This window comes from Piliocolobus tephrosceles, chromosome 11 (assembly GCF_002776525.5).
Source record: "Piliocolobus tephrosceles isolate RC106 chromosome 11, ASM277652v3, whole genome shotgun sequence".
Lineage (NCBI taxonomy): Eukaryota > Metazoa > Chordata > Mammalia > Primates > Cercopithecidae > Piliocolobus > Piliocolobus tephrosceles.
The window spans coordinates 61,166,576-61,222,599 of NC_045444.1; the positions used below are offsets into that span (position 1 = coordinate 61,166,576).

The 56,024-nt window shown below is 37.5% G+C and overlaps 1 protein-coding gene and 1 non-coding gene across 2 annotated transcripts; one reads left to right on the forward strand and one right to left on the reverse strand.

Annotated features, from left to right (window-relative positions):
- Positions 1-3,342: 3,342 nt before the first annotated feature.
- Positions 3,343-6,802, reverse strand: ATP5MC3 (ATP synthase membrane subunit c locus 3). Its single transcript, XM_023212307.3, has 5 exons — positions 6,686-6,802; positions 6,385-6,496; positions 5,115-5,192; positions 4,260-4,453; positions 3,343-3,601 (listed from the first exon to the last, which is right to left on the reverse strand). Exons 2-5 carry the CDS (start codon positions 6,421-6,423, stop codon positions 3,487-3,489), a joined length of 426 nt encoding a protein of 141 aa, XP_023068075.1. The 5' UTR covers positions 6,424-6,496; positions 6,686-6,802; the 3' UTR covers positions 3,343-3,486.
- A 6,712-nt stretch (positions 6,803-13,514) lies between these two features.
- On the forward strand, positions 13,515-13,621 carry LOC111542866. Its single transcript, XR_002731677.1, has one exon. It is a non-coding gene; the product is annotated as a U6 spliceosomal RNA (small nuclear RNA).
- Positions 13,622-56,024: the final 42,403 nt, after the last annotated feature.

The following is a 56,024-nucleotide window of genomic DNA, read 5'->3' on the forward strand; positions in this document are numbered from 1 at the left end:
CACAATTTATTGGAGATGAACTGCCCCACGGAGATGATGAGCATCACAGCATTTTAAGTGGATACTCATAACACTTAAGCTCACTACAATAGCAACAGGAGGTGGCCGCTAAATTATTACAGTAGTACAGTATGTTCTTCAGTTAATTTTATGCAGTTATGGTTTACTCCATCTCTACATTTACATTTCTCTCAACTGTAAATGGTACAGTGTACAGGCTATGTGCATGTTTTGATAAATTTAAATTTTTGTAATAGATTTATGTATATTTTATGGCACTAAATGAAGTAGACCAGTATCTACATATTTTATGCATTCATATCATTTTGTTAATTTTCTCGATTATTTCTAGGCTACATGGTTTGCCTGAGTTTTTTCAATTTGTTTCAAACCTCAAACAATTTTCCAACATACTGAAAAAAGTCTGTGTATCAGTGGACCTGCACAGTTCAAACCCATGTTGTTCAGGGGTCAACTGTCTTCACTGCCACCATCCTAGACTAGGCCTCCATTACATCTCAGCAAAGCTACTGTAGTATGACTGCTGTTCATTGCTGGCTCCGGTCCATCCCACACACTAGTCTCTTATCAACCTTTCTAAAATACACCTCTAAACTTTGAATGACTTGACAGTAGCACATGAATACAACTCACACTCTTATACCTGCCTGTTTACATAAAATGGCCCCAGTCTTCCTTTACAGCCTTATCTCACACCATTTCTATTTCATACTCAGGGAACTCCTTGTTTCTCATGTACCAATGGTGTGCTCATTTACTTTTCCTCATGCTTTTCACTAGCCAAGATGCCCTCTTCTTCTGGTCTGTCCTTGTGACATGGTTAAGGTTTGTCTTAAATTACAAATAGTACTTCTTCATGTGACTCTTTAACTATAAAATTATTTCTACTCCCTCTGAACATCTGAACACTTAACTGCCACTCATTTAATTCACCATTTTACCAACATCATCTTACCAATATAGAAAATCCATTTAAAGTTTGACAGAAAAATAGTATCTTTATCAGCTTCTGTTCAGAAACGAAGAAGTCAGTAAAAAGCATTTAGCGTTAATATTTGTTTGCAAAGCTCATAAGCTGAGGCAGTACTTTCTATAAAAATGGTGCACAATAAACATTTCTGCTAGGAGTAGATGCATTCCAGTGATGTACTTTCAATGTCGTAACTTTGTTACTAGAAATAAAAATTAAGTAAAAGGATGTATACTCAACGATGTTAAACTTCTGATGCACTATGCCCTTTCCCCTCTATAAAGTTTGAGTCATTGTGTGTGGTTTTTTGTTGTTATTGTTTTCTCAGTAGCCTTAAGACTATGCAGCCACAGCTCAGTTAGTCCATTTTCATTCTGGGAGATTCCCTCAGCTGGGACATCTCTTAAAAGAAACCTGTTTCTGAATCAGTGTTTCAAGCCTTTTCAACCACCAAAACCAGCACCAAGAACAGGTCTTTACCAAGACTGTTTTTATTTAAAATATACTTGGAATAGATGACTATTAATCTCAGCAATTTCCTATCACTTTTAAAATTTTATACTATGTACTTTGTATTACATAGTACAGTACTTAGTTTCAGTAAGACATGTAAAATTTGCCATTTTAACCACCTTAAAGTGTACAATTCAGTGATATTTATTATAGTATATTTACAATGTTGTGCAACCATCACCAGTAATTCATCAAAATTAAAAAAATTTTTAGGCCAGATTTAGCAGTGAGGGGCTATATACCAACTTTAATGACACTCATGTTAATAAGTTCTGATAACCCACTACCATCAGATCAGCCGTAATTCGTCCAATTTTCATAATCCTAAAAGGAATCCCCACGCGCATTAAGCGGTCACTCCCTCTTCACCCATCTCCCTAGTTCCTGATAACTACTAATTGGCTTTGTCACTATGGATTTGCCTATTTTGGGTAGTTCATATAAACGGAATCATGTGGCTGGCTTCTTCCACTTAGCATGTTTTTAGGGTTCACTCACATTTATTCAGTATGTATCAGTACCTCATTTATTTTCATGGCGGAATATTCCATTATATGGATGTATTTTACTTATCCATTCATCAGCTGATTTGGTTGTTTCTACCTTTTGACTTTTGTAAGTAGTGCTTCTATGAATACTTGTATACAGGTTTTTGTTTGAATACCTATATCTAATTCTTTTGGGTGATATAGACTAGATGATGAATCAACTAAAAACGTGGCAGCAGCTCTACCTTTTTAGCTTTTTTGGGCCTCATTTCACTTTATAGAAGGTAGCGTATGTATAACTTAGTGATTCTCAAACAGTATGCACAAAAATCACCTGGGAAGCCTTTTTAAAGATGCAGATTGCTGAGTCTCATGTCCAAGGAGTCCAATTCAGTAGGTCTGGAACCTAGGGATTTTTATTTTTTCAACGAGCACTGATTCTGATGGAGGCGGTCTTCCCACACTTGAGGAACTTTGGTAACTCACTGCTCTTTCTCAATGGAAATCAAACAGGCAAAGGGCACTAAAAAAAGTAAAATGTCACTTTCCTAATTATCAACTTTCAAAAAACCCTGAAACTTGGATGATAGATATTATGGTACAATACATTTGCTAGGGGAAAAACTGTCTATAGTAGCACCACCTTCCTTTGAATGGGAAAAGTTTGACCAAGAAGCAACATAAAGTATTAGCAGCAAAATACTCTTGAACCAGCTATCATCCCCAAGACTCCCACTATAAACAGGTTAGCAACAGTGATAAACGCTGCCTTACAGCAACTTTTGGCTGTAAAAATCTAGCCAATTCAGTCTACTTTTTGATATTTGGTTTTTAATAGTCTTGTTCAAGTAAGAAACTAGCTGCTAGTTGGACTGAACCTGTTCTGAAAAGACATGGAAGATTCATTATAAGCACACAATTGCTTAATGTGAGACTTACTGAAAAACAAAAATCACATTACCTCCCAGCTTAAGGCTTCATTTCCTAAAAAGCTGACGTGATTTATTTTTAGAACCAACTGCCTGGAAGGTGATTCTGATTTGAAGTATTCTAACTGATGTTAGACCTTAAAAACACAAGACCGTCTTGAGTATTAACTATCTTTAATTAACCGTATTTTATAGAAGCTCAAAACACCCAAATATTTATCCTTTATATGAATAAACAAAAGCCCTATGAATTACAATATGCAGAACACTATATAAAAGAATTCCCATAAAAATTACATTGGGATATTTTCATCAGTGGAGCAACTGCTGTAGCTTCCTCTGAATTGGACAGCATCTGTCTGAATGCACATTCTTCTTTGTCATAATCTAAACTTAGTGTAAGTACAAATCACAGAAGAAATTAAAGTTTTCATCTTTAATGAAATGACTTTGGAAATAACGTACATTTCCATGACACCAATACTACAGTTTTTGGAGTCACAGTAAGATACACAGAATTACATCCGTAATTAATAAGAATGCCAACATGTCAAGCAGTAATTTGTTACATGGCAAACAAAATCAAGAAAGCAACCATCAAACAAAAGAGACCCATAGCTTCAGACAAGGCAAATCCCAGGATAGCATATGAGAACAGCTGCTGCTTCAGCGAAGGGTTTCTAAAAGAGACCACATATGACTGTTACTTTGAAATATTAGTTTCAACATGTTTGGTAAACGTTAAAGAATCAGATTACTAGTGTGGGAATTTTTGTAAACTGAAAAGTCTGCTGGAAGAGTATTTGCCTAGATCTCTCTTATACTAGTCTCCTCAATTCTGACAATATGGTGTAAAGGTAGGGGGCTGTCTCTCAATATAAATGGTTACTTTTCATTCATTTTGATGGGTTCTGACATTCTTATCCCTCTGAAAATATGGTCTGTACCTTTTAAGATCTGACAGTTTAGGTCTTAAATAAAATAAATCGATTATTTTAAGGAATGTGCTCTAATAATTTTATTCCCAAAATAGTTTAACAATTAGGAATGCACACTCTTAAGTCAGATGTAGTTAAAATTCATTTTCTGATATTTACTAGCTATGACCTGGGCAAGTAATGTGACCGCTGTGTCTCTAGACCTTCATAGGTGTTATTCTCATAATACCCCAAATGCTGTTATGAGAATTAAGTGAGATAATGCATACAAAGCCCTTTAAATGTAATGCAAGACACAGAGTAAGCACTTAATGCAAAGTAGCTATTATTTCAGTAGCTAAGTTTCCAACTATTGCAAGCATGCTCTTAAACTTACTTATTGAGGGATAGAAATGATTACCTGGCATAACCAATGATAAGGCTGCCAAAGACTGTTCCAATACCAGCACCAGAACCAGCTACTCCTACCGTTGCAGCACCTGCACCAATAAATTTGGCAGCAGTATCAATGTCTCTGCTGATTGCACTGGTCTGAAACTCCCTTTGGATTAGCTGAGACACACCATTCGGGGCCCCATTAAATACCGTAGAGCCCTAGAAAACAGAAAATAAAGGTAAAGGTCTATCAGTAATCATTTTAATTAAGTATCATACTGTCAAAATAACTACTTTTTTACTTTGTAGCTGAGTGTAAAGAGGCAAATCAAGAGCTTAGAATAATCTCACTCTTGCAGAATAGGGATAACAGTATCTACATCTTAAAAGCGTGGTGAAAATTAAGAAACAACATATATAAATACGCTTTTAAAGTAGGGTTTTTTTGTTTTGTTTTTTTTAAAGAGAGGGTCTCACCTGGTTTGTCACCCAGGCTGGAGTGCAGTATAGTGTGGTGTGATCATAGCTCACTATAGGCTCGAACTCCTGGGGTCAAGCAATCCTCCCGCCTTGGCCTCCCACAGTGCTAGGAACACAGGTGTGAGCCATCGCATCCAGCCCAATAGAGTTTTCAATAACTGTAGCTATTATAATTTTAAATATAGGCAACTTAAATCGATAAGACTTGAATATAAGTACTACAGTATTTCTTGGTCAAGTTTTGGATAGAGAAATTTCTCTACTTGGCTCATCTAGTTTTTTGGATAAAAGGGTGGAAAAGAATTGCCCTCAAACTCTTATAAAGTTTTTTCCTTCACTCTAATCAAAACTCTACTCTTACTTGGTAGTGTTATCTAATTTCAATTATTGCTACTATTACCTCTCCAGTCCTAGCCTCTCGTCGAGATAACACTGATGCAGAAATTGGTCTGTATGCAACTCTGGATCCAGCTCGGATCTATTAATGATTAAAAAAAAAAAAAAAGAATTCCAATATTAAGAAAGAATACAGGTAAGATTTCAATGACTTTTCTGGTACCATGAATTCTAAAAAAGCAAGCAGTAAAAATTAATCAGAGACGTCTGAATTGACTCTTCGCTGTTTGGTCATTTTTAATACATTAAGTAATTTTAATACAGTTTCATGCTAATCAAATTGTAAAGCTTGCCACCTTAAATAAAATTTCTAATAACAATTAATTACAAAGAGAGTAAGAACTGCTTTTGACATTTCCATTATTGTAGCGCCACAAGTCAAGTCAGAAAAAAGCAATAAATACCACACATTCTTTGGCAATTTTAAGTGGACCAACAAGTATATTAGTAGTGTCACTATGAACATTCATCATTCAAAATAGCCCAGCAGTTAACATAAGCCCTGACCATTTCAAAGATATTTCTATATGACCATTAATCATAAAAAAAAGTGTTTAAAAAAGGAACTTAAGCAATTCTACTTCAGTTTAAGAATAATCTGTGAAATATCTGACCATAAGGACATATTCCGGTCCAACTTCTCTACCCTTGAGTGTCTATAAACTAAGGTCACAGAAAAACCCTTCAGAACCAAGATCTGATTGTCTAAGACAAATCTTCCAGATTTAGACTCACTTAAAGCCTGCAAAATTGTTATGAAAATAATACTCCAGAGGCAGTAAGAAAGACTCTGGGCTCGTTCCCCCACCACCTTCTTCCGCCCCCACACGGAAAGGCAAAGTCCCTCCCTCTGCAGCAACGAGTTTGACCTACAGGCAGGGACTGGAAAGCACTGCTGAGGTGAACTAGGCCTCAGCGGCCCCCTACATCCTCTGCAGTACTCCAACCTTCGCGTCGACCCCAATCCAACAGAGAAGCTGAGAGGAGGTGGGGGAAAGGGCCGCTCCGGGTCTAAGGACAGGAGAATTTGACCTACACCGAGTGAGGCCTGACAGCTAGGCCTCGGCTGCTCTGCCTCGCCCTAGTGGCGAGAAGGCTGAGATGCCCTAAGATTAGGAAGAAAGGAAGAAAACGACAATGGGTTAATGGGTGAGGACACAGCCGTTCCCGGAGGGCGGTGTGCCCCGCCTGAGGGCTGCCCCATTCAACAACGTGGACGCTCCAGGACAAGCGGCCCAGCCCTCAATCCCCCCGGCCCTGCCTGGGCTACGCACCAGAGCGGGCGTGCAGGCGAGCTTGGCGCAGGCGAACATCTTACACTCTTCGGGACCGCGCGGCTGGAGATACTGGCTGACAGGTGACGTGGGCTCCTCTCCCTCTTCCTCTCTGCGGAGGCAAAGAGGCTTAAGGTCAAGTGCCCTCCAGGGGCCTGTCCTTCCCACCCAGGCCCCACAGGCTCCCGTGCACGCCGTCAGTTTGGGCCCAGTGCCCAGTGAGGCGCCGGCACAATGAATGGGTCCCTATTGGGCGCCGCTCCGCCCTGACCAGGCCGGGCTCCCTGTGCCCTCCACTTACCTTCCCGAGAGGTAGCGGCGGCACGGGCGGCGGCAGAGGTCGAAGTAATGGGACTGAGCGCGCAAGCGCGGTCCAGCTCTTATTCGCGCCGCAGCACCCGGATGAAGAAGGCGGGGTTTCGGGTGCACCAAGGAAGCAGTCAAGGTCACTTTGTAACAACTTTATTGGCAACTAGCCGGGAAGGACAACGACAACCACCTGGTGATTGGGCAGGCAGTGAGTGATAAGAGGGAGACAAAAAGAAAAACTGTAGACTAGCCCCAGCAGAGAGGACTAAACAGATTAACTTTTGATATGAGTTGGCTGCAGGATAGTGGGTCTTTTTCTTCACGTTGTAAGATTTGGCCTTTTATCAGTTGCTACTTCTCTGTAGTAGAAGTTGATTTTGCTGGTCATTCTCTTCCTCTGTGAAATAGGACTGTGGCTAGCGGGAGGAAAGAAGGGTCATTTACTACTTAACAGGAAACTAGGGTCCCCAGCAGAGTGAAGGTATTTATTTCAAGGAACCTGGAAAATGGTTCCAGAAGTATGGCTAATCCTTCAGGTGAAAGAGGGCCTGACCTAGAAGTACTGGTGGAGCCATAAGCAAATGAGTAGATCTAAGAGCTTTGTCATCTGGGACACAAAATTGCCTCTGGGTAAAGTGGGGGTGCTCAACTTTTATTCTAGCCCTAAGATTGGAAGATTTAAGGGATTGTAATGTATTTCATGTAGGGCTTCACACTAAAAAAAGTCTGAGTATTCTCAAAACCTACTCAATTTTAACACCTGTTTTTGTTAAGTTTGAACAAATTATCTTCTTCAGAGGAATGCAGAAATATATCAGAAAAATGACTCTGACTGAAATTCTGGTCTTTTTAGATCCTTGAATTATGTAAATTTAATTTAGTAATTCTAACAAATGGCTAATGGAAGTGATATCAACACGTCAACATAAGAGATTAAACATCTAGAATGCCCTGCTAAGAAGATGGCTGGGGACTGAACACCAGCCCACTCTGCCTAGAGCCCTGGCATGAGACAACATCAACCCAGAGGATCAACTTTTTACTGATTAGCACAAAGGTGCAGTATTATCTAGCAGCAACGCTGGGGAGAAGCCCTCAGAACTCACACTTGAAAAATGAGTAAGACTTTGTCACTAATCCAACTTCAAATGCACATGGTTCAAAATTACAAAAAAACTAATAATTTTAGGCTCAGTCGTTAGCTGGAAAATAGAGATAATTCACGTGTACAGTTCAACAAGCAATTATTCATATAGTTTCTCAAGTACTCAATTCTAACCTGAAGAACATGGTGTCCTGTGGTGTCTGCAGTAGAATAAACAATAAAGCCCTGTACTTCAATAATATGTCCTCTTGGGGAAAAAATTATTCTAAGTGGATTTATGCGTAGAGATGGTTTTTTTTTTTTTTTTTTTTTTTTGAGACGGAGTCTCGCTCTGTCGCCCAGGCTGGAGTGCAGTGGCTGGATCTCAGCTCACTGCAAGCTCCGCCTCCCGGGTTTACGCCATTCTCCTGCCTCAACCTCCCGAGTAGCTGGGACTACAGGCGCCCGCCACCTCGCCCAGCTAGTTTTTTGTATTTTTTAGTAGAGACGGGGTTTCACCGTGTTAGCCAGGATGGTCTCGATCTCCTGACCTCGTGATCCGCCCGTCTCGGCTTCCCAAAGTGCTGGGATTACAGGCTTGAGCCACCGCGCCCGGCCCAGTAGCAGCATCTTAAAATGGGAATTTCAGTTTAAAATTCCAAGTGTAGCTCATAGCAAACCAGATAGAAAGAAGCCCAGGTCTTGGTTACTAACTGCCTTTCCTTGAAGTATTGAGGTATAGTAGGATTGTTATCATTAACTTTAGGGAGGTAATTCCAACTGACTACATGGAAAGATATTTAAATTATCTACTTTTGAACATTTTAGGCCAGGTATGCTGGCTCAGGCCTGTAATACGAGCACTTTGGGAGGTCAAGGTGGGTGAATCACTTGAGTTTAGGAGTTTGAGACCAGCCTGGCAACACAGCGAAACCCCATCTCTACAAAAAATACAAAAATTAGCTGGGCATGATGGTGTACGCCTGTAGTCCCAGCTACTTGGGAGGCTGAGGCAGGAGGATCCCTTGAGCCTGGGAGGTGGAGATTGCAGTGAGACAAAATTACACCACTGTACTCCAGACCGGGTGATGGAAATGACACCCTGTCTTAATTTTTTTTTAAAAAAACACATTAATAGCCTGCAAAAGTTTCACCAGCCTTCTCGTGCTGGTGTTATAAAAAAAAAATTGTTGAAATGAAAATCAGAAATATAAGTTTAAAATATTCCGGGCTGTTATTATATTTAGTTTTTCTTATAAAAGCTTTTGTGTCTTATTGTTGGCTTTAATTTGTTATCAATTTCTCTTTGAAAAAAAAAAAAAGCCTCTGAACCTGCACTAGTTTTATAGGACATTCAATTCAGGTTAGCTCAAATCAATACTATGCCCTTTCTTTGAACATTGTGAGGACACAGGGAAAAGGTAAGAGTTTGCAATATAATTGGGGCATATGAGAAACTGGACTGATGTATATAAAAAATTAGAGAAAAATACAAATTACTACACATTCCAGGACAAAGTTGTGTGATGCACTAAGGGAAATTGCATTAGAAAAGCGACTGTCCTGGTCAGAAAGTAACTTACTGAAGAGAAACTTGAGTTAGGACTTGAAAGATGGCATGATTCGGATAGAAAAGATTTCTAGGTATCTCTTAAATAGATCCTAACACTCCCAGATCTACCAACTAACTACCTACTCTGCTAATCAATTTCTAGTGTAGAAAATTTTGTCCTTAAACTTCAGTTTTGACTGTTCTACAAATTATTTAACCACTTTAATGACATCTAGTATACTGGACTAGAATATTTACTAAACAGGCCACAAATAATTTAGTAAGAAACTAAGAGTAAATGTATGTGTCCATGTCCTCTTTAGGTCTAGGCTAAACTTTATAAACGAGCTACATGAAAACAATGTCCTAATAAAATAAATGTTATTCTGTCCTTCTTTTCTGGTAAGATATGCTAGTTATTGAGGAAAAAACAATTGTATCTCATAGTGTATAATTAATATAAAAAGACTACTTATATGAAAAGAAAATGAACAAGTATATGGAAATGAAATCAAATCCCTCTGCTAATTCTTGCCCATCTCAAATGTAAGTAATTTCCTAATTTTTCAATTTGTGGCAGACACAGCTAGTTGCCTATCCAACATCCATTCTCTCCTTTTTTTCTTACTTACAGAGATCTGTCCCCAGTTTAAAAAATGCTGAGCTTCTCAGATTCCCTTATGATTAGGAATGGTCAATGACATGTGAGTTGAAGTTACTTGGTGATGCCCCTAAGAATGTGCAGAAAAGGGATAGATTCAAAGGGATCATTCTTTCTTTTCCATTACCTTTTTTTTTTTCTTTCTGGAATACAGATCTAATGTCTGGATGGGAGGCAGCAATATTGCAACTACAAGAACAAAAGTCACACGTTAAGGATGGAGAATCTGGAAGGTAGGAACCTGAATTTTTCACTTTTTTTTGGAGTAAGCAGCCCTTAATTGCCCATTTATGGAGTTCATGTCACATGAAAAAAATAAATCTCTATTTGGCTAAGTCAATGAAGCCAGTTTCTGTTATATGCAGCTAAACACAACCCAAACTAATAGATAATTTTGTAGACTTACATCTCTGAAGATCTTTGGCCTTTGGGCTGTGATTACAGCTGAAGTGCCCCTTCTCCCCCCAAATTTACATTAATTTACATCTGTCTTTTCTTCCTTATTTGATGGTATGGTATGTCTGCTAGGGACCAATCAGTAGACAAAAAACATACCTGTGATTTGAACAGGGAAAATTTAACATTAAAAAAAACCATTAACCAGTGAAAGATGCCTAAAAGGAGCAGAGTGGACTCTAAGGGGTCCAGTGGTACTCCTGTAGGCATGGCTACTAACCTTGGCTGAAGAAGAACTTACAAGAAGAAGGAAACTGAGAAATTTAGAGGAGAATGTGTGACTGCCACAGGAATGTGTAGTCCACCCGTGCTGAAGAAACTTGCTGGAGGCATGGGCCGAAACTGAATTGTGAGGACTGTAGAGGTGAATACTACCAGGCCCCGCCTGCAAACCAATCCACTGGCTCCACACAAAAACGTCTACCAGAAGAAGAATGTCAAGTCCTTTTCTCTGCTTTGGCCTCCCAGTGTCTCTCCATCATCTTCTATTGGCAGAACCTATCATTTTACCATTGCCAAAGCAGAAATTTGGCAGGGTCCAGCTTACAGGGTCCAGCTCCAGAATAACAAAGCAAGGGAAAAAAAAGATGGATTTGTAGCTGAGAAGTCATAAGTTATAAGTCAATAACTTAAGAAGTCATAAGTTAATAACTAGCACAGATAGTAAGATTCTCAACAGCAGGCATTATGTCTAATGCATGCTATGTCTCTCATAGCACCTAACAGAGTGTTAAACATAGTAGTCACTCAATAAATGTTTTCTGGATAATAAATAGTATGTATGAAATGATTGGCAATAATTTTATTATCCTTTTTTGTAATTTATGTGGGTACACAGCAGGTGTATATATTTATGGGGTACATGAGTTATTTTGGGACAGGCGTGCAGTGTGTAATACTCACATCATAGGGTATTGGCTACCCATCCCCTCAAGCATTTATCCTTTGTGTTACAAACAATCCTATTACACCTGTTTACCTATTTTCTTTTATTTTTATTTTTATTTTTTTATTTTTTTGAGACGGAGTCTCGCTCTGTCACCAGGCTGGAGTGCAGTGGCACAATCTCGGCTCACTGCACCCTCCACCTCCAGGGTGCAAGCGATTCTCCTGCCTCAGCCTCCTGAGTAGGTGGGACTATAGGCGTGTGCCACCATGCCTGGCTAATTTTTTGTATTTTTAGTAGAGATGGGCTTTCATCATGTTAGCCAGATGGTCTTGATCTCCTGACCTCAGGTGATCAGCCCGCTTCAGCCTCCCAAAGTGCTGGGATTACAGGCGTGAGCCACTGCACCCAGCCCGTTTACCTATTTTTAAATGTACGATTAAATTATTATTAACTATAGTCACCGTGTTGTGCTATTAAATACTAGGTCTTATTCATTCTTTTTATTTTTTACTTTTTGTACCCATTAACCATCCCCCCTTTTCTCCTACCCCCACCCTACACTACCCTTCCTGTCCTCTGGTAACCATCCTTTCATTTTCTATCTCCATGAGTGCAATTGTCTTGATTTTTTTATTCCACAGGTAAGTGAGAACAAGCGATGTTTATCGTTTTGTTCCTGGCTTATTTCATTTGACATAATGTCCTCCAGTTCCATCCGTGTTGTTGCAAATGTCAGAATCTGATTTTTTGTTATGGCTGAATAGTACTTCATTGTGTATAATTACCACATTTTCTTCATCCATTCATCTGCTGGTGGACACTTAGAGGCCGCTTCCAAATGTTGGCTGTTGTGTGAACAGTGCTGCAGTAAACATGGGAGTGTATATATATCTTTGACATACTGATTTCCATTCTCGTGGGTATATATCCAGTAGTTTGCTGGATCATATGGGGGCTCTATTTTTAGTTTTTTGAGGAACCTCTAAACTGTTCTCCATAGTGGTTGTACTAATTTACATTCCTACCAACAGTGTATGAAGGTTCCCTTTCCTTCACATCCTTGCCAGCATTTTTTATTGCCTGTTTTTTGGATAAAAGCCATTTTAACTGGGGTGAGATGATATCTCATTATAGTTTTGATTTGCATTTCTCTGATGACCAGTGATGTTTAGCACCTTTCCATATACCTGTTTGTCATTTGTATATCTTCTTTTGAGAAACGTCTGTTCAAATCTTTGGTCCATTTTAAAATCAGATTATTATATATTTTTTTCCTGTAAAGTTGTTTGACTTCCTTATATATTCTGGTCATTAATCTCTTGTCAGATGGGTAGTTTGCAAATATTTTCTCCCATTCTGTGGGTTGTCTCTTCACTTTGATTGTGTCCTTTGCTGTGCAGAAGCTTTTTAACTTGATGTGATTCCATTTGTCGATTTTTGCTTTGGTTGCCTGTGCTTATGGGGTATTACTCAAGAAATTTTTGCCCAGACCAATGCCCTGGAGAGTTTTCCCAATATTTTCTTGTAGTAGTTTCATAGTTTGACATCTTAGATTTAAGTCTTTAGTCCATTTTGATTTGACTTTTATGTAAGGCAAGAGATAGGAATCAATTTCAGTCTTCTTCATATGGATATCCAGTTTTCCCAGCACCATAATTATTCTTCTCTTTTAGCTAAGATGTGTGTCTCTTGAGAAAAATTCGGATTGCCTCCAGTATTTCTTTTGAATATTGCAAAATTCAAACAGAGAACCCAAGGAATATTTTAAAATTGGTGGTATGAGTTTAAAATACTTGGACATTTTTGTGTGTCTATGAAGGATTCTGTGTTTATACTCTCATGTGCCTAAAGAATTCATCAAAAAACCCAAAACATTAAAGCCCTTTATGTATCCATTGCATGATATAATAAATATTGGCAGGAATGGAACATAGGTTGAGGAAGAACTAGGCCCTACATTGAGTTGTCAGGTAGGAATGTTTGTTTGTGGTCTTTTCACTTCTTCTTTTGATATTTTTGGTCCATTCCCAGGCCACTTACTCTCTCTTCAGACACCTGGCATCTTTCTGGTGTCTCCTGACTATATAAGACTCTTTATGGTAGCACCTACTAAAGCCATCTCTCTCTAGACCATGTCTAGCTCCAGAATTTTTACCCATGTAAAATCTTGATCTCCTAAGTGCTTGTTTCAGCAGCACATATAGCAACATTTTAATGACATAGAGAAGATTAGCATGGCTCCTATGCAAGGACAACACATAAATCCATCAAGTATTCCATATTTTTATAGTATGCTATCATTTATCTCAGAAGTGAAGAGAGATATGTGATTTTATCTAAGACATGAAGAGAATTACAAATTTATTTCTTATATTTAAAAAATAGAAGGTTCATAGTCACCTGTGGGGGAAGGAACAGGTCAGAGGGAATAAAAATAGAAGCTGGGCTGGATGTGGTGGCTCACGCCTGTAATCCCAGCACTTTGGGAGGATCTGGTGGGTGGATAACAAGGTCAAGAGATCGACACCATCCTGGCCAACACGGTGAAACCCCCCTCTACAAAAAATACAAAAATTAGCTGGGCATGGTGGTGCGCACCTGTAGTCCCAGCTACTCGGGAGGCTGAGGCAGGAGAATTGCTTGAACCTGGGAGGTGGAGGTAGCAGTGAGCCAAGATATGCCACTGCACTCCAGCCTGGTGACAGAGCGAGACTCCATCTCAAAAAAAAAAAAAAAAAAAGTTCCAAAATGGCCAAATAGAAACAGCTCCAGTCTACAGCTCCTAGCGTGAGCAATGCAAAAGACTGGTGATTTCTGCATTTCCAACTGAGGTATCAGGTTCATCTCACTGGGGCTTATTGTACAGTGGGTGCAGCCCACAGAGTGTGAGCCAAAGCAAGCCGGGGCATCGCCTCACCCGAGAAGCACAAGCGGTTGGGGAATTCCATTTCCTAGCCAAGGGAAGCTGTGACAGACGGTACCTGGAAAATTGGGACACTCCCACCCTAATACTGCGCTTTTCCAATGGTCTTAGCAAACAGCACACCAGGAGATTATATCCCACACCTAGCTCAGAAGGTCCCACACCCATGGAGCCTTGCTCACTGCTACCACAGCAGTCTGAGATCCAACTGCAAGGCAGCAGTGAGGCTGGGGGAGGGGCACCCACCACTGCTGAGGCTTGAGGTAAACAAAGTGGCCAGGAAGCTCAAACTGGGTGGAGCCCACTGCAGCTCAAGGAGGCCTGCGTGCCTCTGTAGACTCTACCTCTGGGGGCAGGGATAGCTGAACAAAAGGCAGCAGAAACTTCTGCAGACTTAAACATCCCTGTCTGACAGCTTTAAAGAGAGTAGTGGTTCTCCCAGCATGGAGTTTGAGATATAAGAACGGACAGACTGCCTCCTCAAGTGGGTCCCTAAGCCCTGATTAGCCTAACTAGGAGGTACCTCCCAGTAGGGGGCCAACTGACACCTCATACGGCCAGGTGCCCCTCTTAGATGAAGCTTCCGGAGGAAGGATCAGGCAGCAACATTTGCTGTTCTGCAATATTTGCTGTTCTGCAGCCTCCGCTGGTGATACCCAGGCAAACGGTCAGGAGTGGGCCTCCAACAAACTCCAGCAGACTTGCAGCTGGGGGTCCTGACTGTTAGAAAGAAAACTAACAAACAGAGAGGACATCCACACCAAAACCCCATCTGTTTGTCACCATGTTCAAAGACCATAAAACCACAAAGATGGGGATAAACAAGAGCAGAAAAGCTAAAAATTCTAAAAATCAGAGCGCCTCTTCTCCTTCAAAGGAACGCAGCTCCTCGCCAGCAATGGAACAAAGCTGGACAGAGAATGACTTTGACGAGTTGAGAGAAGGCTTCAGACGATGGGTAATAACAAACTTCTCCGAGCTAAAGGAGGATGTTTGAACCCACAGCAAAGAAGCTAAAAACCTTGAAAAAAGATGAGATGAATGGTTAACTAGAATAAACAGTGTAGAGAAGACCTTAAATGACCCAATGGAGCTGAAAACCATGGCAAGAGAACAACGTGACGCATGCACAAGCTTCAGTAGCCGATTCAATCAAGTGGAAAAAGGGTATCAGTGATTGAAGATCAAATGAATGAAATGAAGCAAGAAGAGAAGTTTAAAGAAAAAAGAGTAAAAAGAAATGAACAAAGCCTCCAAGAAATATGGGACTATGTGAAAAGACCAAATCTACGTCTGATTGGTGTACCTGAAAGTGATGGGGAGAATGGAACCAAGTTGGAAAACACTCTTCAAGATATTATCCAGGAGAACTTCCCCAACCTAGCAAGGCAGGCCACCATTCAAATTCAGGAAATACAGAGAATGCCACAAAGATACTCCTCGAGAAGAGCAGCTCCAAGACACATGATTGTCAGATTCACCAAAGTTGAAATGAAGGAAAAAATATTAAGGGCAGCCAGAGAGAAAGGTCGGGTTACCCACAAAGGGAAGCTCATCAGATTAACAGCAGATCTCTTAGCAGAAACTCTACAAGTCAGAAGAGAGTGGGGGCCAACATTCAACATTCTTAAGGAAAATAATTTTCAACACAGAATTTCATATCCAGCCAAACTAAGCTTCATAAGTGAAGGAGAAATAAAATCCTTCACAGACAAGCAAATGCTGAGAGATTTTGTCACCACCAGGCCTGCCTTACAAGAGCTCCTGAAGGAAGCCCTAAACATGGAAAGGAACAACCAGTACCAACCACTGCAAAAACATGCCAAATTGTAAAGACCACCAATGCTGGGAAGAAACTGCCTCAACTAACGAGCAAAATAACCAGCTAACATCATAATGACAGGATCAAATTCACACATAACAATATTAACCTTAAATGTAAATGGGCTAAATGCTCCAATTAAAAGACACAGACTGGCAAATTGGATAAAGAATCAAGACCCATCAATATGCTGTATTCAAGAGACCCATCTCACACGCAGAGACACACATAGGCTCAAAATAATGGGATGGAGGAAGTTCTACCAAGCAAATGGAAAACCAAACAAAAAAGGCCGGGGTTGCAATCCTAGTCTCTGATAAAACAAGCTTTAAACCAACAAAGATCAAAAGAGACAAAGAAGGCCATTACATAATGGTAAAGGGATCAATTCAACAAGAAGAGCTAACTATCCTAAATATATATGCACCCAATACAGGAGCACCCAGATTCATAAAGCAAGTCCTTAGAGACCTACAAAGAGACTTAGACTCCCACACAATAATAATGGGAGACTTTAACACCCCACTGTCAACATTAGACAGATCAATGAGACAGAAAGTTAACAAGGATATCCAGGAATTGAACTCAGCTCTGCACCAAGCAGACCTAATAGACATCTACAGAACTCTGTACCCCGAATCAACAGAATATACATTCTTCTCAGCAACGCATCACACTTATTCCAAAGTTGACCACATAGTTGGAAGTAAAGCACTCCTCAGCAAATGTAAAAGAACAGAAATTATAACAAATTGTCTCTCAGACCACAGTACAATCAAACTAGAACTCAGGACTAAGAAACTCAAGCAAAACCACTCACTTACATGGAAACTGAACTACCTGCTCCCGAATGACTACTGGGTACATAACGAAATGAAGGCAGAAATAAAGATGTTCTTTGAAACCAATGAGAACAAAGACACAGCATATCAGAATCTCTGGGACACATTTAAAGCAGTGTGTGGAGGGAAATTTACAGCACTAAATGCCCACAAGAGAAAGCAGGAAAGATCTAAAATTGACACCCTAACATCGCTATTAAAAGAACCAGAGAAGCAAGAGCAAACACATTCAAAAGCTAGCAGAAGGCAAGAAATAACTAAGATCAGAGCAGAACTGAAGGAGATAGAGACACAAAAAACCCTTCAAAAAAAATCAATGAATCCAGGACCTGATTTTTTGAAAAGATCAACAAAACTGATAGACCACTAGCAAGACTAATAAAGAAGAAAAGAGAGATGAATCAAATAGATGCAATAAAAAATGATAAAGGGGATATCACCACTGATCCCACAGAAATACAAATTATCATCAGAGAATACTATAAACACCTCTATGCAAATAAACTAGAAAATCTAGAAGAAATGGATAAATTCCTGGACACATACACCTACTGTAGGCTACAGTAACCAAAACAGCATGGTACTGTTACCACAACAGAGATATAGACCAATGGAAGAGAACAGAGCCCTCAGAAGTAATACCACACATCTGCAACCATCTGATCTTTGACAAACCTGACAAAAACAAAAATGGGAAAAGGATTCCTTATGTAATAAATGGTGCTGGGAAAACTGGCTAGCCATATGTAGAAAGCTGAAACTGGATCCCTTCCTTACACCTTATACAAAAATTAATTCAAGATGGATTAAAGACTTAAATGTTAGACCAAAAACCATAAAAACCCTAGAAGAAAACCTAGGCAATACCATTCAGGACATAGGCACGGGCAAGGGCTTCATGACTAAAACACCAAAAGCAATGGCAACAAAAGCCAAAATTGACAAATGGGATCTAATTAAACTAAAGAGCTGCACAGCAAAAGAAACTACCATCAGAGTGAACAGGCAACCTACAGAATGGGAGAAAATTTTTACAATCTACCCATCTGACAAAGGGCTAATATTCAGAATCTACAAATAACTTGAACAAATTTACAAGAAAAAAATCAAACGATCCCATCAAAAAGTGGGCAAAAAATATGAACAGACACTTCTCAAAAGAAGACATTTATGCAGCCAACAGACACATGAAAAAATGCTCATCATCACTGGCCATCAGAGAAATGCAAATCAAACCACAATGAGATACCATCTCACACCAGTTAGAATGGTGATCATTAAAAAGTCAGGAAACAAAAGGTGCTGGAGAGGATGTGGAGAAATAGGAACACTTTTACACTGTTGGTGGGACTGTAAACTAGTTCAACCATTGTGGAAGACAGTGCAGCAATTCCTCAAAGGTCTAGAACTAGAAATACCATTTGACCTAGCCATCCCATTACTGGGTATATACCCAAAGGATTATAAATCATGCTGCCATAAAGACACATGCACATGTATGTTTATTGCGGCACTATTCACAATAGCAAAGACTTGGAACCAACCCAAATGTCCATCAATGATAGACTGGATTAAGAAAATGCTGCACATATACACCATGGAATACTATGCAGGCATAAAAAAGGATGAGTTCTTGTCCTTTGTAGGGACATGGATGAAACTGGAAACCATCATTCTGAGCAAACTGTCACAAGGACAGAAAACCAAACACCACGTGTTCTCACTCATCGGTGGGAATTGAACAATGAGAACACTTGGACACGGGGTGGGGAACATCACACACCGGGGCTTGTTGTGGGGTGAGGGGATGGGGGAGGGATAGCATTAGGAGATATACCTAATGTAAATGACGAGTTAATGGGTGCGGTACACCAACATGGCACATGTATACATATGTAACAAACCTGCACGTTGAGCTCATGTACCCTAGAACTTAAAGTATAATAAAAAAAAATTTTTCCTTCAATTATCCTAAATATAAGATAAATTATGTAAAAAAAAAAAAGGAATAGAAGCTGGACTTCTTTGAGTGTACTCTGCTTTGTAGATTTGAATTTGGAACCATGCAAACCGTATGAGAAGTAAAATTTTTAAAAATTTCTAAAAATTAAAAATTAATGGATCAAATGAATTTAACTTCGCATAGCCGGTAGCATAATTACACGGAGTAAATACAAAGAGTTTCTATTAAGGGACAAAAAGGCAAGTCCTTGCTCATTCTGCTTCACACATACTGGCCTCCTTGCTGTTCCTGAAACGTATGAACTACACTCCACCTCACAGAGCTGTATGTTTTGTTCCTTCAGCTTGTAATACTTTTCCCCTGGATAGTCACTTGGCTCTCACTTTCACTTCCTTCAAGTCTTTGCTCAAATGTCACCTCTTAAGAGAGGTCTTCCCAAATCCTTTACCTATCTTTATATTTCTTCAGAGCTCTTCTTGCTATGTGGTGTCATGTATTCATCATTAGTTTGTTTGGCTCTTGTATTAGACTATAAATCTATGAGGACAGGGACTTTGTTTTTTTCTTTTTTTTTGGGATGGAGTCTTGCTCTGTCACCCAGGCTGGAGTGCAGTGGCATGATCTCAGCTCACTGCAACCTCTGCCTCCTGGATTCAAGTGATTCTTGTGTCTCAGCCTCCCGAGTAGCTGGGATTACAGATGTGTGCCACCACATCCGACTACTTTTCGTAGTTTTTCTTTTTCTTTTTTTCTTTTCTTTTTTTTAGTACAGATGCGGTTTCACCATGTCGTCTAGGCTGTCTCAGCTGATCCGCTCACCTCGGCCCCCCAAGCGCTGGGATTACAGGCATGAGCCACTGCGCCCGGCCAACTTTGTTTTTTCCATTGCTGTATTCACAGAGTCTAGAACATGCTTAGCCCATTAAGAGGCACTCAATGAATTTTTGAGAAATGGGGTTGGGAAGAAAAGGATAAACTTAACTTTTTCTTTATACATCTCTGTATTATTTGATATGTTACAATAAGCATGAATTACTTTAAAAATTTAAAAAATGTGTTAGGAATGTTGTAAAAATTCACAATAATTGAGAAAATATATTATTCCCTCTGTGTGTTTGCATTAATTAAACCAAAGGGAATCCTGGCTAAATGTTGAATTTCAGTTCTTGGTGATAGGCTTGGGTATACTTTTAGTCTATAGTTCTACCCAATACTCTTCAAATTATATTCTCACTCTAATCTATCTATGGCTAGGCTATTGTTATTTTAAAGCATTGTATGTGTGTGTGTATGTGTGTGTATGGTGTGTGTGTACCTTTCTATCTATATATTGGCTATAGTTTCTTATATGTGATAAGAAGATGTTATGTGAATTTTGGCTATTTTTTAATAAAATCAATTGTAAGTGTAAGTCCTCATTCTTCTTCAAGAAGTTAAATTCATCTATATTTAATGGACCCAGATATTCAAATTTTGGTTAAGAGATAGGAAATTTCACAACAGTAACAAAATGTTTCAAAGCACTTTTATTTATCAACATTTTCTGCTACTGTAGTCCCAGTGAGGTCTGTAAGGGTCATATTCCCAGTCAATTCCTTATATCAATTACAGAATTCTAGGGTTTACATGTGGTACAAGTGCACCATGCTGAGTATGCTTTGTTTTCTCTCCATTTTTGGATGATCATGGTCCTATGGAGGAATAACATGGTTACACAGAGCTAGTCATACTTTTCTTGGTCACCTTTTCCCATTACTGATTTCAATAAATTATTCCATTAGATGATTAGTCTCAGACTTTTCCTTACCCATCTTGCCCTTCTAAAAATTCCTGCTTTCTGGACTTTGAAAATTAGGTTAGTTTCCTATGTCAGGTCCTCAAGCCAGGGAACTTGGCTTAAAGTAGTGATCACTATACAATAATTTTAAGTGGAGTATGATGTTCAGAGGCAAAACATCAAGGAGACACATCCTACAAAACGGGGTCTGCAAATGGAAGCATCAGGATTTGTTTATGGATTGAATTAGAGTGCTTGTTAAAATTGCTTTCATTGATTTGAACTAGAGGATAGCTAAGCAAAAGATGCATGTTTTAAATTAAAAACTTGTAACTGAACTTGAAGTAGAAAACATGGTCCAACAAACACACATGATCAATAACTACAGAAAAACAAAGCAGAGAACACAGTAGTTAAAAGCTTTAATTTTTAATTTAGAGGGTCCTATCCCCCATATTGTCCAGTCTAGTCTGGAACTCCTAAACTCAAGCTATCTGCCCGCCTCGGCCTCCCAAAGTGCAGGGATTACAGGCACAAGCCACTGTGTCTGGCCTCCATCTGCCCTTCTTGACCGTTTAAGGGAATCCTCTGAACTTGTTCTACCATCAGTGGAGATAAACAGATCCCCTATGAGAGTATAGCCTTAAAGAACCAGTAAACTTTTTTTAAGGCTTCTGTTCTATTTTAACTTAGAAAAACTTCAATCTTAAAAAGATATGCAATGCTTATATTACATTCTATTGTGTATCTGACTGAGATAATTTAAAATACTTTACCAATTAAATGACTGAATTCTCCTCCCTATTATTCTCGAGTAAAACTGATGTACTAGGAGATAGGTCATGCTTTCGTATGGTTTTGCTCACATCCTATCCCACCATTGCCTACCTCAAGAGTGCAAGAATCTCAAATTTAGGTGGAGGGATTTGTTGTCAGACTTTCCTCTTTGTATCTGCTCATCCTATGGTCTCTGGCTAATAGAGGGTACATAATCTACAACAATACAGACAGCAGGTAAATAGCCCATCTTTCTGGAAACTTTACTAGACTATAGCAAACTGTGTACAAATTCTTTTCTTAAGATCCTAGCAATTTTAACTTCTCAAGAGTTAACCTTAGTCAAATTTTTCTCCACCCTATTTCCTCACTATTTTTTTAACCTCTTGGCTCAGAACATCCAATTCATGCTTTTTGTACCACATTCTTATTTTTGGTCAGTATCAGCTAACACCCGATCACACAGCATGCTGAGAGCCCTGGAGAATGAACTGGGAAAAGAAACCAGGTATAAGGAGTTCAGGGTAAATTCAGGGGCTAAAGTGATAAGTGCTTCCCCCATAGAAAGACTGTGACTTCTTTAGATATAGATAAATACTTTGGAGCGCACTTTTGGTAGGCAGAATAGTTCCCCATTACCACAAAAAATGTCCATGTCCTAATCCCCAGAACCTGTGCATGTGTTACCTCACATGGCCAAAGACACTTTGCAGTTGTGACTCAATTAAGGATTTTGAGGCGAGGCGATTTGCCTGGATTATCTGGATGGGCACGATGAAATCACCAGGGCCCTTATAAAGTTAAAGAGGGAGGCTGGAGGTCCAGAATCAGAGAAGGAGCTGTGATGATGGCAGAATTAGAGTGGTGCCGCATGAGGAAGACTCCACTAGCTGTCACTGGCTTTGAAGATATTGGAAGGAGGCCACCCGCCAAGGAATGTGGGCAACCTCCAGAATCTGGAAAGGCAGGGCAGTGGGTTCTGTGGAGCCTCTAGAAGGAATGCAGTGCTGGCAACACCTTGATTTTAGCCTGCTGGGACCCATTTTAGACTTCTGACCTCCAGAACTGTAAGGTAATAAATTTGTGTTGTTTTAAGCCAACAAGTCTGTAGTTATTTGTTACAATAGTAGAAGGAAAGTAATACGGTAGTCAAACTTTTGTCTGATTCTAGGCATGGGTCATTAATCTGGGAGGACAAACCAAGAAGAGTGGATGGAGCCTTGATTTTGGAATTCAGGCAGCTGAGGTGGACTTTATTATATGGGATAGGTCATTTTAGTGCATGGTCAGGGATATGAGCAGCAGGGCTATGCCCTGACAAAATGGTGATATGATCTACAAAAGCATAGTAGGTATACTAGCCAGTGGGTTGGGTCATAGGACCAAGCTTATTCTGGGCACCCAAAATTTGGGAAAATAGGAAAAAAAACTACATACTCAAGAAATGGACAGACGTGTACAAGAAGAGAAGGTTGATACTTCTAGGCAGGTAGAAACAGGAAGCTGATACGTATAGTGCTGCTGAAAGGCTCTTGAGCATAAAGCTACACAACACTTTATGAACTACGTTGGTTAAAAGAAGAGCTGGTGGGTGTGGTGGTGTGTGCCTGTAGTCCCAGCTACTCAGGAGGCTGAGACAGGAGAATCGCTTGAACCCGGGAGGCGGAGGTTGCAGTGAACCGAGATCATGCCACTACACTCCAGCCTGGTGGTAGAGGGAGAAAAGGTCAAAAAAAAAAAAAAAAAAAAAAAAAAGAAGAGCTGAAAATATATTTCCAGGTTGGGCTCCAGTAGTTTCAAGTGGCTGTTCGGTTAGAAAACCCTGCAGGAACAGGGCAGCTAGAGAGGAGTCATCAGTGACAGTGTTGGCCAGAAAGGTAATAGAAAGAAGGCCAGGAAATGTGAGACAGTGTCAGTTCAATGATGGGTCAGTTTCACTGGTAGCTTACTGGAAGGTAAAAGTAGTGGGTTTCTGCATTCACACTTTGTTGTTGTTGTTGTTGTTGTTGTTGTTGTTTGTGTTTTTTCAGATGGAGTCTCGCTCTGTCACCCAGGCTGGAGTGCAATGGTGCAATCTTGGCTCACTGCAACCTCCACCTCCTGGGTTCAAGCGATTCTTCCATCTTAGCCTCCCGAGTAGCTGGGATTACAGGCACCTGCTGTCATGCCTGGCTAATTTTTATATTTTGAGTAGAGATGGGGTTTCACCATGTTGGCCAGGCTGGTCTTAAACTCCTGACCTCATGTGATCTGCCCACCTCGGCTTCCCAAAATGCTGGGATTACAGGTGAGAACCACCGTGCCTAGCCAGGATTCACACTTTTGATCATATAAGGGTCCTGTCCAGTGTTACTGGGGAACAAGTCTAGACACATTCCTTTATTTTCTTCCCCCACTGAAACCATTCTATTTACACTAATATCTTACTGGTGTTAGTCTACTCTTATTTAATCCACTTGTCTTCATCTCCTCTCTTTAGATTCTTGTGTCTTATTCATTCATTCAACAAGCATTTTATTTATTTATTACATACAATTGCTAGACTGATTTCTTAAGATATTTATTTGATGAAAAACCTAGAATAAAATGTATACTAATTAATGTAAACTTAAAAGCCTTCTTTTTTTTCCTGTTCTTCTCCCACCTTGCCCATTATTGAAACCCTCTGATTTGGCCAAAATGGCCCAGTTCCCTTCCTCCAGACATTCATTCATAAAAACTTCTTTGTTCTACTCATCTGACAAAGGGCTAATTTCCAGAATCTACAAAGAACTCAAACAAATATACAAGAAAAAAACAAACAACCCATCAAAAAGTGGGGAAAGGATATGAACAGATATTTCTCAAAAGAAGACATTCATACAGCCAACAGACACATGAAAAAATGCTCATCATCACTGGCCATCAGAGAAATGCAAATCAAAACCACAATGAGATACCATCTCACACCAGTTAGAATGGCAATCATTAAAAAATCAGGAAACAACAGGTGTTGGAGAGGATGTGGAGAAATAGGAACACTTTTACACTGTTGGTGGGATTGTAAACTAGTTCAACCATTATGGAAAACAGTATGGCGATTCCTCAAGGATCTAGAACTAGATGTACCATGTGACCCAGCCATCCCACTACTGGGTATATACCCAAAGGATTATAAATTATGCTACTACAAAGACACATGCACACGTATGTTTATTGCGGCACTATTCACCTTGGAATATACTATGCAGCCATAAAAAAGGATGAGTTTGCGTCCTTTGTAGGGACATGGATGCAGCTGGAAACCATCATTCTTAGCAAACTATCACAAGAAGAGAAAACCAAACACCGCATGTTCTCACTCATAGGTGGGAACTGAACAGTGAGCTCACTTGGACTCGGGAAGGGGAACATCACACACTGGGGCCTATCATGGGGAAGGGGGAGGGGGGAGGGATTGCATTGGGGAGTTATACCTGATATAAATGATGAATTGATGGGTGCTGACGAGTTGATGGGTGCAGCACACCAACATGGCACATGTATACATATGTAACAAACCTGCACGTTATGCACATGTACCCTAGAACTTAAAGTATAATAAAAAAAAAAAACAAAAACAAAAACAAAAAACTTCTTTGTAACTCTGGCTGCTTTTACTGTAGTAAAGTTCAGAGACCTCTGAGTCTTCAGTTATCTCTTTCATATATTAGTAAAATATAACCTACCCAAATACAGCTGAAGATGAAAAATATAATAAATTGTGGGAAATGGTAGGGGAAGGTTGAGAACGAAGACCAAATCTTCTTTACTGTCCCTATTTGCTATTGCTGCTGCCAAATTATCTGGACAAAGAGCATTACCCTTGAGATCTGCTAATTCCATCTCATGCTCAACTCTTGTGCCTCAGAGATTTTATTTAATTTGGATCTCTGTCCTGCCGAAATATTGACTTTTGGCCTATTTGTCCTGTGCTTTCACTTCTGACCAACTTTCTCTTAAAACCAAGAGTAAAACAATCCTTTAATGATTATATAAAAATGCATGAATATGAGCTCGTAAGTAATCTAAACAATATGAATTATGTAGAGCAAAAACCATAGCTCTTGCACAGCTTACTCCCCAGTGTTGTTTTCCTTCCCAGAAGTAATCATTATTAACAGTTTAATGTGTATCTTTCCAGATATTTTACTATGTTTTTACACAGAAATATATGAATATGGTTTTAATTTTCTTAAATAAAAATATACCTTCTTTTCAATAAATGGTTCTAGGAAAACTGAATATCTATATGCAAAATTATGAAGTCGGACCCTTATCTCATACCACATGCAAAAATAACTCAAAATGCATCAAAGATCTAAATGTAAGATCTAAAACTACAAAACTCTCAGAAGACATTAGATTTGGTGATAATTTCTTGGATATACCACCAAAATCACAGATGACAACAACAAATAGATAGATTGGACTTTAACAGTATTAAAATTTCTATACATCAAAGGATACTTTTAAGAGAGTGAAAAGACATCACACAGAATGGTGAAAAATATTTATATATCTGATAAAGTTAGAACACCCAGAATATGTAAAGAATTCTGACAACTCAACAAGAACCAAAACAATCCAATTTAAAAATTGAGAGGCCGGGTGTGGTGGCTCATTCCTGTCATCCCAGCACTTTGGGAGGCCAAGGTGGGTGGATCGCTTGAGGTCAGGAGTTCGAGACCAGCCTGATCAATGTGGTGAAACCCTATCTCTACTAAAAATACAAAAATTAGCTGGGCGTGGTAACATGTGTTATGCACATTCGTGTGAAGAGACCACCAGACAGGCTTTGTGTGAGCAATAAAGCTTTTTAGTCACCTGGGTGCAGGTGAACTGAGTCCGAAAAAGGAGTCCGCAAAGGGAGCTAGGGGTAGGGCAGTTTTATAGGATTTGGGTAGGTAGTAGAAAATTACAGTTAAAGGGGGTTTTCTCTTGTGAGCAGGGGTGGGGGTCACAAGGTGCTCAGTGGGGAGCTCCTGAGACTCATTGTCTAGGAGAAGGAATGTCACAAGGTCAATTGATCAGTTAGGGTGGGGCAGGAACAAATCACAATGGTGGAATGTCATCAGTTAAGGCAGGAACTGACTATTTCACTTCTTTTTTGGTTCTTCAGTTGCTTCAGGCCATCTGGATGTATATGTGCAGGTCACAGGGCTTATGATGGCTTAGCTTGGGCTCAGAGGCCTGATGGCTTAGCTTGGGCTCAGAGGCCTGACAGTGTGTGCCTGTAGTCCCAGCTACTCTAGAGGCTGAGGTAGGAGAATTGCTTGAATCCAGGAGGCAGAGGTTGCAGTGAGCTGAGATAGTGCCACTGCACTCCAGCCTGGGTGACAGAGTGACACTCCATCGGAAATAAATAAATAAATAAAATGGACAAAGGTCTTAAATAGATGCCTCTCCAAAAAAGATATACAAATGGGCATTAAGCACATGAAAAGATCCACATCACTAGTCATTAGGAAAATGCAAATCAAAGTCACAATGAAATACCACTTCACACCCTTTAGGATGACTGGTATAAAAAACAAAGAAAAATAACAAATGTTGGTGAGGACATGGAGAAACTGGTACCTTTGTTTGTTGCTGTTGGGAATATAAAATGGCAGTAATTGTTGAAAACAGCATAGTAGTCCCCCAGAAAGTTAAACACAGAATTACCATATGATTCAGCAATTCCACTTCTAGGCATATACTCAAAAGAATTGAAAGCAGTGACCCAAACAGATACTCGTACATCAATGTTCATGTAACATTATTTACAGTAACCAAAAGGTGGAAAGAACCCACATGTCCATCAACAAATAAATGAATAAACAAAATATACATGCAATAGAATATTATGCAGCCTTAAAAAGGAGTAAAATTCTGATGTATGTTACAACATGGATGAACTTTGGAAACATGCTAAGTGAAATGAGATTCAAAAGGATAAATAGTATATGATTCTACTTATGTGGAATGCTTAGGTCTGGCAAATTCATAAGGATGCAAAGTAAAATAGAGGTTCCCAGGGCCTGGGGCCAGGGGAAATTGGGAGTTATTGCTTAATGGGCACAGACCTTCTGTTTGGGAAGATGAAAAGTTCATCTTTCATGAAATGGATAGTGGTGATGTTTGCACAACATGTGAATGCATTTAATGCAACTGCAGTGTACACTTAAAAATGATTAAAATGCTAACTTTTATGTTATGTATATTTTACCATAATAAAAAGTATTTTAAAACTAACAACGTATAAGTATTTTAATTTCAGTAAACATAGCACAGAGTTACCTCAATTGACCTTGATTTTTCAACTCATATGTATTAGTATTTCAATTTCAGTACACAAAGTTACCTCAATCTTTTAAAAATAATGTTTACAATTTTATAGTGGAAATTTAAAACATATTATAAAAGGAAATAGTATAATAAATTCCCACCTGTCCTCCAGGGTTAGCACTTATCAACACATAGTCAGTCTTGTGTCTTCTATTCTCCTCATCCATGTCGTTTCCTCATTACCTCATGTTTTTTTGAAACCCATTCCAGAAATCATAATATTTAAATTATAAATGTTTAAGTATGATTTCCATAAGGACTCTTTTCTGAAAAACATAGCCACAAACCACTATCACATCTAAAATATTTAACAATTTGTTAATATTATCAGATATCCAGCTAGTGTTAAGGTATCTCTGATTGCCTGATAATATTTTTTAATAGTTGGTTTGTTGAAATTAAAGATCTGAACAAGTCTTTAAATTATAATTAGTCATATGTCATTTAAGTCTCTTTTAATTTAAGTCTCTTTACAGATTCTCCCTTCCTCCTCTTTCAAATTGATTAGTTGAACAAACTAGACTTTTTGTCATGCAGTTTCCCACATTCTGGATTTTGCTAATTTTATCCTCATGGTATTACTAAATATGTTCATCTGAACCCTATATATTCTGTAAATTAGGAGTTAGAGCTACAGGCTTGGTCTGATTTGGATTTTTGCTTTCTTCAAATAGCATTCACAGGTGATGTTGTGTACTTCCTATGTACACCATTTAGGAGACACATAACATCTGATTGTCTTTTTTGTGACACTGCAATTGATCAGTGAGGTCAGTCTGATTTATTATAATTCCCTGTCAACTTGTCACTTAGTGATTTTAGTGGCCATTAATGATTAGTGCCTAGATCCATTATTTCATCAGAATTGAAAAATGACAATATTCTTTTCCTATCATTTCTTCTTCATCTATTAGCTGCAATTATTTTACAAAGAAGAATTTCCTTTATCAAGTTTTTGTTTCTCTATAATACAATTAGAACCAGAAAGCCAGAATTAAATTGTTGAGGTTTTCCTTTTATTTACTAGTTTTCAGAATAATGAGTCATATAATTTTAAACCATCAAGTAATTAGTGTAGAGTAATTATCTCATAGAGTAAGAGTGGATGATGTGTCCTTAAGGGAATTTGGATGATTTTCTGTCTTTGAAAGAAACCTGGACTAGGTAATCTCTATGGTTCCTTTGAGCTCTTAGAGCTCATAATTTTTCTTACTCATGAAAACCATCTATGTTTTAATTCTCAATTTTCACAAATAATTAGTTGATATATTTCAATGTTATTTAGAGAGTAGACATTCCTTTAACATTTCATAGGTATTATTTGCTAAAGAATTTGCAAAAATTTTGTGTGTTTTCTCAAAGTTCTGGATAGTTAGCTAATTTTTTTCAGGGGCTACTTCACTATCTTTTACATTTCTTTATGTGAATTTTAAACTTAGATTTTAAACTTCAAATTTTAAACAATGAAAAGTTGCAAGTATGCTGAGAATTCCTATTTATTTTTTATGCAGATTCAATAAATTTTGCCATTTTCCATAATTTTTAATACTCTCTCTGTGTGCATGTGCTCACACACACACATATAGCATTAACTGTATACATAAACATCTATGTGTCTATCATCTATATACATTTGCACAAAGACATTTTATAGGTATTTTAATTACTTTTCTAAGCCATTTGAAAGTAGGTTGCCTGCATTATGCACCTTAATATTTCTGTGCATATTTTCTCAAAACAAGAAGATTCTCTTACATAGCCACAGTATAGTTATCAAATTCAGGACATTTAACATTGATATAAAACTTTTACCTAGTGTGCAGTTCATAGTCCAATTTCATCCATCGTTCCAATAAGGTTCTTTATAGCATTTTTTCCCTCTAATGTTGGCCCAGCCACATTGACATTTTTGAAGAATACAGGTCAACTGCATACTTTTTCCCTGCTATGATCATATATATTTCCCAGTTATTAGTTGTAAATAACAGAAATTGCCTGTGGCTGATTTAAGTAGGAAAGGGATTTATTGAAAAGGTATTGAGGAGCTCCTAGAATTTTAATATATCAGTATATCTCAATAAATATTTTTATTTTGAATATATAAAATATATATCAAAAACATTATTTACAAACAATAATAAGTTATATTTATTGAACACTTACAATGTGCTGCACACTGATTTTATTATGTTATTGCCTTGTCCAATAAATAACCCTATGAGGTAAATTTCCTTTCCAATACTCCTGAATTTATTTTAAAAATGAGACAACTATAGACTAGGAAAGCAAAATGAATTTCCCAAGGCCACACAGCTAGTAAGGTGCTGAGCCAGTGTTCAAAGTCAAGTTTTTTCTGACACTAAACTCCATTCTTTTTCCACTCCACATTTTAATGGCAGCATAACTTGAAAAGTTTTCTGAAAGACGTTTGCTAGAAAATAAAGGATCTGTGGTAGGCTGAAACATTAAATATTGCTTCAGTTGATATTATGAGAGACCTAATTTGTAAAACATACACGCGTTTTAGCTTTTCTCCATCGTTAAAATCACTTCACAGACATGACCAAATGCTAGAGGAGCTGGCGAGAAAATCCTCAGCATGCACATCAAATTGTACCCACTTGGGGGCACCCACAATGCAGCTTTTCTGTCTGTTCTGCCTAGAAGCTTCGAGCCCTGCAGAACTGGATTGAGCCAGCTGACGTTCAGTCTGCTCTACAGGACTCAGACAGCCCGACCTGATATCTCAGGAAATAGTGCCCTATATCTCCAAGTTTAGGGAATATTTTACTTAGTTTGTTGCCCACATGATAAACTATTTTCTGCGGTTTAAAATGTCAATAATTAATACAATTGCTACCAGCCAAATGTGCTAGATATATGTTAGGATTTAATGACCAAGAACTAAAAATAATTTGCTGACTTAAAATGATATATTTGTCCAGAGGATTTTTTTTTTTGATTTATGCTATGCCAAAATCAGGAACATAATGATTAACCAGTAGGGGTAAAAAATGTGCTGTAAAATCAAGCTAAGTGTTTTTTAATAGTTGTGCACTGTGGTCTCACCTGAAACATACTCTTTGATGGGGATATGTGTTGGCGATCTCCAGTGCTGCTGCTGATGTAATCTCCAGGCCAGCCATTTGGTCTTTAGCTCTATTTGATAGGAAAGATCCTCCTGATATATACAAATGTCTAAGATGCCACTGACCCAGATGTAGTTTCTGTGGCTTTGCCTAGAGAGGGGTTATTATTCCAGAGCATGAGGAGAGAAGATACAGCAAACACGATTGTACTGGATGTGGCTATCACAGTCTTTCGTATCCACCACTGCGGCTAAAGAGGCAGTTGAAGGTGGCCATATTTTAAACCATATAAATCCACCTTTAATATGGCTGCTTAGACCAGAGGGAGCCAAAGTATAGATGGGAGAGCAGCTCATGGGGTGATTTGGCTCAAAAAACTGTTCAAAGAGGAAAAAGTTGGACCAATTATGTGCTTACCTATGAGAATCTGATTCGGGATACAGAATATGAGGTGACTTATAGTAGAAACTGATGTGAAAGAAAGTATACTGGGGGTATACTGTAGAATAGAGGCCAAGGGCACAGCCAGATTATGAGGAAACTAAACCTTGAAGAAAGTGAGACAACAATTAAACTGAAGCTACTAGAGAAAGAAAAGATGAAGAGGGATTCAGTCTTTAGCTAGAAAATACGTGAAGAGAAGCAGGGACAGGAGGAGGCTGAACTGTGTTTCTGATGGAGCTCTTGAGGGAAGGTTCACAGTTCTTGCTCCTGAGGGTTCTTGGGTACAGTCCCAATTTCTGTTCCAGTTCTGGTCCCTGCTCATTGATCACAATGAGATCCTGGCTTCCATCTTAAGTCTTGCCATAAACAGCCATTACTTGTGAAAACTTGCGTGAATATCTGTCCCTTCCCAACCAAAGTAACTAACTAGACTAGAAGAATATGAGAGAATAATATTCCTGTTTCCTGTTTTTGAAGTCCTTTTAAAAAATCGTGGTAAAGTATATATATCATAAAATTTTCCATTTTAACCATTTTTAAGTATACAGTTCAGTGGCATTAAACTTTTTCATCATCCAAAACTGAAATTCTGTATCCATTAAACAGTAAGTCTTCACTCCTTACAGTCCCTGGTTACCATTATTCTACTTTTGATCTTTATGAAATTGTTCAGAGTCCTTTTTGAATGAATAATATATATATAGAATAGCTAAGATTTATTTATGCAGCAAGCCTGTAAGTGACAAAGTCACTGCCCAGAGTTTTTGGGGAGCTGGAGTTATCCCAAATAGCCTGGAAAGTGTAGGCTGTTTATTGTGTGTAGTCAGGCAACTGCAGAAGCCTGCCTCACAACTTCCTTGGACTTTGCTGGTACCCTGTTCTGTCTGTCTGTTAGAATGGTTGAACGACTCATCTTACAACAATAATGAAAAAAAAAAAAGGTTGAATGTCCATTCCTTCAATAAGATCCATCATCAGAGAGTCAGGGGAGATGGAGATAAGGGAAATGAGGTCATGGGCTAGCAATAGGTCCACCAATGCAATAATTAAATGTAATCAGTGTTAATAAGAACAGTGACTACTTACTTAATCATGACTTACCATGTGCTTTTGTATATTAACTTATTTAATTTTCATAACATCCTCAAAGAACTGAAAATAGAACTACCATATGATCCAGCAATCTCACTGCTGGATATATATATACAAAAGAAAGGAAATCAGTATATCAAAAAGGTATCTGCACTCCCACCTTTACTGCAGCACTATTCATAGTAGCCAAGATATGGAATCAATCCCAGTGTCCATCAATGGATTAATGAAGAAAATATTGCATATACGATGGAATATTATAAAGCCATAAAAAGAATAAAGTACTGGCAGGTGCGGTGGCTCAAGCCTGTAATCCCAGCACTTTGGGAGGCCCAGGCGGGCGGATCACGAGGTCAGGAGATCAAGACCATCCTGGCTAACACGGTGAAACCCCGTCTCTACTAAAAATACAACAACAACAACAACAAAACTTAGCCGGGCGTGGTGGCGGGTGCCTGTAATCCCAGCTACTCAGGAGGCTGAGGCAGGAGAATGACGTGAACCCGGGAGGCGGAGCTTGCAGTGAGCCGAGATCGCGCCACTGCACTCCAACCTGGGCGACAGAGCAAGACTGTCTCAAAAAACAAAAAAGAATAAAGTCCTGTCATTTGCAGCAACATAGATGGAACCAGAAGGAATAAGTTTTAGTGTTTGATAGTGCAGTAGGGCAACTATAGTTAAGAATTTATTGTACATTTCAAAATAGCTGGAAAAGAAGATTTGAAATGTTCCCAACATAAATAAATGATAAATGATGGGGTGATGGATACCACAATTTCTCTGATTCGATCATTACATGCTGTATATATGTGTCAAAATATCATGTATAACTATTAAATATCAATAAAATATAAATTACAAAAATTTTCTTTTTAAAAAAATTTTACTTTTTTTTGTTTTTTTGTAGAGACCGGGTTTTGCCATGTTGCCCAGACTGGTCTTGAACTCCTGAGCTCAAGCAATTCACCTGCCTTAGCCTCCCAAAGTGCTGGGATTATGGGCATGCACAGTCACCATGCCTGGTCAACAAAAAATTTCTTAATCTTATGAGACAGGTACTATGATTTCTGCATTTTGTAGTTAGGTAAATTAAAGTACAATGTGACTAAATTGCTTGCTCAAGGTCACATAGCTGGTAAGTGACATAACTGAGTGACTTCTACTGCAGGAAGCTAATTCCAGTCACTTCACTTCTCACTTCATTGTTTCTTATCAGCATCAAGCTGAACCTTAGCAGTGTCAATAGTACTATAAAGACCATCATTGTCATGTTAAATAGACTTGTTGATGAAAAACTGAAAGGAAACAGATATTTATTTGTTACATTTAATTTTTCCTAATACTATATTAACATTTCATTTGTGTATCTGAATTTTCATCAGTTCAGACCTTCCCAACAGTGAATTTGGTGTGTGAGTTTTCAATCTTTTGCCCTCAAAGCAGCCAGGTAGTCAGCCACCTCTCCCATTCACTCCAGTGGATTATGCAAATATTATCATTTCTATGTGTGTTTTGATATGAAATGGGTTGGGAAAGCCTAGCAAATTAGTTGATATATCAAGTTTTCCTCCTCTTGTGTTCTTATTAAAATACTTACAAATACCAAATATGGTGTGTAACCTTGTGGCTTAAAGAGCCTTTTTTTTTTCTTTTAATTATCTCAACTGAAATTGTTTGAAGTTTAAATATTTTGATATCAGGTCTCTCCCTGGCTGGGAAGAAGATAGAGCAAGATACCAGTAGAATAGGGGTTTAGGATATTACATCAGAAGGTGTCCAGTTCAATGAGATGGAAAAAGCACACTGAAAACAGAAGTAAAGTTCAATATAGTACTGTGAGAAAAGGTAAGCTTGAAGGTAGGTGACCCGCAGAGTGCACAGAGCTTTGCTGAAAGCCAGATTTTACATAAACTTTATTATATCTCAGGGCTTAAAATAAAGTGATTCATCAGTCAAATAATTATTTAAGCAAAGATCTATACATATGCTCTTTCAATATAGACTTATCTGCATTTAGGAAGGTCTGAAGCATTTCTCCCCAAAGCTTGTGCTAGGTATTCTGATGAGCTAGAATGGTGCTTCTCAAGCACTGCTGCACGTTAGAGTCACCTGTGGAAATGTAACAATTCTTGATGTGTAGGCTGCACCATATACCAATTGAATCGAAATCTCTGGAATTGACTCATAAGCATCAGTAGTTTTAAAATTTTCTCAAATAATGCAAACGTTTGGGAACCAGTTGTTTAGCACAGTGGCTCTCAAACTTTAGCTGCATTAGAATCACCTGGTGGGCTTGTTAAACCACGTGTTGCTGGGCCCCACCCCAAGAGTTTCTGATTCAGTAGGTTAAAGGTAGGGCCTGAGAATTTGCGTTTCTAGTGATTTCCTACGTGGTGCTGGTGCTGCAGGGAACCACAGTTTGAGAACCACTGATTTAGAGAATTATTTACTTATTCATTAATGCCATTTGAAGACATGAAAGTCATAAATGTTTGCTGGGCAGCCTAAGTAGGTGCAACATCTTTGGAAAGGAGTCTAACCACAGTTGTGAACTCATTGCACACACTGATTCTCTGGCAGGGTTACATTCAGGCCCATCTGTTAGGCTGGCAGCATGCCCACAGAGAGTGTGCTATGCCAATTTCAGCAGGGCATAGGTGCTAACCAAACACGGTTTTAGAAGGGGGCGGCTTTCATCACACAGCAAGCGCCATTTCTTGGGCCAGGCAATCCTGCTGTTTGCAAACAGCTCCAGTCTGAGGCCACATGCTTTCTTACATCTGTACATGCTTGAGGACATGATTAAAAAATAAATAATCAACAAATGGTTGATTATATTTCTCCCTCAATCTGCCTTAGTGTTGTAATTTGGCATGTAGAGAGGCACTCTCTCTTCAGTAAGCTGGAAGCCATTCTAAAGGACCATAGAGTACAAATGTAATGCTTTAAAACTGCTAGATTTGGATCAGCTACATTTGTTCCTTTGAAGATATTGTTATCATTTTTTGCTTTATTTTAATTTAGGCTTTTACTCTGTTCATGAGCCAGATTTATTCCCCATTTATCATCAGTATTCTGAGGTCTTCACTAATTTATTATTATTATTATTTTGAGACAGGGTTGCTCTCTGTTGCCCTGGCTGGAGTGAAGTGGCATAATCATGGCTCACTGCAGCCTTTACCTCCCAGGCCCAAACAATCCTCCCACTTCAGCCACTTGAATAACTAGGACCAAATCAGTCACCACGCGTAGCTAATTAAATTTTTTTTAGCTAAACAAACCCTGTTTCTACCAAACTCCTAGACTCAAGTGATCCTCCTGCCTCCACCTCCTAAAGTGCTGGGCTTACAGGCTTGAGCCACGGTGCTCAGCCTAATTTGATTTTTTAAAAACTTGATTATATATATACATATTTAAAAGTAGATTTTATTTTTTAGGGTAGTTTTAGGTTCATAGCGAAATTGAGTGGAAGGTAGAGAGATTTCCCATGTACCCCCTGCCTTCCCAACATGTATAACTTCCTGTATTGTTATCATAGTCCCTGCCCCTTATAGTGCTACATTTGTTACAACTGATAGACTTACATTGGCCCATCATTATCATGCAAAGTCCATAGTTTACATGAGGGTTCACTCTTGGTTTTATACATTCTATGGGTTTGGACAATTGTGTAATGGCATGTATCCACCATTATAGTATCACACAGAATAGTTGCACCGTCCTAAAAATCCTCTATGTTCTGCCTGCTCATCCATCTTTCCTCTCTAACCCCTGGCAACCAATGATTTTTCTACTGTCTACACAGTTTTGCCTTTTCCAGAATATCATATAGTTGGAATCATACAGTAGGTAGCCTTTTCAGATGGCTTGCCTTTAGTAATGTACATTTAATATTTCTCCATGTCTTTTTATGCTTTGATAGCTCATTTTATTTTAGAATTGAGTAACATTCCATGTCTAGATGTATCACAGTTTATTGTCCATTCACCTACTGAAGGACTTCTTGGTTGCTTCCAACTTTTGGCAATTATTAATAAAGCTGCTATAAATATTCATTTTGTAGCACAAATGTACACATTTTTGTGTGGCCCTAAGTTTTCAACTCTTTTGGGCAAACATCAAGGAAGGAAATTGCTAGATCGTGTGGTGAGAGTATGTTTAGTTTTGTAAGAACTCTCAAATGGTCATTCAATGTGGCTGTACTATTTTGCATTCCTGCCAGCCATGGATGAGAGTTCCTGTTGCTCCACATCGTCACCACGATTTGATGTTTTCAGTGTTCTGGATTTCGATGATAGATGCGTAGTGGAACCCCATTGTTGTAATTTGCGTTGCTCTGGTGACATAGGGATGTGAAGCATCTTTTCATGTGCTTATCAAGACAATGGAAGATCATTCAGTGCTAAAAAGAAATGAGCTATTAAGCCATGAAAATACATGGAAGAAATTTAAGTGCGTATTACTTAATGAAAGTCATTTTGAAAGGCTACATACTCTATGATTTCAGCTACATGACCTTATGGAAAAAGCAAAACCCTGGAGACAGTAAAAAGGTTAATGGTTGCCAGGAATTAGAGGGGAAAGAGGGATGAATAGGTAGAGCATAGAGGATTTGTAGGGCAGTGAAACTACTCTGTATGATACTGTATTGTTGGATACATATATATCTGTATATCTTCCTTGGGGAAGTGTCTGCTAAGGTCTTTAGTCCACAATTAATTTCTTTTAATTGTTGGATTTTAAGAGTGCTTTATATATTTTAGAAAACAATTTTTAAAATCAGATATATCTTTTGCAAATATTTTCTCCCAGTCTGTGTATTCTCTTTTTATTCTCTTGAGAGTGTCTTTCACAAAGCAGAAATTTTAAATTATAGTGGAGTCTCACTTAAAAATTCTTTCTTTCACAGATCATGCCTTTAGTGTTGTATCCTGAAAGTCATCACCAAACCCAAGGTCATCTAGATTTCCTCTTGTTTTATGGTTTTATAGTTTTGCATTGTGATGTATTTTGAGATAATTTTTGTGAATGGCATAAGGTCTACATTCATTTTATAATGTATGTGGATATACAGTTGTAGCAGCACAATTTGTTGAAAAGATTATCTTTTCTTCATTGTATCACTTTTGTTCCTTTCTCAAAGATAAGCTGATTGTATTTATGTGCATCCTATTCCTGGGCTCTCTATTTCATTTATCTATTTGTTTATTCTTTTGCCAATACTACACTGTCTTGATTACTGTAGCTTTATAGTAAGTCAAAATCAAGTGATGTCAGTTCTCTAATTTTGTTCTTCTTCTTCAATATTGTGCTGGCTATTCTGTTTTTGTCTGTTTGTTTGCTTGCTTCTCCATATAAACCTCATAATCTGTTTGTCAATATCCAGAAAATAACCTGCTTGCATTAAATCCCAAAGATGGGAAAAACTGACATCCTGACAATATTGAGTCCTTCTATGCATGAACATGGAATATCTCTTAATTTATTTAGTTCTTCTTTTATTTCTTTCATCAGAGTTTTGTAGTTTTCCTTGTAAAGATGTTGTATATATTTTGTTAGATTTATACCAAAGCATTTTGTTTTTGGTGTGGAATATAAACCATATTATGTTTTTAATTTCAAATTCCACTTGTTCATTGCTATTATAAGGAAAATGATTGATTTTTGTGTATTAACCTTGTGTGCTGCAGCCATGTGATCATCACTTATTAGTTCCTGGAGTTTTCTGTTGATTCTTTAAGATTTTCTATATAGATAATCATTTCATCTGTGAAAGACAGTTTTATTTTTTCTTCACAATCAGTATACCTTTATTTCCTTGTTTTATTGCATTAACTAGGACTTTCAGTATAAGGTTGAAAAGCAGTGGTGCAGGAGACATCTTTGCATTGTTCTTGATCTTAGTGGAAAAGCTTTGAGTTTCTTACTATTAATTATGCTGCTAGTTGTGGAGGGTTTTTTTGCAGGTATTATTTACCACGTGGAGGAAGTTCACTTATATTTCTAGTTTACTGAGAGTTCTTAAAATCATAAATGGTATTGGATTTTGTCAAATGCTTTTTCTGTATCTATCAATATGATCATATAGTATTTCTTCTTTAGCCTGTTGATGTGATATATTACAATTTTCAAATATTGAACCAGCCTTGCATACCTGGGACAAACTTCACTTGATCATGGTGTATAATTCTTTTTATACATTGTTGGATTTGATTTGCTAATAGTTTGTTGAGGGTTTTTGCATCTATGCTTATGAGAGATATTAGTCTGTGGTTTTTTTTCTTGTAATGTCTTTGTTTTTGGTATTAGGATAATATTAACTTCATAAAATGAGTTAGGAACTATTCTCTTTACTTTTTTTTTTTTTTGAGATGGAATCTTGTTCTCTCACCAGGCTGGAGTACAATGGTGCGATCTTGGCTCACTGCAACCTCTGTCTCCTGGGTGAAGGCAATTCTCATGCCTCAGCCTCCCAAGTAGCTGGGATTACAGGCACCTACAACCACACCTGGCTAATTTTTGTATTTTTAGTAGAGATGGGGTTTCATCATGTTGGCCGGCTGGTCTCTAACTCCTGACCTCAGGTGATCTGCCTGCCTTGGCCTCCCAAATTGCTGGGATTACAGGCGTGAGTCACCACGCCCAACCTCTCTTTACTATTTTCTAAAAGAGATTATGGAGAATTGTTATAATTTCCTTCTGAATTATTTGGTAATATCAGCAGTGAAACTAGGCCTTGTGCTTTCTCTTTTAGAAAGTTGTTAAATATTGTTTCAATTTCTTTAAAAGATATAGGCTTAGTCAGATTGGCTATTTTTTCTTGTGTGTTTTGGCAAATTGAATTTTTCAAGGAATTGTTTAATTTCATCTGTGTTATCAAATTTGAGGGTATAGAGTTGTTCATAGCATTCCTTTATTATCATTTTAATGTCATGGGATCTGTAGTGATGGCCCCTCTTTCATTTCTGATATTGTTAATTTGTACACTCTCTCTTTTTTTTCTTAGCCTAGATAGAGTCTTACTGATTTTATTGATCTTTTCAAAGAACCATATTTTGGGTTCATTGATTTTTCTCTATTGAGTTCCTGTTTTCAATTTCATTAATTTCTGCCCTAAATTTTGTTATTTCTTTTTTCCTGCTTACTCTGAGCTTAATATTTGCTTTTCTCTTTCTAGTGTCCTAAGGTGGAAGCTTATTTATTTATTTATTTAGAGATGGAGTCTGGCTCTGTTGTTCAGGCTGGAGTACAGTGGCATGATATTGGCTTGCTGAACCCTCCACTTCCTGGGTTCAAGTGATTTTCCTGCCTCAGCCTCCTGAATAGCTGGGACTACAGGTGCATGCCACCTTGCCTGGCTAATTTTTTATCTTTTTAGTAGAGATGGGGTTGCACCATGTTGGCCAGGCTGGTTTTGAACTCCCAACCACAGGTAATCCCAAAAGTGGAAGCTTAGATTATTGATTTCAAATCTTTCTTTTTTTCTAATTTATGCATTCAATGCATAAATGTCCACATTTTCCTCTAAATGCTGCTTTTGCTATATCCTACAGATTTTGATATGAGTTTTAATTTTCATTTAGTTCAGATTATTTTTACATTTCTCTTGAGATGTCTTCTTTGACTCATGTATTATAGAAGTGTGTTGTTTAATCACCAAGTATTTTGAAAATTTCCAGCTATCTTTTTGTTATTGATTTTTAGTTTAATTTCATTGTGATCTAAGAGCAGACATTGAATAATTTCTATTCTTTTACATTTGTTAAGGCAGGCTTTTTGGCCTAGAGCATGATCTATGTTGGTAGAATGTTCCATGTAGCTTGAGAAAAATACGTATTCTGCTGTTGTTGCATGAAGTAGTCTATAAGTGTCCATTATATCCAATTGATTGATGGTATTGTTGAGTTCAACTATGTATTTACTGATTTTTTGCCTGCTGGAATTGTCTATTTCTGATAGAGGGGTATTGAAGACTTGAGCTATAATAGTGAATTCATCTATTTTTCCTTGAAGGCCTATCAATTTTTGTCTTATATATTTTGATACTCTGTTGTTTGGCACATACATGTTAAGGATTGCTATGTGTTAGAGGATTGACCCCTTTATTATTGTGTAATGTCCTTGTTTGTCTCTGATAACTTTCCTTGCTGTGAAGTCTACTGTATCTGAAATTAATATAGCTTCTCCTACCTTCTTTTGATTAGTGTTCAGATGGTACATCTTTATCCATTTACTTTTAATTGACATGTGCCTTTATATTAAAGGTGGGTTTCTTAAGGACAGTGTTTATTTGGGTCTTGTTTTTTGATCCACTCTGATAATCTCTGTCTTTTAATTGGTTCATTAGACCATTTACATTCAAAATGATTACTGATATAGTTGGATTATTATCTATCATATTTTTATTTATTATTATTAATTTTTATAGAGATGGGGATCTTGCTTTGTTGCCCAGACTAGTCTCAAACTACTGGGCTCAAGTGATCCTCCTGCCTTGGCCTTCCAAAGTGCTGGGATTGCTGGGATTACAAGTGTGAGCCACTTTGCATGGAGATATATATATATATATAAAAGTATATACTTTTACATATATACATTTTTGCATGTATTGTGTATACTTTCACTATATATACAAAATAATTTTAAAAGTCATATATGATTTCCTTTAAAACTATTTTTTATTTGTTGCCCTTGTTCTTTGTTCCTATTTTTGCTTTCCACTCTTTATCTGCCTTTTGTAGTTTTAAGTAAGAACTACATATAATTCCATTCTTTCATGTCTTAGCATATCAGTTGTACTTTTTTTTACTCTTTAAAGTGGTTGCCATAGAGTTAACAATATATGTTTACAAGTAATCCAAGTCCACTTTCAAGTCACATTCTACCATTTCACAGGTAGCATAGGTACCTTATAATAGCAAAATAATCCTAATTCATCTCCCTTGTATCATTGCTGTCCATTTATTTTACCTATATATAGGTATATATAAGCATAGGTGTACATAAGCATATTTAACCATATGTATATATATACATAATTGAAAATATTGTTGGTGTTATTTGCAACCAACGAAAGGTATAACATGTGTACGATAAAAATATCAGAGTATAAATAGAGTGAGAAACAAAATATTTAAAATAATATTGACTGATAATTTTCCTAAATTAATGTTAGAGAACAAACTATATATGTTAGTTATTTGAAACAAACTGTTATCTGAAAACCAACTAAGAATAAGAAAAATAACAGTTTCTATTTAATCTTCACCTATTCCTTCTCTGATACTCTTCCTTTCTTTATGTAGACTTACATTTCTGACTTACATCATTGTCGGGGAAACCTGCCCCTGATAATTCAACGTACGTTCTTTTCTATTTTCCCTAAGTGTTGGCCAGTCTGAGAAATAAAGGAAAAGAGTATAAAAGAGAGAAATTTTAAAGCTGGGTGTCCAGGGAAGACATCACATGTTGGCAGGTTCTGTGATGCCCCCTGAGCCGGAAAACCAGCAAGTTTTTATTAGCAATTTCAAAGGGGAGGGAGTGTACGAATAGAGTGTGGGTCGCAGAGATCACATGCTTCAAGGGCAGCAAAAGATCACAAGGCAGAAAGTCAGGGTGAGATCACAAGGTCAGGGCAAAACTAGAATCACTAATGAACTTCCATGTCCCACTGTGCATGCATTGTCATTGATAAACATCTCAACAGGGTTCATGAGCAGAGAACCAGGTCTATCTAGAATTTGCCAGGCTGGAATTTCCTAATCCTAGCAAGCCTGGGGGCGCTGCAGGAGACCAGGGAGTGTTTCATCCCTATCTACATCTACATAAGGCAGACACTCCCAGGTTGGCCATTTTAGAGGCCCCCCACCCAGGAATGCATTCTTTTCCCAGGGCTGTTAATTATTAATATTCCTTACTGGAGAAAGATTTCAGCAATATTTCCCTTACACATTTTTGGTAATAAGAGAAATATGGCTCTTTTCCGCTTGGCTCCCAGGCAGTCAGACCTAATGGTATCTCCCTTGTTTTTTTTTCAGGGTGCCCAGATTTCACATTGTTCAAACACATATGCTTTACAAACAATTTGTGCAGTTAATGCAACCATCACAGTGTCCTGAGGTGACATACATCCTCAGCTTATGAAGATGATTGGATTAAGAGATTAAAGTAAAGACAGGCATAGGAAATTGTAAGAGTCTTGATTGGGGAAGTAATAAATATCCATGAAATCTTCACAATTTATGTTCTTCTGTCATGGCTTCAGCAGGTCCCTCCATTCAGGGTCTCTGACTTCTCGCAACATATAATTTTCCTTCTCTCTAAAGAACTTCTTTTAACATTTCTTGCAAGGCAGGTCTACTGACAATAAAGTCCCTCAATTTTTGTTTGTCTGAGAAAGTCTTCATTTCTCCTTTACCTTTAAAGGATAATTTCACATGGTATATAATTCTGGGTTGGTGGGTTTTTTTCTCAACAGTTTAAATATTTCACTCCACTCTTTTCTTGCTTGTATGGTTTCTGAGAAGTCAGGTGTAATTCTTATCTTTGCTCCTCTAAAGATAAGATGTTTTCTTCCCTCTGTTTTTTTTCAGAACTTCAACTTTGATTTTCTGTAGTTTTTAAATGATAGTCTAGGTATAGTTTTTTCAGCATTTATTCTGGTTGGCATTTTCTGAGCTTCTTTAATCTGTAGTTTGTCTAACATTAATTTAGGAAAATTATCTGTCATTGTTATCTTAAATATTTTGTTTCTTACTCTCTTTATTTATACTCTGGTATATTTCATCATACATATGTTATGCCTTTTGTAATTGTCCACAGTTCTTAAAGATATCGTGTTCTGTTTTTTACATTTCCAGTCTCTTTTTGCTTGCTTTTCAGTTTTGAATGTTCCTATTAAGATAGCCTCAAGCTCAGAGATTCTTTTCTCAGCAATGTCCAGTCTACTAATAAATCCATTTAAGGTATTTTTCATTTCTGTTAAAATGTGTTTATTTCTAGCATTTCTTTTTGGTTCTTAGAATTTCCACCTCTCTGCTTACATTGCCCAACTATTCTTGCATACTGCCTACCTTTCCCATAAGAACCTTTAGCATATTAATCATAATTGTTTTAAATTTCTGGTCTAATAATTTTAATATTCCTGTCATATTGGAGCCTGGTTTTGATGCTTGCTTTGTTTCTTCAAACTGTGTTTTTTCCTTTTAGTATACCTTACAAGTTTTCGTTGTTAGCTGCACATGATGTGCTGAGTAACAGTAACCTACTACTGGTCCCTACAGAGGTTGCTACTCGTGAGTTTCTGCTTCTGGTAAGTTATGATTCTCTGTATTTGCCTGTTGCTCTCTCCAATTTAGGGGGCAGTGGTTTGTCCTGTGGCCTTACTTTTCTTACAGATCTAGAACAGTTATTGATTTCTCAGTTTGTTCAGATTTTTACTTGTTCTTAGGACAGAGTGGCAACTTTCAAGCTTTTTACATGCTGGACTGAAAACCAGTAGTCTGATTTGACTTTTAAAAGCCAGAAGAGTCCTATTATAAATTTAGACTGGGGTTAGAGGGGTTCTACTACAGAATTCTAATTACATTATAAATCAATGCGTATTTTATTTTGTCTTACAATAAAATTTGGAATAATGAGAAAATCTTTGGATTTTTTAAGATTAATATATTAATTTTTAGATTATAAATTCTTTGAGCTCTTTAAAATAAATAAATAAATATAAAACATACAAAACAAGAAATCCATTGATTTGTAATAAAAATCCATTGATTTATAAGAGTTGCAAAAAATTACTTTCTTTTAAGAAAGCATACTGATTACTCTGGGATTGTGCATGGTAAGCTAGGGCTGGAACAATGGATGAGCAAGGAGAAACTGGAACAAGAGCCAGCCTTCTTCCTTAACTATGGCTTGATTTTATACTGGTATAAGTGGCATTCAAAGTGGCAATGGAGGTCTGAAGCATTAGGTACCCCAAATTCCAGGAAAGGAGCCCTGGCTGTTAAGACCTAAAGCAAAACTGAAGATAAATTGTGACTATAGAAAAGAAATCTTTTTTTTATTAATTATCCTCCCTTGGCTGAATATAAATTGTGACTCTAGAAATCATTTTTTATTAATTATCCTCACTTGGCTGGATGAGAAAAGGAATACTTAAAGTGGATTTAGAAATGATAGAAAATCATTGAGATTCTTTATTATCCTATAAAGTCCTTGAAAGTCTAGAAGTCTCCTTCAGAATTTCCAAAGATATCTCCATTGACCATCTCTCCAACTTCTGTATAGAAGTACTTTATTGAAGGCAAGTTTTGAAGTTAAATTTAAAAAACTCACATTTTAGAATTTATTTTTTTAAAATTAGTGATACAGTTTGGATGTTTTTGTTCCCTCCATATCTCATGTTGAAATGTGATCTCCAGTGTTGGAGGTGGGGCCAGGTGGGAGGCATTTGGGCCATGGGGGCAGATCCCTTATGAACAGCTTTGTGCCCTTCCTATGGTAAAGAGTTACCATGAAATCTGATTGTTAAAAAGAGTCTGGGACCTCCTTTCTTTCTTATTGCCTCTCTCATCATGTGACATGCTTGTTTCCCCATGCCTTTCAACATGAATAAAAGCTTCCCAAGGCCTCACCAGAAACCAGGCAGATGCTAATGCCATGCTTGTACAGCCTGCAGAACTGTGAGCTAAATAAACTTTGTAAATTACCCAGCCTGAGGTATTACAAACGATCACAATTAGTAATAATTATTTTTCAAGAAAGATTTTTCATTCCTTTTTAATTTCAAGGTTGGATTTGTAACTATGCTAAAACAAAATTTGGGGAATTAGTCTATGGATTTATCTAGCATGTACAACATCATTCCTTTGAGAAAATATTATCCAGGAGCAGAGCCCACAGTTTAGAAATAGGCAAAGAGCTTGGGAAGACAATCTTTCCAAAAGTTGAGAACAATCCCATTGAAACTCCTCTGATTAAAATGAATAGTTATGAATAATAATATTAACATAACTGAAGATCAAACAGGTATTTATTTTCCTTTACAATTTAGAAATGCAATTCTAAATTTTTTAAGAGTTAGAATTTAACAAGTAGCAAAACATGTACCTTACATGTTATGTTATTTTATATATGTGTGTATGTATACATGATAGAATCCAATATTTTTATGATTCTACTTGAGAAATTTTGTTTTATTATGAAGTTGAGTAAAAAAGATTTTAGTGTTGCTCATTAATGCTCATTCATGTTTCTTTTATACAATTTTGATTCACTAATGGAGGAAACAAAAGGAATATCTTTTTATTGCCATTATCATTTTATGGGAGAGATTATTTTAAAAGTATAATATATAAAGTATATTGCTAAAATTTAATTTTCTGGAATGAACTTTTGCAAAAGAACTTTAAGACTCATGCTGTAATTTGTTCTCTACATGAGTATCTTTGTTAGTTTTATGTAACATTTTTTACTCAGTACTATTCTCATATCAAGAAGAAAATAACTTAATCACAAGAAAGAAGAGTTTCATGAGTAGAAAACTAGATGAAAAAGGAACGCTTTAGGTACACTTTTCCTTTTTCTTTTAAAAAATTTCTTTTCTCCTTTTCTTTGTTTCTCAGTGTGAATAGGTACACTTTTCATACACTTCTCAGTTGGGATATTATGCAGTTCATAGATTAAATTGCTATTCCATTGAAATTCAGGGAAATAGTCCCTTAAAACAATTTCTAATTATATGAATAAATTCACCTCCATATAGAGACAGGAAGAAATGGAAAAAGCCAAATACAACAAATATCTAAAACATCAATTAAAAACATTTTCTGTAGCATTCAAATAAATCTTTTCAAAAGGTGGGAATTATTTAATAGTAAAGATGCAAATTCTAAAAGCCAATTAGTGGTTTTTCAAAAACAGTTTTACTGAGGTACAATTGAAACACAATAAATTACACATATGTAAGGGTGTAATCTGCTAGGTTTTGACATATGTATACACTTGAATTCATCACCACCATGGAGAGTAAACATAGCTATCAGCACCAAAAGTTTTCTTATTACCCTTAGCAATCCCCTCTACTCCCACTGCCCCCAAGCAACTACTGATTTGTTTTCTGTCACTATATATTAGTTTGTATTTTCTGAAGTTTTATATAAATGAAGTCACACAGCATGTATCCATTTTTGTCTGAATTCTCTCACTTGGCATAATTATTTTGAGTTCATCCTCAATTGGTAACTTTTTATCTCTGATTTTAAATAGTCTTCAGGTGAAGGGAATTTTTAGGTTTGTATGAGGACAACATAAAATTTCACTCACTAGACGGCCAATTGATTAGAATTGTGAGTTGGAATCTGTAGCAGCCAAGGAACTACCAGAAACTCTCCTTTACTTATAATGTCAGACTCCATATCAGTTGGGTTTTGGGTTGTAAACAAAGAAAACATTTTCTGGAACTTATGGAAAGGAGGAATTTACTGGAAGGATGGGAACTGACTCATGGGAACAAAAGAAAATGTGAACAATCAGGGCTCTGTAGTTCAATTTTAAACCATATTTGAATCTGAGGCAAAAGAACTGATCCTGAGGCAAAAGAAGTAACACTGATCCTGTCTTTAATGACATTTTGTTCATCATAGATTTTTGCATTAATTTTTATTTTTTAAAATATTGCATTCAAATATTATTACCTTGATTATTGAGTTTTTTGGATCCCTCTTAAATTTTCTGCTCCAGGTGAATGCCTCACTTGTCTCATCTCCTCACCCTAATCCTGGCCCTACCTCTGTTGGATAAAAATTGGGGGGGAACTCTGGATTCTAAGTAGTGGCAAATAATGTATATTCTCTTCAGGATATGGCAGAACCTCAAATCAGTTCCCACTGCATTGAATTTCACTGCTCAAGTTTCAAATTCCAGGAGGTAAGACGCTGATGCCGCTTTCTCATTGGCAGATGAGGGTGGGTCACCTTGCTTGACAGTTTCCCCAGAACTGCTGTTTTCAAAAGAAAGTGGATGAGATGCCTGACAAGTAGAAACAGCAGATTTCAATTACAGATTCCAGAAAAGGAAAACAAAAAGGTACTCAGTTGTAACTTATTGATCAAAATCAAATCTTTGTTAGAAAGCTATCAGAAAATGATTGAGGAAAGTCACGTGTGAGTTATCCTTAAGTAGCATGGTAATTCGACTTCCTTTCGGCATTCACATGTTGACCTCTCTTTCCTCCTAGAAACAGGCTTTCGGCAAACCAGGCCTCTGGGGTTCTCCTTTTATGACTTCCCTTTCTCAGTGCCTTTTTCTGGCTCTTTATCTTCTGCCCTCTCCTTAAATACACCTGCTACCCACTTTCCTTGACCCTGTTCTTTTCATTCTACTCATTGCTCTGAAGAGTCCCATTCATTGCTCTGGCTTCTCCATTCTTTGTATGCAAATATACTAATAAGATAATTTGGTCCAAGCCTCTTTCCTGAGCTTGTGACACATATGCTTAATAGAAAACTGAGCCACAATCATCACCCAACTCATATATAAACTTGTTTCTTATTTTTTCCCTTGTCTCAACCCATGGTCCCAGCGTGTATCCAGTGACCCAAGTCTAAAATATGTCATTCTAGACTTCCTCGCTATGTAGAATTAATTCTCATCTTTGGTGATACTCATTTCTGAATATGTTTTTGGTTTGTTTATTTTTTCCATGTCATTACCTTAGTCCGGTAACCTGTCATCTCTTGTCTGAATAATTTTCAATAGGCTCTTAACTGGCCTTTCTTCTTGCATGTTATACTCTCTGATAACTCTTTGTACTTCTCCCAGAATGATGTTTCTATAATTTATATGTCATCCTCTTCTTAAAATCCCTCAAAAGTTCATTGTGATCTTTGAGATTGAGAAATCTATTCTTCTGCCTCAATAATTTGAAAGCATTGAAATAGATTTCATATAAAATAGATTCTTAGAATCCAATGGAATTGAATTAAAAACCAACCACCAGCCAGTAATCCCAGCACTTTGGCAGGCTGAGGTGGGAGGATTGCTTGAGGCCACGAGTTTGAGACCAGCCTAGGCAACATAGGGAGACTCCCATCTCCACAAATTAGCCAGGCTAATTGTGCCTATAGTCCCAGCTACTTGGGATGATGAGGCAGGAGGATCACTCGAGCCTAGGAGGTTGAGGCTGCAGTGAGCTGTGATTGTGCCATTATACTCCAAGCTAGACAACAGAGTGAAACCCTGTCTCAAACAAACAACACAAACACAAACACAAACACAAACAAAACCAACAAAAGGAAACTTGGAAAATTCACAAATACATGGAAATTAGACTACATGCTCCTTCTAAATAACCAATGGGTTAAAGAAAAACTTTAAGAGAAATTACAAAATTCTTTGAGATGAATGAAAATGAAAGCATGAATAACAAAATGCATGAGGTACAGAGTGTTTGGTGGGAAATTTATAGTTGTAAATGTCTATAATAAAAAACAAAAAAGATCTTTATGGCACTGAAGAGGAAACTAAACCCAAAGCAAGTAGAAAAAAAGATTAGGGTAGAAATAAATGAAATAGACAATTGAAAAACAATTGAAAAAAATCAATGAATGAAAAAGTTTGTTATTTGAAATGATGAACAAAATTGACAATTCTTTAGCTAAATTAGCCAAGAAAAAAGAAAGAGAGATAAGACTCAGATTATTAAAATCAGAAATGAAAGAGGGAGCATCACTATTGATTTTAAAAAATTGAAAGGATTATAAAGAAATACTATGAATGATTATATGCCAACAAATTATATAACATAGATGAAATTGACAAATTCCTAGAAAAATGCAAACTATCAAAATGGACCCAAGAAGAAGTAGCAATCTGAATAAGCCTATAACAAGTAATGAGGCTAAATTAGTAATCAAAGAAACTTCCCACAAAGAATAGCTCAGGACCAGATGGCTTCATTGGTGAATTCTGTCAAACATTTAAAGGAGAGTTGCCAATCATTCACAAATCTTCAAAAAAACGGAAGAGGAGGAAACACTTCCCAACTCATTCTACGAGGCCAACATTATTCACATACCAAAACCACACAAAGACATCACAAGAAAACTTACTGACCAAGATACTTTATGGATATGGATACGAAAATCTTCAACAAAATACTAGCAAACTAAATCCATTAACATATACAAACAATTGTACTCCATGACCACATGATAATCATCCCAGGAAGGCAAGGTTGAACATATGAAAATCAATAAATAATATACTGTATCAATAGAATAAAGGACAAAAACCTTTATCATCTCAATACACAGAAAAAAAAAATTTGATAAAATCCAACAGCCTGTCATGACAAAAACACTCAACAAACTGGGAATAGATGGAAAGTTTTTCTGACCAAAAAGGCATCTATGAAAAACCTAAAACTCATGCCATACTTAGTGAAAGACTGAAAGCTTTCCCCTCACAATCAAGAGCAAGGCAAAAATGTCTACTGTCATCATTTCTAGTTAACGTTGTACTAGAGGCTGTAGTTAAGGCAATTGGCAAGACAAAGAAATGAAAGCCATCCTGATTGGAAAGGAAAAAAGTAGATGTATTTCAATTTGCAGGTAACATGATCTTGTGTACAGAAAATCCTAGGGGATTCACTAAAAAGCTATTAGAATGAATAAATGAATTTAGAAAGTTGCAGGATACAAGATCATATACAAAAATTACTTTATTTTTATACACTAGCAATGAACAGTCTGAAATGAAATTAAAGATACAATTGCCTCTATAATACTATAACATACTTAAATTTAATAAAAGAAGTATCAGACTTGTGAATTGAAACAACAAAACATTGTTGAAAGTAATTAAAGAAGTTTAAATAAATAGAACGACATCCATGCACATGGATTGGAACACTTTCTATTGTTGAGATGGCAGTACTCCCCAAATTCATCTACAGATACAATATAATTCCTACAAACATCCCAGCTGGCTTTTTGCAGAAATTGACAATATGATTCTAAAATTCATACAAAAATTGAAGGGACATAGAATAGCCAAAGTAATTTTAAGAAAAAGGGAAAAAGTTGGATTTTTCACATTTCCTGATTTCCAAGCTACAGTAATCAAGACAGTGTAGTACCAACATCAGGATAGACATAGAGATCAATGAAATAGAATTGAGAGTCCAGAAACAAATCCTTACATTTTTGGTAATTTTTTTTTTTTGCAAGAGTGACAAGACAATTCAATGGGAGATGGGCATTAATTTCAACAAATGGTGCTAGGACAACTGAATATTCATTCGCAAAAGAGTGAATTTGGATCCATACCTCACATTGTAGCCAAAATTTAACTAAAAAAGGATCAAAGACCCAAATATAAGAGATAAAACTACACAATTCTTAGAAGAAAACATAGGCATAAATCATCATGGCCTTGAATTAGTCAACAGTTTCTTAGACTTAGCAACAAAAGCATAAGTAACAAAAGAAAAAAATAGATAAATCAAACTTCATCAAGATGAAAAACTCTCATGTTTCAAAGGGCACTATCAAAAAGTGAAGACAGCCCACAGAACGGAAGAACATATTTGCAAGTCATATATCTGATAAGAGCCCAGAATACATAAAGAACTCACAGCTGAAGAATAAAAAGAAAATAGCTTAATTACAAAATGGACAAAAATTTGAATAAACATTGCTCCAGAGAAGATACACGAATGAGCACATGAAAAGATGCTCAACGTCATTAGCCATTAGGGAAATATAAATCAAAACCACAAAGAGATACCACCTCTTGCTGTGAGTTGAATTGTGTCCCCCAAATAGATACGTTGACCTTCTCACCCCTGGTACTTGTGAATATGACATTATTCAGAAATAGGGTGTTTGCAGAGGTAAACAAGTCAAGATGAGGTCATACTGGATGAGGGTGGGCCCTAATCAGATATGACTGCAGAAGAGACACAGGGGAGAATGTCATGTGATGAGTCAGAGATTGGAGTGACATGCATCAATAAGCCAAGAAATGCTTAGGATTACTAGGAACATAAGAAATAAGGGAAAGGCATGGAACAGCTTTTTTCCCTAGGGTCTCCAGAGAAAGCATAACCCTGATGGTGCCTTGATTTCAGTCTTCTAGCCCCAGAACTGTGAGAGAATAAATTTCTGTTGCTTTAAGCCACCTAGTTTGTGGTAATTTGTTACAGCAGCCCTAGCAAATGAATACACCACTTTATACCCACTGTGGTGGCTATAATATTAAAAAGCTAGACAATAGCAAGTGTTGTTCCAAAGTGTACAGCCACTTTGGAAAAGTTTGACAGTTCCTCAAAAAGTAAATATAACCATGCGATGTGGTGCATGCCTGTAGTTCCAGTTACTCAGAAGGCTGAGGTGGGAGGATCGCTTTAGCCCAGAAGTTAGAGTCCAGCCTGGACAACATGATACCCTATCTCTCTCTCTCTCTCTCTCTTTTTTTTTTTTTTTTGAGACAGTATTTCACTCTATCACCCAGGCTGGAATGCAGTTGCGCCATCTCGGCTCACTGCAACCTCCGCCTCCTGGGTTCAAGCCATTCTCCTGCCTCAGCCTCCTGAGTAGCTGGAATTACAGGCACCCACCACCATGACCAGCTAATTTTTGTATTTTTATTAGAGATGGGGTCCCTCCATGTTGGCCAGGCTGGTCTCTAACTGCTGGCCTCAGGTGATCCGCTTTTCTTAGTCTCCCAAAGTGCTGGGACTACAGGCATGAGCCACTGTGCCCAACCTGATACCCCATCTCTTAAAAACAAAACAAAACAAAACAAAAAAAGAATTACCATATGACCCAGCAATTCTAAGTATATATCCAAGGGAGAGGAAAATGTATGTCACATAAAAAATTGTATCTGTCTGTTTATAACAGTGTTAATAGGCAAAATGTGAGAACAACCCAAATGTTCATTAGTCTATGTGTTGTAGACAAACAAAATGTGGTTTAGCCATACAATGGAATATAATTTAGTAATAAAAAGAAATGAAGTACTAACTAATGCTACTACATGGATGAGCCTTGAAAATATTATACTAAGTGAAAGAATGCAGTCACAAAATATCGTAGACTGTATGATTCCCTTAATATGAAACGTCCAGAATAGGCAAATCCGTGAAGGCAGGAAGTAGATTTGTGATTGCCTAAGGCTGGGGGTGGGGGATGGAGAGTGATTGCTAATGAGTATGGGATTTCATTTGGGGTTGGGGGGGTGATGAAACTGTTATAAAATTAGATAGGGATGACGGTGGTATAACTCTGTGAATATACTAAAACCCACTGAAGTGTATACTCTAAATGAGTGAATTTTATGATAGGTAAATTATATCACAGTAAAGCTACTACAAATAAGAGTCCATTTTTTTCTGTGGGTACTTATTATTTTAGCTGTGTTGATCTCACTCTGCTGTTTCCCAGCTCAGATCTTTATACATGCTGTGCTGGGAATGCTCCTCCCAATTTTGTCTACCTGGCAAATTCCCACTTACTCAACACTCAGCTTTCACATTAACCCTCCTGTGAAGCTTTTGTGCTCCCAGAAGAGCAGCACTTTTCTGCATTGCCTCTTTATTTGGTACTTGTGTAAAAACAGTTGCATATTTTTCACTGTATGGACACCCTTAATTTTCTTTTTGCTTGGCTCTCTTCTGTGGATGGTGTTCCTCCCTGTGGACAAGGAATGTGTCTTACCACATTTGCATCTATCCTGGGTGCCCATCATTCTGCCTGCACATATCAAGCACTCAGTAAGTACTTGTTAAAATTGAACAGAAGAATTTGAAGGCATTGGAATAAAGCTCAAGAGTAAATAGCAGAGAAAGTGTTACCCAAGGTTGTGGTCATGAACAGCATTTCCTAATTAGACTGCTAAGAATGTGGTAATAACATGGCATTCAAGGCACTTGCAGTTATAAAAGCTCTCAGATCTACCCTTCTATCACCCTAGCTATACTTCCAAAACCAGCTAGCTTTTTGGTTTCATTCCTTCTTCCCTCCTACCTTGCTTCCCCTCCTCCTCTCTCTCTTTCTTTTTATTTATAAGCCAACATACGCATAATTGTTCCTATTTAAAATTTTTCTGACTTTCCATTTTGAAGTAATTTTTGGCTCGTAAAAATATCACAAAAATCAAATAGTTCTCATATCCCCTTCACTGAACTCACCAAATGTTAACATCTTACAAAACCACGGGACAATGAACAACACTAGGAAATTAACATTTATGCAATACTATTAACTAACTTACTGACCTAATTTAAATCTTGCCAATTGTTCCGTTAGTGTTCTTTTTCTGGTCCAGGATCCTATACAAGATCAGAGTCATGACTTCTTGATCTCCTCCAATCCTCCAATCTGAGGCAGTTTTTCAGTCTTTCATAACCCCGACACTTCTATGGAGCACTGGGCAATTATTTGAAGAATGTCCCACAATTTAACAAAGGCCTGTGAGACACTTGTAGGCATTGTGCTAGGCTCTGAAGTGCTTTAGTTTAGGTTCAGTTTTTGCTCCCAGGAAGTTGATCTTATTGTGGAGAGGAGCTGAGATGCACAAATTAACAGATAATTACAATGCAGTGTAGTAAATGCTATAATAAGGTAAACACTGAGTATAGAGAGGACATCAGAGGGGGCAACTAATTATGCCTTGGGGGACCTGGAAAGACTTCTTGAAAGAGATGACATCTAAACTAAGAACAGAAGCATGAGGAATGGTGACCCAGACAGAAGGTGGGGGCCCTAGAGAGAAAGGTGGTCCAGGCAAAATTTAATCCATCAAGTACAGCAGAATACTGCAGTCATTTTAAGGAATAATCTAAATACTCCTTGTAAAAATCTTTATAATCAGGACCACATTTGAACATGTTGAAGAAATCCTCCTTGACCTTTTCTGTCTAGTCAGAATTCGTTTAAAAACCCTTGACATTCTGACATTCATCCTTGTACTTTGGCAATTTTAGAAGTTCTTTTTTTTTTTTTTTTTAATTTACAACATCACAAATTATTATTATTATTATTATTATTATTATTATTATTATACTTTAAGTTCTAGGGTACATGTGCATAACGTGCAGGTTACATATGTATACATGTGCCATGTTGGTGTGCTGCACCCATCAACTCGTCAGCACCCATCAATTCATCATTTATATCAGGTATAGTTCTTTGATAAAACTGACTTTAAGAAGCACAATAAATGTGAAGCTAAAGAAGAAAAAACAATTTTTTAATTGAAGTGAATTAATGCAGATAAATTCCGAGGCACATGAGCCTCTGAAGAGTGTGATTAGGGATGATATAAAAGGAAATTAATTTATCAGAGGAAATCTGGACTTGATCATTGCCAAGAAGCAATCACATAAATATCATCATAAAATTAGACAAAATCATGCAATTGTGTAACCTTTTTGTATCTTATAATACTCCATGGGAATAGTCCCCCTTTGGAGACAAGGGTTATATTAAGTTCGTGCAAGAGGTAGCTGGCCAGATTCATTTAAAGCTGGGCATCAGCAGATTGACTGATGAACTCAAAGCTGCCATCACTCAGGTTCAAGAATTTTTGCATAGGAACCTTTGAATAAGATTCTTTTTTTGTGTGATGGAGTCTTTCTCCATCGCCCAGGCTGGAGTGCAGTGGCATGATCTCCACTCACTGCAACCTCCGCGTCCCGGGTTCAAGAGATTCTCCTGCCTCAGCCTCTCTAGTAGCTGGGATTACAGGCACGCACCACCACCATGCCCAACTATTTTTTGTATTTTTAGTAGAGACAGGATTTCGCCACGTTGGCCAGGCTAGTGAATAAGATTCTTGGCTGCGATTTAGAAACAAATTATTATTTAAGGATGAGTCTATAGGTAAACTGTATACCTAAAGTGGAAAACTTCTTCCCTCCCCTTCCTCCTCCTTTTCTTCTCCATTTTCTCTTCTGGTAAGCCTTTTCCCTGTCTTACCCCACCTGTCAAAACTTGACCAAACATCATTCTTCGTGTCTTTGGCTACTGTGATTGGCTTGAAGGTAGGAACAATACTTTAGCAGGGCCAATCAGAGCTTTTTGCTGGGATATTTCAAACTGATTCTGGAAAGAGAGGCCACCTTGCTCTCTAGCTATGGAGTTAGATGAATAGGAATCTGGAAGCCATGACTAGCCATATATCACTTACTTGTTGGGAAAGATCTGCATCCAACGTGTGAGAAAAACAGAAAAGAGGCTGAGAAAGAGCTCTGATAGCATTGGCTCCAACCATTCTTCGATATTATTACTTTTTTCTTTTGTTTATTTTTTAACAGCTTTATTGGGATATCATTTGCATACCATACAATTCACTGATTCAAAGTGTACAGTTCAATGATTTTTACTACATTAACAAAGTCATTAACCGCAGTCGACCTTATATTTTCACCTGCTACCCTGCCAAAAAGCTGCTCTATCCATTAGTAGTCACTCTTTATTTCTCCCTAACCACCCCAGGCCTAGGAAGCTACTAATTTAATTTTATTTATGCTTTTTTCTTTTTTCCTTTTCCTTCCTTCCTTCCTTCCTTCCTTCCTTCCTTCCTTCCTTCCTTCCTTCCTTCCT

What these genes read in the sequence shown, in the direction of transcription:
- ATP5MC3 (XM_023212307.3), bottom strand. Translation starts at nt 6,423, where the DNA reads ATGTTCGCCTGCGCCAAGCTCGCCTGCACGCCCGCTCTG. An exon ending in TCGCCTGCACGCCCGCTCTG is followed by an intron (nt 5,193 to 6,384) that starts GTGCGTAGCCCA and finishes AATCATTAATAG; the next exon opens with ATCCGAGCTGGATCCAGAGT. An exon ending in CTTATCATTGGTTATGCCAG is followed by an intron (nt 3,602 to 4,259) that starts GTAATCATTTCT and finishes GGTCTCTTTTAG; the next exon opens with AAACCCTTCGCTGAAGCAGC.